This window comes from Tyto alba, unplaced genomic scaffold, assembly GCF_018691265.1.
Source record: "Tyto alba isolate M040663 unplaced genomic scaffold, T.alba_DEE_v4.0 Super-Scaffold_23, whole genome shotgun sequence".
Lineage (NCBI taxonomy): Eukaryota > Metazoa > Chordata > Aves > Strigiformes > Tytonidae > Tyto > Tyto alba.
In genome coordinates this window covers 3,072,279-3,144,367 of record NW_024881297.1, presented here as the reverse complement: position 1 = coordinate 3,144,367, position 72,089 = coordinate 3,072,279, and the positions used below count along the sequence as shown (strand labels likewise).

At 38.3% G+C, this 72,089-nt stretch overlaps 1 pseudogene; it reads left to right on the top strand.

The window, feature by feature from the left end:
* Window positions 1–13,855: 13,855 nt before the first annotated feature.
* Window positions 13,856–40,844, top strand: LOC116965185 (annotated as a pseudogene).
* Window positions 40,845–72,089: the final 31,245 nt, after the last annotated feature.

Below are 72,089 nucleotides of genomic sequence, written 5' to 3'. Positions count from 1 at the left end.
ATAACCAAGTTTAAAAGTGACTATTGGAAATATCCTGGCTTCTGCTCAAACTGGATCCAAATTCAGTCATGTAGATGGCATTTCATGAAAATGGATGGTGTCCAGATGCAATACTTTATACCACATTTACTCTGCTATATTTTTTTTTTAAAGCTACACTGTTGTTTAAGATACAAAGATAATATGTAGGAATGGGAAAGAAAGGTAAACTTCCCAGCCTATGATTCTCTGTTCTATCCTTGCTAAGAAGAAAAACAGAATAGCATATGAATCTCATGTATCAGTTGATATATTTTTTTTCTAAGTAGTAGTCCAACAATATATGTGATTTCTGTCAGAAAAAAAGTTAAATTACTATTGTTTTCTTTACCTTCTGCAGTTACTAGTCTAGTAGGAGTAGAAGTAAAAAATATTTTTGTGAAATAGCTTTGAATAAGTCATGTTCCTCCGATAGAATAAAAAATGGCAAACATTAGTTATGTAAGTTGTGTAGATGTCTGGGCGGATGGATCTGCATACATACAAATTAAAAGTTCGTAATACAGCCGAGATACTGCAGATACTTCCCTGACTCATTGATAGCACTGAAACTATGTCCCAAATTGGACATAAAAACAAAAGCATTTTAAGTAGAAAAATGAAAATATTGAAACATTCACAAACATCTATTAAATCTAGTTTGTGATACAAGTCACTCCTTTTTGTTTGATAGAATTCTTACATGCCCTGTGTCATTTCATTTTGCACTACTATAAAGAGGGATGGTGGGAAAACACTAAAATGAGTCTATGAACTTTTGGAATAGCAGAATTATGTGAGGTTTACGACCCACACGCATGTTGGGAAGTGCTATGCAGTTGCATAGATCCTTTGTACTAGAGTTACCAATGAAGCGAAAAATGAGCAAGGTTTAAAAAATCCCTCTCTTGCAAACAAAAGGCATGGGTAACTTCTTTTCATACTAAAATAGTAGAAAATCTCTTAAAGCAGCTGAGTTCTCAGGAAGATGCCAGTTTTTAAAATCATGAGCTAGAATGATGAGGGACGCTTTTATGTTTTTTTTTCTAGATGTCAATAAGCAATTCCTTGTTTTTTTTAAATGAATAAATGGACATGAATCACTCTGACATGTAGAATCTATATTCAGAGCAGAATAGTGCTTAGTAAAGGAAGCCTGAGGCCACACATTAAACAAAGGGAAGAAAACTAAATGCTGACTGGCTGCCCATTTGTCTGAGCATTGACCACTCTGTGTGGAGAGTTAAGCAGAAGTCCTCGAAGAGAGTTTGTCCTCAGGCAGTTAAATTTGTATTTAGAGCAGATGCACAGGGGGGTAGCAGGGTCTGCCTGCCTTTTGTATTTCCCAGTGTTTTAGTGCTTATGTTTGCTTTGTGTTTCATACCTAATTAATGTGTGTTGGAGGGAAAAGGGGTGGGAACTTCATTGCAGTCTGTTATTAATTCTGTACTTCAAGAGAATTAGACCTTACACATCACAAGGAAAAAAAGGGACACAGTGCATCGAGTCTGTCTTGCAAGAGACTTCTGTGCAAGGACTGGGCTAGCTGAAGGACGTGGTGTTAGTGCGAATTGACGGGCAATGTAAAAGACGGTGAGACTTCTCCTGCCACCACCTGCCCTGTTGACACCCGTTTCAAAGCTTTGTGATGAGGTGAGGGTGCACGGGGTGCTTCCTCCTGCCTGCTAGGTCGTGACTGCTGCCACCACGAGTGTTCCGGCAGAGTGCTCAGAGCAGGAACAAGGCTGCAAGGTGGCACGAGATGGAGCAGCCCGGTCACTCTTTGGCAGTCTCTGCCAGGAATGTATGGCTTTTGCTGCCATGTGAAACACGCAAAATCCCTATGCTTTCATGCACTTCATTCATAATGCATGTATTTTTGAAACTCCATAATACTTGAAGGAAAAGTCACTTCAGGAAATCTTAACAGTCTCTGTGACAAGCACAGTGAGTTTGCTGACCTTTGTCTGTACAGCAGAATTCATGGAATGATGGTTTTATGATGGAATTATGAGAAAGGCCACACCATACAATAAAATGGAGGTCGTAGTTTTGATCCTTCCAGAGCTGGAAATAATATTTTCACAGTAGTTCAACCCTGTGCCTAAGATAATAAATACCTTCTAGTCTGATATGGGAAATATGATGTATTTTTCCTGCTCTGTGTTGCACGAGCTGGGTAGATAGCAGAATGGGAACGGTATCTAGGATCTCTGCACTATATAGGGTAGACAAGACCTTAATTTATCAATATTGTTACTGATTTTCCTCAAGGATCTAGATTTCTGAAATAAGTTGACAAACATAACAAGAAAATGGTGATGATACCTGTCGTTTTCAGATAAAAAGGCTTCCCAAATGTTGTAAGAATCCAAGACCTGATTCTGTAATAACTAGCTGGCACCATGGCTGAGATGTTGGCAGATCATCTGTAATTCACCGAGGCATGCTTTTCAAGGTTTTCTTAGTGCTGCTGGGTAACTGCTCACTGTGAGGCTCAATCCTAAAACTTAGGGTATATATAGCAATATGCAGAGATAACAGATACCTCTACAATTCGTGGACTTCAGAGCCTGTGGTATTTGGGGATGCAAAGTCATCTGGAATACATCATTCTACTGTTAAAATATAGTGTGTCAAGATGATCTCTTACATGCCTAGTGAGCTCTATATACATATCACGGTCTAATCACATTTGTAGGCATCTAAGAATGACTCTAATCTTACTTTAAAAGCACACCTATGATTTTTTAGTTTTCTACTCTTTTCCATCTTTCTTATGCATGTCACGGCATGATTTATAAGAATTGGTATGTCTACTAGTGATATGTAGTAACATGCCATTCAGCAAGGAGAAAGAAGTTTCATCTTGTTAATATTCCATATTTCATTTGGTTGGCTCAGTGAACCTTTACATATGTATTCATGAGACTGTGCCTGTAGATGAATGTGGAGGTGGAATTACCAACAAAACCCCATACAGAAGGTTAAAAATGATCCATAAAAGGTTTCAAATTCTTCATTTCTGTGACAAGAATTATAATTGGAACAGACAAGAATTATAACTAGACTGGAAAATGGCACCAGGTAAATTAACAGTAATGACACTAACTGTAACAATAGAGAAGAAAGGTAGAAATCCTAGTCGTTATTTTGAGAACTTCAAGCTCATAGTATTTCAGTTGCTCTCAGATGTTGCAGTACAGAGAATTAAATAATTGTACCAGAACTACATATTCATTAGTTAATTTTATACTATTTTTCCTATAAGGTTCCAATTCTTATTATTAGAATTGCACTTCTAAAATATATTTTTCCTATTAATTTCCTTTTTAAGACTATCAAGAAAATAGTTTACATTGAACAATAAGAATTGATTTTCATTCTTTCTTTTTCTGTCTTCATCTGAATGACGAAAATCATAACCAAAGTGGAAAGTAGTGCAGATGCAATCCATTCTTATGTCACAAATCATAAAAAGAAAAAAGTACAGCAACAATTTATGTTTTTGGCATGCCTAAATTACTCAGAAGAGTTACTAGCTCTTTTCCTCTGTCAAATTCTTGTTTGAATCTCACAGTGGTTTAAAAGCAGTTAATGTACAAAACATTGTAGCAGGCATAAAAGATGGTATCTAATTATTTAATTCAGGCAAATTTTGAAGCTGCGACTTCAGATATGTCACATGTTATGGTCTGCTGCAGAGTACGTAATTATTTTTGAAGATACTAATTTTGTAAGTCCAGGTTTTCCAACACAAAAATGTTGCAGGATACATGGAATAATATCCTGTTAAATATGCAGGACTTCTCACACGGAGGTGTAAGAGATCTTTTGCTATGTCCCAATTAGAAATAGGAAAGTTATTAAACCATTAGTGTAGCTTGAGTTAAAGTAGCATAGAATACATATTTTAAACAACTCTATATTAAAATGTTTACATTCTTCACCTCAAACCACAAAAAGCATCTATTAGATTTATCTTGAACTGTGTCATTGCACTCAATTTCACATCATTCAGTTATAAATGTTTTAACCACTAGCTGCCTACTGCACCTAATTATCACAGCATGGCAATTGTATTTACATTAGGAAATGTTCCCTGGGGGATGTCCTTGTAGGAAAAAAAAAAAAAAAAAAAAAGTAATTTCAACATTACGTGGTGCAGGTTTGTAAGCTTAACATAGGTCGAAGTTATGCCAACAGTGATAAGGATGCTTTCTCTACTACTTGGTACAGGACAAGAAGAGTTGGTGTGATGCTGGATAAGCCTACCCAGAAAAAAGTAGATGTGAGTACAGCCTGTCTTGACATGCAAAGTACAAGAGCAGAAATCCTGCAGCGCCCTGGGAGCTCTTACATAAATTAGCAAGATCCTGCTACCATGATCATGCCAACATAGGCTACTCTAGATCTACTTTCTACTGTACGTGTACCCAAGTCAAAGGAAGTCTTCTCTCCTGATGCTTTGTCTTGGAGCAAACAATTGTAGAAGTCCCAGGAGTGGCTGGGGACACTGTCTCTAACCTTCCCATCCACAGGTACGCCAGCATGCAGAAAGGAGGCCTCTGCAGGAGAAAGGGTCCTGCTATTGTCACAATGGAGAAGATAGAGCAGATTATGTATGCATTGCTCAGTAACTTAATCTTAGAGCTTCTCATACAGTCTGAAATATTCTTGTTTACTGACTTACAAAACTCCGTCTGAGAGCTGTTGTACTTTTTTTAGTCTCATAGAGTAAGTTGTTATCTAGCTTTTATTTTTTTGCTATTGAATTATCCTCTGCTGTTACAGAGCAGGACCCTAGGTAGGGCTTCTCTGGCCTGCCACTTTTGTTCAATGGGTGATTCTTACGAACACTGGATTGCTTCATATGTATTGTACATGAACAATGATTGTCAATAAACCTTTTCTTAAAGTATATACTAGTTTTCTAACAGCTAATGTTGAAGTTGATTTAACGTGTAATATATGACATCTGAGGTCAAGCTTCTCAGGAGTTCTTCAGCTTGTCACCAACTTGAAAATTGTTCATTTTCTTGGAGGCTGAAAATACTTCCTTGATCAGCTGCATAAATCCAGTGCAATGCACCTGGCAAAGCTAAGAGAAGTTAACAGATAAAGGAGTGCTGTTACATTTTGTTCAACTCTTCAGACTGGAAAAATGTGAGATAATATCTAATGTCCAAAGGATGCCAAGTGCTAGCAGTCCTAGCTGTAAAATGTGAAAGAAATGTTGGGTTTTCACACTCATAAGCCAGCTAAGAAATTGCTACAGTGGCACTAAGAAAAGGGATGAAGTCCTGGCTTCATAAAGTTGATAAGAATTATGCTTCTGAATTCAATGGAGGCAGAATTTCCCTATTTTGCCTTGTATCTCTTTAATTCTGGCTTCTCCATGAGTACTATTTTTAGTGGAATCTTTTTTTTGCCTTCCCAGTAACATGCAGAAGGTATGGATCCTAGCTGTTTTTAGGCCTGTTAAATCCTAAAAATATTATCGGAGATAACAGAGCGAGTGAGTAGAATTATGAAGCTGGGCTTTGGTAGTTCATGTTATGTCAGAAATGCTGTCAGTAATCAGCGGGTGGAGAGTACTTGCTAAAATACGTAGATTATGAGAAGGGAGATAAATCAGCAGTAAGAGTAGTCTTAATTCTGGAATTGCTTGCTATTTTTATGTTTCAGTTCTTCATCTCAAACTGTGATTCTGCCTTTATATAGTATAAAAATGGTATGTGCTTGCATATATATTGTTCACAGTGACTTTGTATTAAATAAGTTTAATTGTCAGAAACAAAAGAAAAGAGAAGAAAAGGTGATAGCAAATCTTTGGAAGCTTTGTCTGTAGTCTGAAAGCCAAAGCTATGTCTTCTTTGGTTTATGCCTCATCAGTCATGAAGATTTTGCAGTGAGGGCTCAATTTATGCCAGTGATGGTAAGCCAGAATTAAAACCAGCTCACTTTTCTAGGGCTCTATTAGCTTTGCAGTGCTAGCAGGACTTAAAATGAATAGCCATTTATTTTAGTTACTAGGGAAGTCAACCATGTCTGTGAATATACACTGGTAGTAGCTCAGTTAAATAAAAAGGCATTCCATTTAGGGTAGAATTGTGCTTTAATGTTGAATGAATGCTGCTCTGGGGTTGTTAGCTCTTACTTCTCTGTTTCTGTGCATACATACATTTATCACAGAGACAAGATGGACTATGGGGCTCCTTCACTTCATATGGTACAGCATTTGACAGTGCACTGATTGTTGCTTAAGGTGGAAATGTATGCATAGTGGTACCTACCAGCAATATTTACAAAGTTCCCATTGCCAAAATGTTTCTTCTCATACTTACTTAAATTACCTTATTTAAAGCATATGCTTTGCAGCCTTGGGAAATGCTAGATTAACAATTGTGGGTTTAATCAAAAATATCTTGAACTAATTCAGTTTTTCTGATGTGTATAGCCTGTTATTCATATTACAAGCAAATGTTTGAGGATGTCTAAATTACGGTCTGTAATATTTAGTCAAGGATATTAAGAACGTAATATTAAATTAGAAATGTGCTGCTCCAATATTAAACTGTTCTTATTTCAGTGAGGTTTTTCAATGATTACTGTAGGTGTCATTCATTATCTCCCTATCCTGTATGTATATTACCAGATTGCATTTTAATACAACAGGCCAATGAATTCCATTCTGAAAGAAATCCATGATTCATTTTCTTTTATATACATGCTTGAATTTTACTCTCTTCTCAAAAGTTTATCTTATGATCACAATATTCTTAGTCTAGAAGGGCCTAATTTCAGCAGCTGTACAAGCCAGTCCAGGATCTGTGAAGAGATCCTAATTTCCGAAAGATTATTTTTCCCCCCACATTTACATTATAAATAGGCACTTCCCTTAGTCTTAGAGATCAGTCAAAGAAGCATGATCAGAATAAACTTGTACAGTTCTGTTAATCTACTGAAAGAATTAAAATAAAATATGAAGACATTTAAATTGGTTGTCCACCAGTTATTTTCAGTACAAAGTACTGATTGCTATAGTAATAAATTAAATATTGCAATACTGTTATATAGTTCAAAGTGAAAATTAGTTAGATAACCAAGTTAATTATTTTTCCAGTTTGAAAACCATATCGTTTAAATCCTTATTACTCATCTTCTGTACTAAAAGTTAGATCAGCTAAACTAGAGTAAGTGTGAATGTATTGCAGATACATCTTGAGCTGCTCTATTAATAACTAATAGAGGTACATTTTTTGCCAGAGATATATCTGTTAACTTTTCTGGGAATCAAATATTGGGTTATTCTGCAATTCTGATTTTGAAATTTGAATACTGCTAGAGTGATACTCCATTGAAATTTTAATGTACTAACTCTCTAGTTGCAGACTAATTTCTTTGATGTCAGATCCTTGTTCTTGTGGAAAATACAGGGTATGCTCTTAAAACTAACAAAGGGACAATGTTTTAAAAAATAAACAGAAGAGGCAGTGTGAGGGAGGGCAGATTGCTTGGTGGCAAACAGGTTCAAAGACAGGCAGACGGTCTCCTGTGCCAGTTAGCATCTCCCTAGTACAAAAGTTGGAAGCAGGAGGAGGGAAACACCTTACTTCTGCTTATCTGAATAGAGTAATATTCCTCTGAGCTTGTCCCCGCAGGGGATGAAAAGGAAGCAAGAGTGTCTGTGATCCTCAGTGCTGTTGGTCACTCACTGGCTGAGGCTGGAAAGGAAAAGCAAAGTGGGGGACTTTGTGCCACTCTGGCAGAAGGGGCAGGTTCTCCACAGGATGGATCGGAGTGTCAACCTGCTCTGAGAAATTACTGGCTTGGCAGCATGTAAACTGTTAAGAACTCCAGACAGTACTGAACACCTGTGCTTAACCCCACAAACACATTTGGAATGATGTTCCAGATCCAAACCTTCTGGACTTCACTCACACGGGTGCTAAATATTCCTTTAGATTAGGTTGAAGTCCATCTGAAATTTCTAGCCTGAGGAGTTTCTCGTTTTATCTCCTCTGGTAAGCAGAATTTTGTTTCCATTCAGCACACTGATGAGTTTTGTCTAGGTTCATCACAAAGAAGCAAGGCTTGGATCCAACTCATTCTTGCTTGGCATGCACATGTAGCTAACGTATAGTGCTTTTTAAGGCAGCAACAGCACCATCACCTGACAATGCCTTTCATTTTGCAGGTGGGGAGACTGAGGAAGAGATGCTACAAGACAGAAAGGCACAAGAACTCAGGCAAGATCCACAAGAGAAAGGTAATTGAAAAAGGCTATAGTGAGATCTGTCAAGATACTCAGTAGTTTTTAATTTGAGGACTCTCAAAATCTCTTTACTGCTACAGAGGCTGTAGAATAAAAGTTTGACGCGTTCTGAAAGCCTGTTTCGGAGCCTGTCTGGATATGTTTTGGTGCTCAGCGCTCTAGGTCTGTTAGTATCTGTCTTGTGTTCAAGCACAGTCGAGGTTAACAGTTAAAGACTTCAGGTCTGTGTCATTCACTGCAGGGCCTAATGCCGTAGACCTTCTGAGAGCACGGTGGGTTCCTCTGTTGCACCACACACTGTGCCGCTTCAGTTGTTCAGATTCTGTTTAGTGGAAGGGTGCTTAAAAGCTAGCTGTTAGAGCTGTGATATCCACGTCCCTTGATGGAGTGAATCCCCTTGCTTTGTTTTGACCTCATCCTTGAAAAAGGGATGGTATTTCCCCAGGCCATCTGGTTTGGAGAGGTGGAAGGAGCCAGTGTCAGAGTGTGCGCATACAAGCATAGCTCATTTAGACCTACTGTGTCAGCAAGCTGTCTGGGTAAAATTACTGTCCATTTTTGTGCAAGTGAATGTTCATTATTGCCTGTATTGCTGTTGTTTTCACATAAATAAGAAGAACAAATTCACCGTGGCATTACAGTGACATAAAAGGAGGTTCCAACATTATTGTAAAAGAGCAGTCATGTTGCAGTCATCCTAAATTGATACCTCTGCCAGGTACATTAAGATCCCTTTTGGAGCCACACTGCTGCTGTACATAGTGTTATTATAGTTGCTGACTCTGCCTGTACCTACCTAAACTAATAAACAAAAGTTAGTGTGTTTTTGTGTGTGCTGTTACACAGAGAAAGTGTCAGCAGTTTAAGTATTCAGATATCACAGCTATTGGTAACTGTATGAGAATCCAACTCAGTAACATGCAGTGCCAAAACAGATACTAAATCAAAGTTACATCTGAAGAGTACGCATTTCTCACAATAAAATATATATTTTTGTGTTTTATGGCATCACATTTACTGCCTGAATTTGGATTATCTATTATACCATAATACATGTAACAGCAGGACTCAAAATATTTTTATATCTGAATAAGTGAAATTTCTTCCTTAATAAACTTTATAGATACACTGCTGTATTTAATTTCTGGAGAAAATGAAAGACAAGGAAGTAGAGAAGTGGTTACAATCAGTTCTCTAAAACTGCTTCTGCTATGCAGAATTGGACAGTAAACAAATGACTTTTTATGGAAAATCAGTTAATATTCAGTGACTCACGATTTGGCTTTGCCAAGGACACATGAGACCGACCCATTAGTTGCAAAATGTTCATCACTCAAAAATATTCCACAATATTTTTATTTAATTATTGCACAAAAAAAAAAAAAAAAAATGGCAGCTTGTAAACTATATATACACAAAACATCCAAGCTTGCTATTGAGGCTTATGAAGTGGAATCCTCCAGTCACAAGGATTGAACATTACACCTTATTGCATACGCAGAGCGTCATCCCAAATGTAGACTCATTTCAAACAAGCTACATAGTCTGGTTTAGAAATTTACTGTCTTGGGAGACCAGAAGTGCAGCACTCTCCTGGAGGAGGCAGAGGGGAGGAGGACTCAGGAGGGTTCCTTGTTTGATACAGCTCACTGATTTCTACTTCAAACTTCCTTAGCTTACGAGTACAAATATGGCTTTCTTTCTCTGTTTTCTTTCTTTTCTCCTTTTTTTTTTTTTTTTTTTTTTTTTTTTTTTTTGGCAGCCTGCTTAGCACATTCACCCCAGGCTGTTGACAGTCAACCTGGGTTCTTTCCATTTTATGTCTCATTGCTGGTAATAGAGTCTCTGCAGGCTTTATTATGCCTCCAACTCATCTCTCTGTGGTTGTCTTCAGATTGTGCCATCAGTGACACCTGTGCAACCCCATTAATCTTCAGTGGTGTGGTTACAGTATTGAGAAAGAAATAAGGAAAAGATGGTTGTAGTTTCTTTGTATACAGGAGAGCAAAACTGAGTCCTTAGAGCATTTCCTACTGACAGCATGGACTGCCTGACTTAATGTATGAAGTGGGAAACAAGTGAGCCAGTTTCAGCTTGTGAAATCAGGTCTTGGGAGAAACCAGTGCAAACATTTAATTCAAAACTAAGAAATGTTAAAAAGAAACTTATAACCTCGTGTTGTCACTACGTACATATAAATGCCAGGATTAATTAAATACACGATAAATCCTGAAACCATTAGTTAATTTCTGTTTGTAAAATATTTTGTGTTTTAATTATGAAAAAATGGACCACTGTGTGGGCATTTTCCATAGCTGCCTGAGATTAATGCCAATGATGAGGCTGCTCTTGATTTATGCTTGGGTCAGTTCATCCTGCCCAGTCTAAAGGTCAGTACAATTTAAAGAGGTTCAGAGACTCTTTCCTGTCTACTCCAATGAGACCCTCTTCACAGCAGGAAGCCTGACCAGGTAGGTTATATATCAGACTGGCCTTTTCTCAGACAACAGAAGGCAGGTTTTGAGTTTGGCTGCCACTCTCAGTGGCTGAGAACTAACTTCTCTGGGGAGGAAGAAAAAAAAAAGTTTGTGTCAAGTTGAGCTTCGAGGGAATGAAAATAAAAAGAATTGGATCAAAGGGTCAGAGGGCAATAAATGCCAGAGAGACTTCTCTGAAGATGATAGTACTATGCTAGATCTTAAATGCCTGTGTGCAGTTAAATAGAGCAACAAAAATTGCTCCATAATGTCTTCCGCCTGGTGCATGCCTTGAGCCTCTTTCCAAATTCATTCTTCACTGACCCACTCTGGCTCTGATGTCTCAAAAGAGGTGACTCCACGTGAGAGCAGGACACAGGACTGGCTTAGAGCTGACAGTTTGGTGTCTTTGTGGCTGTGTTTGGCTCCACTGTCGCGAGCTCTGGTGACAGTATAGCAGCTTTGGTGGGAAAGCTGCTAGAGCACAAGCTGTGTTCCAAGCCTGACCAGTAAAGTGTTTGCAGTTGGAAAGAGGAGGGTATGAAGCTTGCATAGTCTGCTGATGGTTCTTCTCTATTCAGAAATGCAAAGATTGTTGAATAGTATAACAGAGAAACTGAAAAATTGAATAATTCCCATTATATTAAATGGGAAAAAAACATCAGGGCTGGAAGAAGGAATGGAGAGATGAAAGAAGACAAGCAGGCTTTTGTAACACAGATTCCTAAAATTGTCCTCGCTTCTGGAAGGGACAAATGGGTTGTAAATGCTGGAGGCTGAGTATTCACAGAGACCCAGGAGCTAATTTACACTCTCAGCTTCTGCTTTGCTGAGTATACCTCCAAGGGAGACTCTTCAAGCAATAGCTTTTCTTAATTATCTTCTCTGGTTTCCCTACATGGAAATCTAGCCACAGGGAGGGGTAACCCTTCTAGCCAGTCATGCCCCAAACACTTCCAAATCTCCCAGAATCTCTTTTTGTCTGGAGCTGCTGCTGAACAGCATCTGCTCCTCAGAAGGTTTCGTGACAACTGCATTAATCTCTCCTGTTGCAAAGGCAACAGCTAAACATATGCTTCCTCGAGATACTTGCATCAGATTGAGATCCAAAAAGACCTTTGAAACAGGGATGATAAACCACAGGTGTGTCTTCAATATATTGCAGATTGCTTTCTGCAAGGTGCTATCCCTCCTGCTGCAAGTGACTTTTCTAGGAGAGCAAAAACTCCTTCCTACCTCTTTTGCTTCTACCTCTTTTTTTTCATCCATGTAGAGTTGGCCATGGCAACCTGTCCCTAGGTTTTCAGTCAGGTCAGATTTGTTATCAATAATTTGCTGAATAATAATCTGTTTATGATTTCTCGGAAGATTCCACAGTGTATCATGGAAGAGGCAAAATCCGTTTCCATATCTGCTTTTGTTTCAGATTTCCATGTTTTCCAACTTCTGAATAGTTCCTAATTTTTTTTGCCTTATTGCCTTATTTTCATTGAATAACTCCATACATGTTTGCATTGACTCACAGCTGATGTACTGAATCACTGCAAATGCATCTATTCTTTTAAATAGTTGACAGTTTAAATATTTTTATGTATTTGACAGTATAAGCCCGTTATCTAGATAATTTAGAAATTTCAAAAAAATTAATAATTCTTCAATCTTGAGACACTTGGAGAAGTACCTTGGGATTTTCAAAATTAGTCTGAATTTCTTGTGTGTGTTTTTAATGTACTCATCCAGAACAGAGGAAAACAAATAAAACTTTGACAGTTTTTCCTCATATTCGATCCAATACAATAGTATGTGTGTATGTGTATTTTATATCTACTCTCATCTCTCTAGCTTTCTCCATCTCTTTATCCATTGATATTGGTATCCTTATCTATGTTCAGGTTATTTAAAAATGCAAAAGAAATTGAATTATTATATATGTTCTTTGGAATTGTGTTACCATGTAGTTTGCCTGGATACTAGCATAATACTCTGATCTGTTGAAAATTGTGATTATGTAATTTTAGCATTCTATTGATCCTTTTCTAAAGCAAAGAATATGCATTTTTCAATAGCAAATGCTAATGTTTACATTTTTACTCTTATTCTTAAAGCAGAATTTCAGCAGCTGTCCCTATTACTGCCAGGCTGGTCCTGATCCTGATGAAATGGATGTGCTATGAAATAATTTGATAGGACCATGCTCAGTAGGAGAAGGCAAAAGATAGAAGTAAATTTTCTGTGTGGAATCTTTTTGTTTTGTTTTGTTTTGTTTCTTTTTTTCCCTGTCCCCCCTTCTTTTCATGAGCCAACCCAGGTAACTTTCTCATCACTTTCTAACGTTTTCTTGATATGATCCAGCTGAGTATTACAGAGAGGACTGAAAATCTGGCTAGAGGTGGAAGCTTGTAGGAACCCATTACCTCTGCTAAACACAGTCCACAACCTTCCAGGTGTTTATGTCGACTTATGAATGTTAATTGTCATGTTTATATTTTACTGGTGTTTCTTCTATAAATGGGAGATGTGCTGGGAGGAAAGGGAATGTTTGGTGTCAGTCATTAAATATGTCACCTATTGTTTATTTTTCATGTCTCTACAAACATGTTTGTCCTGTACCTACTGTATGTAATTGTTTGTGGTCTTGAATAATAGACCCAGAGAAAGTATAAATGCTTTGGAAGCTAGAGTTACCCATTAGCTGGAAGAATGGAAGATACAAGTATCACAAGCATATCATAAATATCAGGGAGAACTGAGGGGAAGAAGGAATTTTTAAAATAGTTCAAGCATATTTCAAAACAAGCGCTAAAGGTTTAATTTATAGAAGATGAGATCTACAAATTGCTTAAAGCTTGAATGTGACAAAGAATTTATTATAAAAAGCTTTTCATGAAAACCTGGCTTCACCAATATTGTATCAATTTCTTCTTTATTTTGAGGATCTGGATATCATTAGCTGATTTAACATAGATTCAGTTCAGTTCACAGCTTGTCTTTCTATTCAGTAAATGAAGTCATCCTCCCAAGACTCAACTCTTTTAATTGAACCACAAATGCAGAATAATATGGAAGTCCAAATCAGCTAATAATGTCTATTAAAACCGTTGAACAAAAGGTAAGAAAAATGTCTGTCATTGTGGAAAACAGCTAGCGTCTGCCTGAATAAATGTTTCTCTTTTTGCATTTTATTTAATCATTTGCTGTGGTGTTTTTGGTATTGCCTTTTAGGATGACAGACAGGTATTTCAGACCAAGACTCTATCATTGTGTTTCTGATGGGAAAATCAGCATTTTTTTTCTTTCTGCAGATTATGATGTGCTGCTAGTGGCAAAGCATTATCTATTTTGTTAACTAGCCTACTATGAGCTGGTTTCTCTGATAAGTGGAAGCTAGTTGGAGTCTTTCTAAAAGCACTGATGAGTTAGAAGGTGAGGTTTGATGTAAGAACAGAAGTCACTAAGAGACAAACCATTGTATATATAATTAGGTTGATCAGTATTTCCAGGTCCTAGCATAGGTTAACTCATTTGTTAAGTAAACATTCTAAAGTATTCTGTCCAACAAGGTCTAGATGTATGTATGACCCCACAAAACACAGAATACTCATTTTAAAACTAGTTTAAGGCTCCTGAGTAAATGGATATTAACCTGACAAATTAATACTTTTCTCTTAATCATAGATATAAGCCCAGTTCTAATTATTTTTTATTTTTAATAAGATTCTGACATGGAAGGTATTTACTGCTAAAGAATTTATTATAATATATGTCCATTCATGCATGCATGTAAAATTTGAATTAGTAGAAGCCATAGAGATGAGTCAGCATTGTAGATTTATGTATGTTTTAATGTAGCGAGAAGGATCCTCTGAGAAGAGAGAAAGAAAAATTATTTATATTGCCATCATTTAAGAAGTGAAGCCCCTCTCGGCAGCACCTGAATGCCTTTAGAGATATACAGGAGGATTTCTCATAAATTACCTGGTGCATTTAAAATAAAGGTTATTCGGAGTAATTATGTAGGACCGTCCAATATAGTAGGGTGGGAAATTACTTGAGTCCATTAATTTCATTTGTGTCCTGTCAGAGAAAAATCAATGAGAGGCATACATCAGGAGGCTGCACTTTCTTCAGAAAGGGCAGAGCATGTACAAGATCCCCTCATACATGTGTGTAAATTCCCCCAGATCACTGTTTGGTGAGGAGACTCCACCTGCACTGAGCTAGACCCAGCAGCTACCACGGGACCAGCCCCACTATGGGATGTAGGGCTTATATGACTCCATTAGGACACAATGGGAGTTCCCTACAGACTGCAGTGCCTTTACACGCACAACAAATCAGAGGCAGGGGAATGTAAAGAACCCTTTTACATAGGAGGAGCCAAGACATGGAGGGACAGTGTGAATTGGATGGGCTTTTAGGGTAGGATTCGTGTGGTTTTCTGCCATCTAAACCAGTACATTCTGTACAAAGCACTGTTTTATTTAACTCGTAAACAAAGTAAGGGAGCTAGAAAGGTCCTTTGTTTTATTCTTCCGTAGTTTCATCAGGTAATACTCACATAGTCTGGGGAGTCCAAGGTTTCTATCCTTTCCCAATGCAAGTTTCCAAAACTTGTATCTTGTTCACATCTACCATCATGCCAGAAGAGTGCCCTAGCTGTATTATTACAGATTAGCTTGGACTGTAAAAAAAAAAAAAAAAAAAAACAAACAACAAACTACTACACCCTTTGAATCTGTGCCATTCAAATAGATCATTAATGATTTCCTGAGCCAGAGGAAGAATAAGAGTATAACTTAGTACACTAAATGGCACAGAAAAGGAGATACAGGGTCAGTTCCTTCCCCAAGGACAATTAAGATATGTTCTTCAGATTAAGCATTAACTGAATAAAATATGTAAATAGCTGAACCCACATCATGCTTTTCCTTGTGAATGCTAGTCTCAAAAGCAACAGCATAAAAGGGGAGCACCATGACTTTATTCTCTAGATTGCTCTCATGTTTTTTAAAAAAAAGATGGTGGATGTGCTTGTGTTTGTCTGGAAGCCAGGCTTGGAATTGTCCTTAATGTGTATTCTGGACACAAAAAACAGGTGGAGAAATGCCTTTGGTTTTGAAGACTGAGGAGCATTTGCACAGTTTCAAAAGCAGAAATGTAGGAGTCTATGGAGTTATAACTAGCTGAGTTTGGGAATTTTGAGGATTGTAATTTTGGTTCTGGGTATCCAAATGTCAGCTACAAATCAGTTTATGTATGTAAAACTTACTGTGGATTTAATCCTAAATGGACTAGTAAAAGTCACAGAAGTCATCTGTGGAAAAGCAGGGTTATACTTACTAGGAGATCTGCAGTTTTTAAGGAAACAAACAATATGTGTCACTCCCTTCAACACCTTCCTCACTACTCCCAACCCTTTCACATCTATCTACAAATTCTTTTGAAGAATCTTCTTTGTAACTGCATCTTTAAAGATCTAAGTAAATAAGAAACTGCTTGTGGATTTTCAGATCATGTAATAACAACAACAAAAAAAAAAAGAAAATGCAGTCAAAAAGTGACTGTTATGTGTTGCATGCCCTGGCTTGTGCCATGAGGAAATGTGGGAGAATTTCATAGTGCGTATTAGCAGTGTTGCAAGAGGCAGAGGGAGCTAAGCTTTGTGAAGCTTCTTTCATACACCTGCTTGGTAATTCTTCCTGGAATGACACAAAAGAGGTGCCAGATTTTGTTTTAGAGCTAGTTGGATTGGACCAACAGATGCATGTTCCCTTTGCATTTGCCATCACTTCATGCAGGAAAAAGTCATGACATTTTAGAAACAGGATTCGGAGCTCACTGTGAGACTTCACAGGAGGTGAATGTGATAATCATTTTAAAACTTATTTAATTTACCTATAATCACACACTCACTCTCATACCCACATACTCTCAGGCACCGAGGTAAGTGGGCCCCAGTGGTCTCTCCTGCATTCAGGCTCCGAGATGCACCTGTCCACAAAGCCTGGCCAAGATTCTGCACTGCTGCAAAGTTATGGGGACACTGGTTCCTACAGAAGTCACCATCACATCTCCTGGAGCGCTTCTCAGATTGCCAGTTGGGTCTTCTGCAACTATAAAAGAGCTGACAGCAGTCAGTGTCTCTAGTCTGTACCATTTCTGTGAATCTTTAGGATTTACTTATTGTCCTTTTTCTTTGAATCTCTGTGTTAGGAGAAGCTGCGTACATATATGCTGGAATTTTGGTTACCTGCTACTGTAAAAGTCATCAGCATATGCTGTAACTTAAACCTTTCTTTTGCCCTGCCTGTTGATGCTTCCACACTCAGACATTCATACTCATTTTCCACTCACATCACCTCCAACATTTCTATCACGGATACTTGTGGACAATCAAGGGGGTCTGGTGCTTCTGTTTTCTTCATTGCCCACAGTTATGTATCACCGTATATGTACCCAGAGTGTTGGGGTTTTTTTTCCTGGCTCAAATTGTGTTAAAATGCCAAAAATCTTGGAAGTGTTTGTAACCTAAAAATTGAGAAAGTTTTTGGTGTTACATCAGCTGTGAAATTTCATTTTGATGCTGACCTTTCTGAAAATATTATTCTAAAAATACTACTATTGATTTACATCTCTAAGCAAAAAGTAATCTCAAGCCAAAGTTTGGAACCTGTCATTTAGAAAATGTCGACATGGGATGTTGTAACAACTGTGAAATTTTTTTCTGTTTAAATGAAAAAAGCACCAAAATCAGCTCTTTCCTCCTGAAGAGCTTGTTTGGTTTCAGCAAATCGGCAACAGCGTAAGTTCAAGCAAAATGTGCCCAGGAATCTGTGAAGGTGATGCCTGCTGCCTTTTGCGGTACCTAGTCCTGAATTCTTTGTCATCCTGAAGTGAAGCCTCTGTGTTCGTGGAAGGGAAGAGCACAGATGACTGGCACGCTTCCAGATCCTTAACTCCTCTGAAGTGCAGTGGAACAGGTTCAGGTCTGTAAATGAGGTGGATACCCTACTTGTTTAAACAATGAGCATTTAACCTTTTCCTACAGTTCAGATATATGGAAATTTTGAACGTTACAGTTTTGATCTTACTGAGGATAGGTTCTTGCCACAAATGTCTGGGGTTTCCTATGTATTGCACTACATTGTGTCCTACCCAAGCTGCTTGTGTGTTGAAAGAGCTGATGCTTTCTTTTTTTTTCCATGCAGGATAGTGTGTGGTAGGTATGTGGTCATACCTGCCACACCACTATGTCAGCAGGATTCTATTTCTCTATGATGTGTGAACTTCTTAGCACAGGTAACTGGGTAAATCAGGACCCTTGCAATCTCATTACATGGATCATTCAGTCTGTAATTTTTACAAGGATCAATAGAAGAGCTTAGCTGTGTCACTGAAGCAGCTTTTGACAGCCAACTGTAAACAAATAATCAGTTTTGGTTAAATTTGGGTCTGTCTACCTAGAAGATTGAGAGCACAACTGGGTTCCTTTTTTTCTTCTTCCAAGCTAACCAAACATTCTTCCATCTGAGGTAGTGCAGTGCTCATCAGCCTGATCTACTGAAATAGAAGATATGGTAGGTTTGGCTTGTTGTTGTGACACTATGGTTCTATTTGCTCTAAGTAATGATAGGATAAGCCTATATCTCCGTATAGCTGCAAAATGACATGTTAGACAACATGTGTGATGGCTGTATTTGTGTTATTTATCTGGTTGTTGTAGGCTTAGTGTTCACTGTGTGTAAATGGGATTGGATTAGCTTTTACAATTACTTTATTAAGCATCTTTACTATATAATCATCTTTTCCCCAATCGCCAAATAAACAGTGGCAGTGGGGAACCAAGATATTATATCTTGAAAGGAGGATGTGAAAGAATTCTGCTTTTCCCTTTATTGTAAGTTTTTCTGCCTACTATTCCTTGCCTTTTAAATTAGAAGAAGAGAAACCATCTAACATGGCACAAAAATAATATAGTAAACAAGCATTCTATAGACCCAATATGAGCTTGAATGTATTACTAAACTAACCCAAAACTTTGGTGATTTTCTCACCAAAAACTGTGGGTAATTTCACTACGTAGCATAACCTGGAGGAAGCCAAAAAAGATACCACATACGTCTGTGGGTAACAGACCCACATCTGCAGTTCAGGACTGAACGGAGACAATTGGCAATCAGTTCCACAGTTACTACATACAAACAAAACCTTCACGGTTTAAATTTTTCACTGAATTGACTGACTAAAGGCCTTCAGAGTGATATCTGAAATCTGTAGCTGACCCCCATGCAAACTATACAGTTGAACTGACTTTAGCCTTTCAGAATTATCACTATCAAAATTGACTATGTCATTGCCTCACTGCCTTTTCAAATAGATGATAATTTTTTATCCCTTACCATTCCCTTTTCAAATGATAAATTCTGTACATAATGGAAAAAACAAAACAAAACAACAAAACCAAATTTCAAACCTGTTTTCTTGGCAATGACTTTAAGTGAACCTAAATTCTCCTAGCAGGAAAAGCCGTTTGTGTTTTCTTTTGTTCAGAACATATGGCATGGCATCTTCAGAAGAGTGCAAACCATAGTCTTTAAGTCATGTGAGGTCCTGCTGTCTGTGCCCACTCAGATGTAGTTGTCACTTACTGTTTCACTTTACATAAACTATCAAAAACTAGTATCTCTGAAATGTTGCAGCCTAACATTAATTATAGCTGTATGTTCGGTGAAGTACAAAAGAATGCCCCTCTCCTAAGCAGTTCTGACCTGAAAAGTCCAAAGATACCCTGATCATAGATGGCTGTATAAAAATCCTAGCCATAAATAATGTCAATACTTGACAGAGCTTCAGTTCATAAAATTGTTGTAGTTGCATTTACTTTATTAGACCCATATCAGTTTACATCAAATGTGGAAATTACATAATTATATTCTTATTACATTTATTTCTTTCTCAATTTCTTGCAGTATATTCTATGTGTTCAGATAAGTTAGTAGAAGTACAACAGACAAGCTAAAAAAATAATGATGTTCTCTGGCCTGCTGTTGAAAAATCCCATTAAGACTATAATTGATTTCATAATACGTATTTTCTCATCTTAATTCCATTTTCCGAGAGTCTGTAATGGAAAAGTAACTTTCCTGAACGAGGAAATAGGCTTGAGATAATGATATGATAAGTAGAAAGAGCATCCAGATACCCCAGTGGAAAATTCCTTCTGTTCTACTTCTGAAGCTACAGAGGGAAACTTGGTAAAAACAAATTGTCTTTCTGACTCTGAAGAGTATATATCATCTGCAGAAATTAGTCCTATTTTTTTCCCTAACCTATTAAGTGCTTTTGCTTGTTTATCTGCAGAAATATTTTACATTTTATGTGTCCCACCAAGAGAATCAAAGTATTTCACACAGTACAGAGGGGTAGGATTTTGGAGGGTTAGTGCCAGCCTGCAACATTTAGACCCCACCCCACCCCCAACAAACATGAATAGTTCGTCACAAGTTCTTGGAAGATAATGAATAAATATGCTTCTTATCCTAGATCTTCAAACAAGAAATTGCTTGATGGGGAATGGACATTTGATCTGCTTGTTAAGGATTTAGAGAAAAGACTTCCACTTCATGAGAGATATTTAGTTTCCAGTCTAGGCTGTTAATTTAAGACTGGGTGTTCACTAGGTGATATGCTGCAACTGCACAGCAGGTGTTTAAAATATTGGTAGCACAAAAAATTGATCTGTGATAGAACCATTTTGTTTCATCCCGAACAAGGAGGAAGCTTCTCTGCTTGGCCACAGGCAACAATACAGTGTTTGGATAACAAAATAAACCTGCTGGAGAATCACATATTTTGTTTTGCCATCACAGGAAAGCATGGCTAAATTTGTGTTGACTCATTGTTGACTAGAGTGGTCTTCCACACCAAAACTTAATTTAGTTGAGAGCCAGAATAACAGCTATTTTGGATGAGCATTTCTTGTCAAGACTGTTTCAGAGTTTGGGGTTTCACTGCTGTTCCAGGGGCAATAGCAGAAAACCATGTGGGTTGCTAGATGTTGTGGCAGGTTGTACTGAAATCCTTAAAGGCAAATAAACAATTGGCAGTTGTCACTTTATGGTTTTTGTCTCAGAGATTTTCTCAGTTATGTCTCTTAGCTAGTGGTTAGTTGTATAACCGGTGCAATTTTTAATGTGACGTCTGTGTGAATATTTGAATTGACTTCTGTCAGGTTAGCATGTTCCACTTAATAATTTTGCAAAATTATATTTTCCATTAAGGTTTTCTGCTGCCTAGTAGATAATTTCCAATCCTTCAGTGTCTTCTTGTGAAATGTTGTCTTTGCAGTAAACTAGCTTGTATCTTGTTTAAGCTTAATGAAGCCTGTAAAGTACTTACTTCTACCAGTTTTCTAATCTATTATTCCCATAAGAGTCTATATAGTCCTGCTATAGACCCAGTTACTGGACAGTGATTTAGATGAGTTCTTATCAAAATATTAAATGAGTGAGGAAATCAACAAATGTTTTTTACTCTGTTTTCTTCTTCAGTTCAATCAGTGGCAGCTGTCATGCTAATAAATAGATGGTGACATAGCAAATAGCTAATATCACCACACCTTGAAGCTGCATTTTAATTTTCCTAACAAGACTGGCTTGCATTTTAGCAGCAGAATTTTTATCTTCATTACAACGAAAAAAAAAAAATTAAGCGTATTTTTAAAGTTTCATTTACATATTCTTGAGGAAAGCAGAATGAGAGAAAAAGTGTTTAGGAATTACTGAAGCATCTGATTAATTGCAGGCCTTTTTCTCACTTAGTTGCAGATTAATCTTGAATTTCTACTTCACTCTCTGGTGACTGAAAGCTCTCCATTATTCAGGGGACATTTCCAGCTGTCTGTGTTGGTAGCAGCAAATGACACTCATAGGTCTCTGCTAAGAAGCTGCCTAAATCTGAAAGCAAACAGTGCAGCAGCACGATGACAGAGCCAGAACATGCTTTGGGGCTGTCTAATCCATCACTTGACTGTGAGAGGAATACAGTATTTTCCTAAATTTGTCTCCAGCAAAATGAATTTTTGTGTAAAATCCCAGTGGGAGAACTTTTGTTGTAACTCACAACATTGGTAGAACTTAACTTTACAGTTACTGCTGATTTACTCTGTTGTAAATAGGATGGGAATATGACTTAGTGTCTTGATGTAGCAGAGCCTAACATTATCTGTATTATCTTCGGCCACAGATTAAATGGTGATCATCTAAAAGAAACTCCCTCCCTCTTCCTCTTTTCCCAGTAATTTAATTTATATTAAATTAATTGTGGGTTTCTTCTATCTAGCTATACTGCAACAGGAACAGAATTAAAAATCTACGATGCATGCGCAAGTCTTTACAAGCTTCACTCTGTAGAAAGAGGAGCTAGGTTTGTCTCACTTTCTTTTTAGTTAGTGCTTTTCCGTACCCTCAAGAGTGACATCGGTACGATTTGAATGAGTCAGCTGCCTTTGCCTGAGCCACGTACCTGTGCAGAAAGAGAGCAAGAAATCTAAAGGTACAAAAAAGGGGAAGGAATGGAAATAACCCCCAGCACCCGAGTATGGGGCAGCTGCTATAAGACTGAGCTGGTGTTTCCCCATCAGTGTGTGCCCTGTTGTAATTGTTGGGGCAGGGTGAGAAGCTGGATTGCAAACTGTGCTGGGAAGGAGAGCTGTGAATCATTCCTGCTGCTTGAGTCTTTTTAATGGGCTCCAGGCTGGCTTGGATTAAGCCAGGCAGGGTGCAGTTGCTGTAGCTGCTGCATGCTAAGGGCTCTCCTCTCCCTGGCATTTCCAACATTTGTCCTGCACAAAGACAGAGACAAAATAGTATTTTTCTTAGTCCAGCCTGGAGGAGGGAATGCCATTGCCCTGGTGGGAGCTGTTGAGGAAGGGCCAGAAGGCTGAGGTGCAGCTGGAGACTCCCATTTCAGAAGCTGCAGCTGTTGCCTGCAGCTGTTTTGGACATCTGCTGATTGTGAGGACAACAGCTCAACCCTTAGGACCATGCATGCAGGCAGAGACGGGGGCTTAGGGAGTGGTAAATGCCCTGCAGACACCTGAAGGGTCCTCTGCAGTGTGCCTGTGGTAGGTGAAGCTCTGCATCTGCTGGGGCACTGAGGAGCAGACACAAAGTTGGGTCCCAATTCCTTGTGCATTTTCCCTCTCCCTTTCTGGGCTGCCCCACACTGTGCATGGCACAAGTATGGAGGGATGAAGGAAGTAGGGAGTCACCCTGCCAGGCAAGGAACAGATCTTGGCACTGCTGGGAGCACTGGGAAGACAGCCTAGGGGGTGGAACGAGACCTGGCTCCTGAAGATTTGCTTGAGGCAGGAAACCTATGTGGCTGTTGAGCTGCCACAGCATGGTCTTGAGAGGGAAGACTGTAGCAGAGGCATGCCTTAAGTAAATGAATAATTTCTGAAAATCTTCCCAAGGTTAGGCATGGGTTTTGCTCTTGACCGCTGACAGTGCTGAGTTTTTTGGTCATTATTTTGTTAGAAAGCATTTGGGTAGGGTTTAAGTGTTTGTTCAGTAAGCATAAGCAAGGAACGGAAGTTTCTAAGACAGTCCTCAGAATGGGATGTGGACACATTGAGTTTTTGCTTTCTTGTCTGCTTGCGGAGAAAACAGAAGAGCAGTTGATGTACCCAGAACTGAAGCTGTTGCCCTGCTATTAGTGGAGAGACAGTATTCACAGCTGGGGTAAGACATAATTACAATCCCAGAACAAGTTGATTTCAGTGGGCAAAGTTGATGTTCCAAGTCTTACTGATAAAGGAAGGGGAAAACATGCACTAATTATTTATGAAAACAGTTTAAAATATGTAAATACAGGTGGATAGCATAGAAACATTTTGGAGAGGTACTGCTTGGATTGCAGTGTTGGTATGATTGATTTTCATAAGGCCAGTGAGAACAATTTGATCAATGCCCAGTTAAAAGGATTTCTGTTGTATCTGTATAACAGCTCAGGTCTTAAGGATTGTTTTGTTAGCCACCATGCTCCTTTCTATAACTAAAGCTTCTGAAATTGCAATGAGACCACTGGCTGGTAAAGCCTGGACAATATTCCAATTCAGTCATTCCACGCATGAATAAATCCTGTTAGCTTGAGAAAAAAAATCATTGAGTCAGCTCCCAGAAGGAATTTTTCAGAGTAATTTGTATGCTACAATTTGTTTGGCAGCAATTAAAACTTTTGGCTGCACAAGCTGATCTTCACAGATGCTGTCTCCTTTTTGTCATGGAAAAGGCTTACGTGGTTCTTGAATAGGTGTATTCTGGTTGATACTGGTGGCATCTGTGTTGGGACAGAGGGAACAAGAGTGAATGCCAGGGATGCGCAGGTAAGAGGGCAACTGTGTGAACATGTGTAATTTTTATTACCAGGGTTTACCAGGGTGATTACATTTTACTGCATTCCTTATGGTGCCCAGCAACAATACACACTGTCATTGTGTTTATGAACTGATTATAAATGCAACAAATGTGTATTGAGATAAAGGATCAAGTCTTCAAATTAAGATATGTCTCTTAATACTAGTTAAAGCCTGACCTGTGTTTACCTAGCTAAATCTAAACTTACAAGCAGTGTATTTCTTTGTGATTACAGACATAACTAAGGACATGGACCTTCTCGAGCGGGGCCAGAGGAGCTCATGAGGATGCTTGGGGGGCTGGAGCAGCTCCCCTGGGAGGCCAGGCTGAGAGACCTGGGGGGGTTCAGCCTGGAGAAGAGAAGGCTCCGGGGAGCCCTTCGAGCGGCCTCCCAGGGCTTAAAGGGGGGGCAGGAGAGGTGGGGAGGGACTCTGGATCCGGGTGTAGGGATAGGATGAGTGGTAACAGTTTTAAACTGGAAGAGGGTAGATTTAGATTAGATGTAAGGAATAAATTATTTCCTGTCAGGGTGGTGAGGCGCTGGCCCAGGGTGCCCAGAGCAGCTGTGGCTGCCCCCTCCCTGGAAGGGTTCAAGGCCAGGTTGGACGGGGCTGGGAGCACCCTGGGCTGGGGGAAGGGGGCCCTGCCCGGGGGAGGGGGGGTGGGACTGGATGGTCTTTAAGGTCCCTTGCAACCCAAACCATTCTATGATTCTGTTTTCTTCCATACATACTAGTAAATTATTGAAAAATACAGTGTTAACTATAATTCTTTATCCTTACTATCAGCAGCAATAATTCACTTTTAGACCTGCTTCCAGTGAAATCAACTGAAATTTTGTTTGTGATTTCACGGAGACCAGTATTGAAACACTGCATATTGATGTGGAAGATTAAGGTAGCCAAATTTTTGAATGTGATTGAACATGTGTAATAAAACATAATACCATCATTCATCTTAATAGGCACAACAAAAAAAATAAAATCGTTTTCATACAGCCTACAAATAATACAAATTAATTAAAATCATTTCATTGCAAAATATTTTAGAAGTCATGATGATAACTTAAAAATAACTGCTATGCCAAATTTTAATAAGATAATGACAGCTTCATTAGCTTTAAAAATGTGCATAATTTACAAGAATGTTGTATTAGCACTGAGGTGACATTTTCTATTTTACTCAGATTAAAATTCTGTAAATAGGCCATTTTAAATGCTCACATTGTATATTAAAATTAACTACTAGGGAATTAATTCTTCAACTTCTCATGAGAGTTATCCTTATTCACACAAGAAGTCCCATTGACTAATGGCATTTCTCAGGCATAATCAGATGACAATGGGACAAGTATAAGAATTGCTCATGTGAAAAATACCAACTCCATCACTCTTTGTTAAAATATTTGCTGATAATGATTCTTTTCATGCAACTAGATATTTCAGTGTTCAGTGCTGTACAGCAGAGAGAGGGAAATTCTTCTGTGATCTCTGTGGATGATCAGTTTCTTCCCTGACACGACAGGAATTAAACAGAGTGCTGCAGAGACAACATGAAGGTGTGGTGGCAGTAATGGAAGGACACAGTTATTTTTTACCTTGATAAATCAACGTAATCCTTTTAAGAGCATGCATCGGGTATACTTGTGAGTCCAGACTAGTAAAAGGCCTTCTACTACCTAATAGGCACCTTGGTTTTTTAAGGTACATGCTTTTGAGAAAGTGGATGATTTTAAGGAAAATATCAGTGTAACTATTGAAACTTCCTCTGCTCTTTCAGTGCCATGCAACACCACAGATAGGCACGTCTTCTCACATACAGCCTTGACCATCAATGTGGAATTTCGTTTTGGGGGTTCTTTGGAGACATCCCTTGATATTTTTCTTGGGGGTATAGGACTGTTTATAATAACTTTTAAGATCTCAAACATATTAGATAGTACATGCAAGGTTCTACACTTGAATTGGGCCAGTCCCCAGTATCATTACAGAATGGGTGATGAGGGCAGCCTGTCAGAGTACTTGGGGATAATGGTGGATGAAAAATTGGACATGAGATGGCAATATGCACTTGCAGTCCAGAAAACCAATTGTATCCTGAGCTGTATAAAAAGAAGCATGGCCAGCAGGTTGAGGGAGGTGATTCTCCCTGTCTACTCCACTCTCCTGCAGTACTGTGTCTAGCTCTGGGACCCGAGTACCAGAAAGACATGAACCTGTTAGAGCGGGGCCAGAGGGCCATGACGATGATCAGAGGTCTTAAACACATCTCTTGTGAAGAAAGGCTGAGAGATTTGGGGTTATTTATTCTGGAGAAGGCCTTTGGGTAGACCTTATTGTGGCTTTTCATCATCCAAAGGGGGCTTATTTATAAGAAAAACAAAGAGACACTTTTATCAGGGCCTTTAGTGACAGAACAAGGGGCAACAGCTTTAAACTGGAAGTTGATAGATTTGAATATAACGAAGAAATTTTTTATGATGAGGATGGTGAGACGCTGGAACAGGTTGCCCAGAGAAGTTGTGGATGTCCCATCATTGGAAGTATTCAAGGTCGGGTAGGATGGGGCTTTGAACTGCCTAATAGTGAAAGATGTCCCTGCCTATGGCAGGAGTGTTGGACTAGATGATCTTTGAAGATCCCTTCCAAGCAAAACCACTCTGCGATTCTATGATTCTGTGTATTATCTTCTAACATGAATTGTTGTAACTTGTCAGCTTTGAAATAATTTTCTGAAGCATTTTTAGCAGATGTTTTTTTCCCCCAATCCAGCCTACAGGACTAAAACCAAGAGAACTCTAATTAAGAGTGAATTATGAGGAAGTTCTCTCGAAGACAATGGACTGAATTGTATAGGGCTTCTGGGTGAATATGCAGAAATGGCTGAATCCACTGCTACTGCACTGCCTCTCCCATGCTATCAGAGTTCCTGATGAAACCAGAGGATGTTGTCACATAGAGCAAAGGCTGACTCCATAGGCATGGAGCAGAAAGGTCACACCCTCCAGCTCCCCCAGCAGTGGAAAAGTTGTCTTTTACTTAAGAGGATTAGGGATCCACCCTCCAATTTTATTCAAGTGTTATTACGAAGTTGTCTTAAACAGTTTGTGGGTTTTTTGTCTTTGCAGAGGGGAGGCAAATGTAGCAAATGCGCTCATGCTGAAGTGAAGAAACTCAACTCAGTGATGAGGATTAAACACGATTAAGAATATGAAACTTTACTATTATTTTTTTTCTGTTTGCTTTCTGGTAATATACTTTCTTTATAGTATGTGTTTGTATGCACTTTTTTAGCCTCAACTTGGGCAACAGTGGAAACTCAAACGTAGATTCTGTCTAAATGGTTGGCCTAAAATTCAGCTTTATGGTGTAAGTGCTGTCGTGATGTTAGTTTTGGAAAAATGCAGGTCATCAATACCTGAGATAACTAAGCAGTTGGTCAATTTGTAACCTTTTTTTTCATTGCAGATCCCTAAAAACATCGTTTGCTTGCAGAGTTCTGTGTAGCAGGTTTTAGTTTCTTGATAAATATGCTCACTTTCTGTAAGCAAAGTCTTCCTTGGGACTCCAGAATCAATCCATGGACATCAAAGAGTCTGTGGACCACAGACTGAAAAATACTGTTTCAGTGGATGCATTACACCAGTTAATTTCAGTACAGCTTGTATTCCTAAATCACATGGTAACATTTCAATAAACTCATTGATGACCTAAATGTGGATACAGACTCCTAGCTTCCATTATGTATTTCTAATGTCTTCTAGTTTTTCTAGCCATGCTTTCTTGTAGCTGTGGCTCTTTGAACCTCTCTTCATCATACATGGTATCCTACTTGTGTCATTGTTTTCTGTGACTTATTAAAAGATACATATATTTAAAATCAAAATTCTCTTGAGCATTTGAAAATCATCATCCAGTAGTATACTGAAAAGGATTCCTTGGGATTTACAAGAAGCACTTGCTAAAATATATCAGCTACTCATCCTGTAATTTATAAACAGATAATCCCCATCAGCAAGGGAGATGGAAATGTTTCCTAAAGCAATCTTATTGCCTTTGTAATAGATCAGATTTGTGCAATATAGTAAATAATTCAAAAGAATATTTGAAGACTGAAGCCATAGATCCTATTAAAGGAGTCTTTCTTCTTCATAAGTCTTCACTGAAGACTGCTCTTTCCTATCCTACTATACCGATACCCAGAATACATTAAAATATTTTCTTTTTTTTTTTTTTTTTAATAGCAGCTTGCTGACTAATCATATTTGCTCAGTCTTCATAGTTGATCGTGAAAAAAAATTGTTTTATTACTTACTTTTTGTCAAAAAGACTTATGACTCCCCAGCCTCTCCTTTTGTTTGCAACAGGCTTTAAAAAAAAAAAAAAGTATTGGCAGCTGTTTTGACCTCTTGACTGTGGGATCCAGAAGCTCATATCAAGAGATTTAAAAAGTACTATTCAGAAATTAAAATGTTCTAGCATAATTGTGTAGCCTTCTTCGTACATTCAGCTGCTTAAATAGCACAATCTTTTATTCACCATAAAAAAAAAAAAAAAAAAAATCAGCACTTGGGTTGAGGTATTCCATTGAGGGGCAGTAACAGTGTTAATTAATTGGAAGCTTATTTGTATTCACAGTCTTGATGTGAAGCGTTTGAAAGGGTCCAGTGCTTTTTCAGAAGCTGAAGTCAGAAGACTTTCAGAGAATTCCTAAGGAGTTAATGCATTCTTTTACAACACAGTTTTGACAATTATCCCTTCGAGCAGGAAAAGAGGGGTGGTTATAATAAAATGAAAAAGGCATTGTGGGTCTGTGTGGAGAAATATTTAAGTCATAACGTAGAGCCTTGTAAGTAGTCTAAAACTTTTTATTAATACATGAAATTTTTAAAAACAGGATGGAATATCTCTGATGAGAAATGGAATAATTTCTGTCACCTAAATTAATTTGCCCCTGTGTCAGTGTAAATCATTTCATGCCACAAATAATTGATCAGAGACTGAAGCAGAAATGAACAATTCAGTCTGTGATTTAACGGGAATTAATTCTTAATTAAGTTGGCTTACTTTGGATTTTCATCTTTAGGGAGAACAGGCTGTTAAGCATTCACAGTACTATCAGTTAGTTTAATATTAAGAAAAGCCTTCACAAGAGATTAAGGCACTCTTCACATTAAGGACATCAGAATGAAGTACCTGAATTTAAGACTAAGAACCACAACTTGCATCAGTACATAGGGGTCTGGTGTCACTTGCTAGGTGAGCTTCAGATTATCCCAAGAAGTGAGGTGAAATGGCAAGTTCAGAATCTTGTGTTTGCAAAGGAAGCAGGCAGTTAATCCAGAAGTCTTTGCATGATGAGTTTCCCTCTGGTGTGTTTCTCTGATATGGCTTCCATCAAGAATTTCCAGTAAGAATAATACAGTCTATTCTTTGTCATCTGACTGTAGTATCTTATGTATAAGAATACTGAATCTTACTTCTGACTGTTTCTAGAACTATATATATTATTTCAAAAGTTCTGCTTTCTCACATCTCGTGGTCCTTCTGTGTTGATTGTTATTTATACTGTCCTTCTGTGTTGTTTGTTTGCAAATGGATATGTGTTTTTGCATTGCTTTAACATGTATGAGAGGAACCTTCATTGTTTATTTCTAGGTACTGAATCATTAATAATAGCCATTCTGAATAGATGAAGTAGGTGCTAAAAAAACATATTTAGGTAGTAAACATATATTCAAAAAACTATTTGAATCATGCAAGACAAAATATTTTGTCTGAGTTACCTAGATTTTGACAGACCATTATGAAGAAGCTATTTTAAGGTTTTTCAGAGACTTAAACATTGATGTGACTTCCAAAAAGGTTCTTCAAAAATGTGTAGGTGTTTAACATCCACTGTTTGGAAGTCTGGCTCTTTAATTTCTCATTGGTGCAAAAATCAAGTTTTGCTTGTATTTTATTAAAAACAAATCTACTTGTAAGTTGAGATGATTGTAAGCTAAAAGCAATGCTTTAGATTTTCAACATGTGGGGTTTTTTTCCTGAAAAGCAATTTAAAAATTTGGTGTTCACCAGTGCTTACTCTTCATAAATGAGAGGGATATAATAGTAAACCATCAGGGAGTGCTTTGTTTTAGAGTGCTGAACTGCCAGCTGTTCTCTTTTGTGATTCTGAAGAGATGGGACAAATTTGTTTGCCATTTTAAAAGCACCTTAGACACTGATTGGAAACACCTTAAAATGGGGTAGGATGACAAAGGGAGATGTTTTATGTCATGGCAACACTTGTCATTGGATTCCCGTATCCATGCCATTGTTGCATTTTAAGCCCTTTGCAGGATACTTGTAAAGGATTTGGGATAGAACTACAAGACGTAGGATACTTGTGTAGAAAATGGCATTAAACAAGATGGGAGGCACTAATGCAGAAATATCGGTGGAAAGACTAGGTATGGTTACCTTGCAAGACACATCTTCGTGATGAGTCGCATGTCCTTTGGCATGAAGATGTGTTTGCTAGGAAAGAACAGTAAGGAAGACAAAATTGCTCGCATGGCTAAGGATATAGAAGGCATCCTTGGCAATAGCAATGTTTCAAATTCATTCAAAGTAGGTAGCGTAAGAAGGTAAATTGCTGGATAGCAGCAGCTCAGTTTCAATGGAAAGAATTTATAGTGTAATTAATTTCAAAGAATAGTAAATCTTGACATGAATCTCCCCTTTTATAAGGTCTAAGTTCTGGGGTTTGTGTGAATTCTTACAGTATATTGTATAATCTTTCTTACTTCATGGGCTGTGCCTTAGAAACAACCAGAAGCCAGTGCAAAAGTATTCATATAACTAGTTTGGCAGGTGTGTGCAAACGTGGCGAACAATGTTTATTGGGGATGTGCAGCTGTTCCACATTTGGGACATTTGTGGTTATCTCAGACTGATTTCCTGTAATTTTTCTGTAATACTAGAATTTTAATTAGGTTGAAGCCGAGGTGTGCCAATGCATCTTTATTTAAATAGGGGAAGAGTTTACCGATCCTGAAGACTAACTGCTCGGTTCATAATAACTGTTAGAAATAGGAATGGGTTGAAAAGGCTGGGTAGTGATCTTGCTAATTGCTGGTTACTGATGGATCTTTCAGTTTCTGCTGAACCTAACAAGGCTGTGTAATTGAAGTAGAATAGCAAGTCTTGAATAAACAAAAAAATCAGGTTTATAAGGAGTTGTAGTACCTCCATATTCCTGTGAAGATCTAGAAAATGGAAAATCCAAGACAGCTTGGTTCAACCTTCTGAATGGAATTTCCAGCTGATTTATACGTCAGACTTCCTTATCTTGCCAAAGGTGACAAGTCAGACTGCACACTGAACATCCAACCACAGAATAATTCCAAACATTTTTTTTTTTCCTTTGTGTTTATTTTAGATTTGGAGATAACATTTTATTTGTATATTCTCTTATGAGGTGTCTTACACAAACTGTGTCTCTGTTTCTACCACTGGAACACTGTAAAATCAGTTGACTTTGTATGTGTGTTAAGATTATTGGGATGCTGTTCCCTCTCCAGTATATTTCAAAATTACTCACTGTTTCTACCTGACAACTTGTTGTGTTTTAGTTTGTTACTTGATTAATTGCTTAAAGTGTTTGCAGAAGTCAGGAAATTAAGCATCATGGTCAGTGCTCATGAGTTTATTACAATGGTTGTGAAGTCCTGTAATTAGATGAATTTCTGCAATTATGTTTTTAGCCCTTGCAGCTACATAGAAAAGTCAGGAAATGTGATTCAGAAGACTGACAGGAATAGAAGGCATCAGGAAGACCCAAAATAAACACACGCCTCATGATTATAAAACAGTCTTTTAATTCCTTAGGGTTAAGCTTGTAGTTTGTTAGGATGAGGGTAGGCAGTGTTGCTGAAGATACAAAACCGAGTCTGACACAGGAGGTGGTTTGATTCTTCATGTGCATTAGGGTTAGGGTTACCAAATATATTTATCTAATGGAGTGCTAGTGTATTAAATGATTTAGTAAAAGTAACAGTTTTGAAATTTTTGGAAAACAACCTCTACTCGTGGCTATTCTTTAAAGATCAGTTGGTCCCAAGGCAAAAAAAAAAAAAAACAAACAAACAAACAAACAAAAAAAAAAACCCAGAAAAATAAAAACTAAAAGTAGAGAGGACCCTACCCTTGAAAATAAGAAAGTGAGCTATGTTACCTTTTTGTGTTATTTTTTTTTGCCCTATGTGCATGTTGCCCTCTTGACTGACAAAGTTCTTGTGTTTCCCTTGGAGTGTATCTGTTCATTAGTGTCTACAGAGGTAGTTTAGCTTTTAATTAAAATACAATTTTCAGGTTTTTTAGTGTGTTAATGAGACAGCAAAAATGAATTCATTGAAAGGGGAACAGATATCTAGGCCTTACAGCAGTGAAAGTTAGAGCCTCGTTAGTAGCTAATTATGCAGAACATAGTATATAAATAGAGCTGTTATGGCATTAAAAAAAGCCTCAGTGCATTACCTAATGACATAAAATGTTTACAGTCTGTTCTGAGTATGGTATAATGTCTTACTGAAGTAATTAATGGCATATTTAACAGTGACACAACTGGAATCACAATTGCTTTGCAGGTACAACTTGAGGGCAAGGGAACGTATAAATGTCTTTGAGGAGCAGATTACTTGTCCGCTAATAAATATGGGAGTATCGGAAGATACAGGAGGAACACACGATTAATGCATTAGGTGGGATAATGTCTCTTTCTGACAAGGACGGAGTACACTGGACTTTATTTTCAGGTTTTCCACAAGTGATCAGTGAGATGCCAGAAGTCCAAATAGATGCTTCCAAAAAGGACTGGTTCCCTGAGAGAAGCAAGGCCCATCTTCTGATAACTAAGAAGGTGTAAAGTATTATTGGAAATCTTGCTTTTGTGATATAAAAATGGCAAGCAAGGCTGATAACATACACAATGTGAGAAAGGAAATTTTTATTTCACAGTAAGGGCCTACATAATCAGACAGACATACTCAAAGCAATACTTCAATAGCAAGTTAAATAATGTTTTTAATAAATGAAAGCATAAACATTATTTTTGCTGTGCCTAACAAAAACTGCGTATGTAACTTAACAACTAATTATTAATAATAATAAACAGCATCATGCTTCCGTAGGGTGGTGTTTCATACTAAGAAGTAAAGTGGTAAATGGCAATAACCGTAGCTGCTTAGGTGCAGTATGGTGAAAACCAGTCCAAGTACCACAGAAGTTAGCAGTAGAGGAATGACTCAAGGAGAATACTACATTTGGGGAAACATGCTGGCTAAGGAGCCTGTCTAGCACAGCCTGTCAGAGGTAAGTTGGATAGAAGTAGAAAAAATATTGTGAAAAGCTGAGAGGGTGAGGAGGCAGATGAGGAGATGTTTATGCAAATAAGAAAGGCCTGTAAAATGATCTGTGCATTAGTCATGATGGTTCCAATTAGTGTTGTATTGACTAGAAACCACAGAGCCACAGAATCAATTAAATGTTTTAAAATACAAAAAGCTATTTCCTTGCTTAATTTGTTCGGCAGTCAACAAGTTTAGAATTTGTTCTGGGAAATTATTTTGGTATGATGACCAAGTTAGAAACTGATTAATGTTTATCTGGGGGTAGGTGAATTGAAATGATTTCCCTATGAATTCAATGCTTTATTTTTCAGCAGTGATGCTTAGTGAAATAACATAAAATGAAGGAAAACATCATTCTTCTGTGCTCTGCATTAACACCATTGCATGTGTTAGTGACATTATCAGCTCTGATGGGAGGAAAAGTTAATGATCTGCAAGTTTATGTTATAGCAGGTAGGAAAATAAGCTACTTATTAGTTGTGGTGGGTTTTTTTTTAATTCATTAGTGAAAATAATTTTGTGCTCATAAAGAGGTTTATGTAGGCCAGAGCTGAAGGCCTAAGAAATCTGTTACACATATAATGGGTGCAGTTAAATAAATGTCAGTCCTAGCACTGCCAAGATCCCACCAATTTGTCTGATTCCTAACTGACAAAGACATTTGTGTGTGTGTGTGTGCACGCACGTGTGTTGATTATTTTTGCTGATCACAGAGCCTGAATTTTTTCAATTACTGTGGTCAGCATAAATGCCAAGTTCCAGTTGTGATGATGGTCTCTGTAAATAATGGAGTTAATACAAATTTGCTGAAGAAACTTGACTTTTATAATCAATTATACATGACACACAAGGATAGTCAATTATATATTATATTATATGTCCACAAAAATCTGTAGCACACTTCCATAACAGGTTTTCTATGTTGGGAACACTAAAAGATGTACTTTGCAAAATACTTTGATACTTTGCCAAAGGACTTGCTTCTTGGCCTGTGGCTATGCAGAGAAGTTACTCTGTCTGGCTGTGGACCTAGAGCAGACTAGCTAACCTTTTGTGACTGCCTCTGGTCACCCTATTATTGCCTCCAGTAAGATAACACAGCCTATCTTTATAGATAAATAAACTGATTTTCATGTACTGTGGAGAAAAACAATGTCTGTAGCATGGCGAACAGATCATGCACTAGAAGTCTGTAGTTTTAGTTCAACTTGAAGTAACATGATCATAGTGTGTTTCAGATGTGCTTAGCATGTGGCAGTGAATATATCCTGTATTTGGCAGTGAATATATCATGTATTTGCTTGCCAGAAGTGATTTGTTTGCCTTTAGATTAATGCCTGGATGCACCATCTTTGGCTGAGCAAAGCACTAAGTAGCAGTTGGTTCAGATGACTTGTAAAATCCTCAGATTTGCTGTGATAAAAAATTGAAATGTCTATGTGGATATTCTTCGATAGAAAACTGTAAGCCTTGTCACCAGCTCAGCTCAGCTCAGTGTCCCCAGCATACAGCAATCCACAGTTTGGCTGGTGACTTTGAAATTCAGTAGTTTATTATTTCAGCTAAGTGTTTTCAAGTACTTTATGTTAAGGGGTGCTGCGTTGTTATGCAGATGCCTGCCTGTCTCTGCCTACTACAGGAGGAAAGCAGCAAAGCACATGCCAAAGATACTTACTTTCCTGTTCTGCTTTGCCTGTGTCAGAAAAGGCGAGTGTGTTCTGGTCTGCAGGTGATCCATCCTGAATCCAGCTTTTGTTTAACACCTGCCAGCATCTTCAGGCCAGTCTGTAAGTCTCTCTGGCAGATGCTGTGCACCCTGCACAGTTTGCTGGTCATGGTGTTGATGTCTAAGCTGCTTAGGCTTCGGTCCACAACCATCTCCCATCTTCTGCATCTTCTGTCTCCTGTCTCTACAGCACACTGCATTCTTATCCATCCTCTGCCATTCAAACCTGGACAAAATGCAAATATTGTGTTTTGCAAAGTGCTGCTGTTGTTGTTTGCTTGAATTGGGGAGAACTGGAATTGCATAAATTACTTTTACAAATCTGAGACGGAGCTGGAAAAGGGATTCAGAAATAGCCGCTGCTGAAGAACTGAAAAAAGTTAGCTAGAAATCCTGGATTTAATGTCTCTCTTTAAACTATGGCTACAGGAAGCAAGGGAAGTGTGGAGAGATCCTACATGAGCATTTTCTTTGAATTTTCTAAATGTTTATATTTCATATTAATAATCAGGAGGTCAAGCAGGTGACTCAGAAACTTTCCAGATGGAAAAATATTTCTTACAGTGTTACAGATGGATTCTTAATTTTTAGAACCCTGGGATCATATTTGTACTGTATAAACCCAATTCGAAAGATGTTATTAGAAAAGTTAGTTAGCTGTTAAGTTAGTGGCTGTGTAGGACAACATATGGGAAAGAAGAATTAAAATATCTGGTCTCTTTTGTGGAGAAAGCAGACGAGGGATGGAACTTTTAAGGTTGTTAACATAGAAAGTAAAGTAGAAGTGTGCCCAGTGGAGAATTTTTCAACAAAGAATAGAGAGTGCTGTATGGAGAGATACAAGTCAAGTGGAAACAAAGAGACTAAGAGTAGTGGATACAAGGGGCCCAGGAGTCCTTCTGTTACTAGGATATCTATAATCCCTATCAAAATCTGTGCACAGAACTTTTTAGATAATAAAACACAACTTCAAAGCTAACCAATACAAGCCTTCGCATTAGATCTCATCAGAGGGACATGTGAAAACAGATGTTCTTTGGTTAAATTAATCCTTAGAATGTTAATTAGCTCATTCTCTTTTTACTTTTTTTTTTTTTTTTTTTTTTTTTTTAAATCTTGTGCTTTATTTGTTTCCTTTATCCTACAGATTTTCCCTACTGGATCCATTGTTTTTACATTGTTAGTTGCCTTTTTTTTTTTTTTTTTTTTTTTTTTTTTTTTAACTAGAGCCCAGCCACGGGATCAATGAAACAGGAATATTCAGAGTAATTGAATATTGCTAATAGTTTAAAGGGGGGGATAGTAAGGAGAAGTCACATGTCTTAGGACAGACTGACCTTGTAAGAGAAGATGTGCTCAGGAAAATTCTGCAGCATGTGTGAAAAGATGCAGTAACATCCTCCGCGTGATGGCATTATAGCCTCTGTATGTTGAGCACTCCTGGAAGGACCGGCTTCTTCCCAGATGTTTGGAAACTGGTGCCTCTAGTATGTTAGAGCCAGTCTCATTAAAAAAGACTTGGCTTACCATCTGGTACACGTTTCTGTCCTCCTTTCTCAAGGTGATGCTTAGAAGACAGTGCTCTTGCTAGTTTGTTTGTACCAGAGACCCTTTCTCTCCCTCCTTCCCTTTAACTTGCCAGATAATTTTAACCAAGTTAATAGAAGATAGCTGTCCTGTGCATTTCATGAAAATCGGTGACTGAGAAGTGGAGGGAAAGCCAGAATAAGAGGAACAACAGTACAATTCACAGCCCGTATATTCCAAGGGGCACTCACCAGCCCCATCAGCCAGCGTTTCTCAGCTGCCTCTAGTCCCTCAGACCAGTAAAGGATGTGGAATGCAGCTGGAGGTAACTGGAGATAAGAAAGAGCCATGGAGGTTTCTCCCTCACCATGGGGAGATGCAGGAAGTGTATCGAGTTGGGGAATTAGGGAATACTGTGGCAGGAGAAAAACGTCGCAGGGGAAATGGGGCAGGTGAAGCTTGTGCTATTGGGGGATGTTATGTATGGGGTTCATTATCTGGAGAGCTGTGCTACATCAAATGTTAGACTACATGATCAAATTATGCTTTTTGCTCTTAAAATTTGTGTGTCTTCATCTCCTGCACAAAACAGAGTGTTCTTTTGAAACGCCTTTTCTGGTTTGCTGTATGTATGACAAACTCTACATTACCATATGTATGCCTGTGCTATACCGCAAGGAACTGCAGGAGCAGAGCTATGTAAATATGAAAGAGCAATCTCCGAAATGTTCCTTCTTTCTGCCTTTGTTCTTTAGGGCTTCTTGCTGCCTGGACGTGAGACGGGGCTTCAGGATTAGAGCGAGATGGAAAACTTCACTGAATCATATATGCCAGGAACTGCTGGTGAACACAAATAGCAATATGTACTTGAAAGCATTGAGTTTTGTTAACTTCTAATTGAAAATCTCCTCCTCATGATATTTTTGAAACCTGTCTACTTTCTTGTTTACTTGCCCACATAGCCCCTGCTTTCCCCTGAGACCAGACCCTTTGAACTTGGGAACCAGAGGTACTATTCCGAGTGACACTGAAAGAGCTGGAGTCCTTCTCGTTAATGTCCCACAAAGTAGTGTGTGCACTCTACGTAGGCTCTATTAATCTTTTAAAGTGAATTGTGATAGTTTCAGTGTTTTCATTTCATAATTGATAACAGTGAAATGATAATAACAATAATAATACAATAATTAGCAATAAACCATGCAATTCAATAATTGATGGCAATGAAACACATAGGAATTGTGTCTAGTCCAGTCAGTGTGTTGCAAGGACTTCCACAGTCCCTCATTCCACTGAAACAGGATTTCCTTGTCAGCTGTACAGTATTATGACATAAAAAGTCAGTAGAAGAAAGTGATGGCATGTGTTTATTTATGAAAAGAATATTTTATAATTATATTTCCTTGTCCTGGCTTGTCTTACAGAATGTGAGCATCCCTCAGAAGCCATTAGATTCATATTACCAAATATGTATGGTTAAACTCTTTACAGCTATTTAAATCTGATGCTTTAGAAACCCTTTAATACCAATTTCTGCCAAGGTTTTGATATTTTTCTCCTTTAATTATAAATAATCTGTATAATATTGTGGGTATTAATGTAAATTACTTCATGTATCGGATCAATGATGGAATCAGCTAGTGGAAAAAGGCTCTGGTAGATTAATCTTGATTATAAAATTTATGGATAAGAATGGTTTGAGAGATTGTAATGTAGTGGGGGATATCATCTTTATTTTTATAGCTACTTCTTAATTGAAAATCCTACCTAAATTGTAATTCAAAAACTTCTGTTTTTCTTTTTCTTTATTAATTCATGTATTTATTAAGAAAAATACGCTTCTGTTATATGGCTATGGAAAGTATTTAATTAATTCCAGATGAATCTTTAATAGAGATGAAAAAATGAGGATTCTGGAAGAATGGTATGCAGTTCAGCTTGGTGTGTTGCTATTAAATGGCTCCTGTTGAAGGAACCACACAGGTTTTCTTGCACATAACGGTAGAGGCAAGGATCTTTCTTCAGCAGCATGCATGGAGTATCTCATATTTATTTATTTGTTTAGTTTCACATGTAAATGATTCAAAAAATAGTCACATAAATCAGATTGACAAGAACTGCTAATTTGTATAAAGTACCTTAGTATTCTTGGTATTGGGGATTATTTCTATGTCCGTTTACTTTTTATATAGGAAACTTTCATCTTGGTAAAGAATATGCATTTCTTATGGAATAACACAAAGGAGCTGTTGCAGGGCCTCCATATATGTGGAAAATTGCCTAAAAATTATGATATAAACCAGTGTTTTCAGTTTTGTCTGCTGCCTCAGGGACTTTGTGCTTTTCTCTTGGCCTCATTTTAATTTCAGTGATGAGATATCTAAATCTGTTCTGCCTGTGAGTCACACAGAACAAATGGCCATAATATTAAGAACTTCCGAAGCCTTTCTTCTGAATTGGAGAGAATATTTCAGAAGGTGAAAACGTAGAAGTAGAAGCTGGCTTGCTGGGTGGTGCTTGCAAAAAATGGCGATGTCTTAACTGTGTTGTGGGAACGGAGGGGGTCACCATGGAAAAGCACCACTCTGAGAGCTGTATGCCAACTCTATCTCAGCCAGCCAGCATTTTCTGCTGAATGCCACTGCGCTGCTGCTTTTTTAGGCAAGCCCTGCATTCTGAGCACGGAAGGATCAGTTGTTTCTCCCAGAGGTCAACCAGAGTCATTTGCTTTCAGTGAGGCTGCTGCTTCTTCCATCCCTGCCGAATTCCCAGCAAATACCGTGGCTCAGGCTGGTTTGGCAACGCCTGGCCTCTGCCTCACAAAGAAAAGGCTTTCACAGATCAGCTGGTTAAAAGGAACTTTCTGCAGTGCATCCAGGCGCGGGGAAGCCCGGCAGCAGCCAGGGCAGCACTGCCTGCTGAGTGGGTGGTATCCCCCTCCCCTGGGCAACCAGTGACTCCGCTGCCATCAAGGTGGGTGGGGAGCAGAGAACTGGCCTCCTCAGCTCTGCCAAAGCCAGGCCAATGCCCATTCCCTCTGTCACATACATGAGAAATGCATTGAATCCAGTTGAGGACAGTCATCCACATCTAACATTTCAGAAGAAAGGAAATAAAAGTGACTCTAGTCTCCCATCTGTCAGGCAAAATATTGCAGCGTGCAAGGAAAAGAGGCTGGAATTTTCTTCCCATCCCAGCAAATAATGAGTTGGCGCCTTAACACATAAAGATTGAGATGCCTTGCAACTGTCTCACTTGCCCACTGGAGTACTGGTTGGTATTTTCATTCCCTAAATGTCTGCTTTTGGAGGTGTTGCTAAGTGTTGCTAATAATTGCCTGAAGACACAAAACACTGTGGAAAATAAACATTCTGTTAAATTTGCATTGCTTCACGTAGTTCACCTTTTGAAATGTCCCTATCCTCTCCCAGCTGGTTCTTCCTATGCCAATCTCTTCCAGGTCTGTCCTAATCAATTTATTTCCTATCTCTGTATCTTCTCTATTTTGGCAATGATATGCCCGTAGCCTACCATGGCATAACCGAAGCAGAAACAGTGCAGACAGACATGGAAAATAAAATTATGTTCCTAATGTATGGACAAAACTGAATTCCATTGTCATCATGAGGAGCCATAATGAATTTATAACTTTTTTTGTTACGGATACAAACAAAAATGCTCTTAGCTAATGACCAAAGCTCTGAGCAAGTGATCTTTAGTCAATGATGATTCACTTGGTTTTAATGTCAGTTGTGTGTGTATGAAAAGTTTACCCTACTTTTCCATTATGAATTCATTTGGTGCAACTAGCATTGGCATCATTTTCAGGTGGGCTTTTCTTTTTCTTTTTTCAATCTGTTTTTCTTAAATTTTTCAGAGCCCTGAAGTTTTTACTAGCCTGAGTAATGTGTTTGGAGGATTTATTGAGTCATTACTGAGAATGTCTTTCGAATTATTCATGAATAGGTCAAACAGTCTTTGTCACTATATTAAACATCATGAACAATCATAACATTATTTTCAACACATCTTAAATATTTATGTGTGTGTTCCCCCTCCTTTTTTTTTTTTTCTTGTTTTGTTGTTAAGTCTATGAAAATATTTCTCCCTCTTCATGGTAGCGCAGGGACACCAGCAGAGATATGACAATTGCATTTCTCACCTGCATTCAGAGATCAGTTTCTATCTAGATTTAAGTGAGTCACTTTGGACAAATGAGCATTTTTTTACAGACTTGGCTTTGACAGTAGTGGCAAGCTGAATTCCTCCTTTGAGGTGAAGGTTATCATAGAGAAGTCGGATGTGTCACAGCTTCCTGCCCTAAGAAAAAGGTGATCTGTAACGCCAGTATAAATGCTTAGACAGCTTGAAAGATTTAACCTATTCTCTTTACATAGGTATAACAATTTGAAGACGGTCCTCACGTTTTGATTGTGAACGCTAACATTTTAATATAGGTGCTAAAGATACCAAAAGGATAATAAAGAATTTGTGCTCAGAGATAATATTTTAGTTACTGAGAACTACTTTTTAGAACACAAGTGGATTAACTGTTCTCCTTTTTGCCAATTAAGAGAAGAATAAGTCCCTTGACTTTAATAAATGTGTAACAATGAAAACATGTGGATGAAACCAGGCTCAGCTTCCAGATGCTGGAAACTATGAAAGCAACCATCATATGAATGCAAATAATGTTTTACACATCTTAGTAACAGGAATTGCTTACCTGGCAAGAACTAGGATTGTGAAATATCCTACTCTAATTCCTGTAGTGAATGATTAGTGTTCTTGTTTGATATACACTAGTAAAATCCTTCCCATTCAAAGTTGTGTTACTAATGGCCACACTACTCAAGTTTAATATTTCAACAATCTGGGCAAAAACAATACGCTTTTTTTTTTTTTTTTTCCCCTAAAGGCAAACCAGGTGGCTTATTAGCTGGTTATCAGAAGCTAAGCTTTTTGGGATATCATTTTGTAGTTCACAAATACCCATCTGTATGGATTTGATCAAAATAAAAGTTTGAACTTAAAAGCACCTTGAAGATGAATAAATTTGACTGCTGCCATCTTGCCTAATGCCAAAATACTTGGCTCACTGAGTGGTGCTAGATAGATAGCACTTGTACAAAATATTTCCTGGGATTGTATGTTCTCCTTCATTAGATGGTCTTGTGAATTGAAGAACCATTTGAAAGCAATAAATTCTCTGGAAGTGACTACAAAATGCAGATTGCATTTTAATTTCCTTTCCTATTCATTGACACCATTGTCAGTAATCTTTCTCAAAACTTTTTAAATGCTTATTTAAATTTTTAATGCTCAGCTAATGTAATAAGCTTGTTATAAACATTTAAATCTGATTTACATTACCAGAAGGATATGACCTGTCCTTAGTAAGCAGTTCATATGAATTTCCTTCTCTCTTTGCTGTGGAATCCTGTGCAGCTGATTTTGAGAGAAAGTCATATTCCAACAAAATCTTTTGATATTGAAATGTCCCCTTCTGTTGTTACCAGGCCTTAGGATTTTCTGTTACCAGTGCCTTGATGTGAAGGTGGGTACTGTACAAACTCAAACAGGCTATCCAACCTGTTCATACAAGGAATAGAGTAAGTAGGGAGATTGATATTGTCATAGCTGCCAAATTACACTATGCATGTATTTATTTCTGATTTAGATAGGTTTAGATTACAATAATTTAGATAAAGAAGGGAAGTCAGGGGTGACAAGATCGTTGAAGAAATTGAATAAAGGAGTTAGGTAAAACTCCTTTGAGTCTTCACAAAAAGCAACCGTGGCAATTGTTTCTAAAAAAACCCCACACCCCCACCCCACCACCCCTCTCTCCCGCCCCCAAAGCAACAAACAAAACACCAAACAGATGGCAATGGTTGCTTTACATTAAATAGTCTTAAATAAAACACAGCCTTTTTGTCACAGACTGAAATCCAGGAATTTCCCAGTGAGGCAACATTTTTTCTTCGGCTTTTGGGGTCTTTTCATGGTCCTCTGAATCTTACATGATTTTCTTCACACTGGTGTCACTTCAACAAGACAGACGGTGACCCTCATGCATGTCAGCCATACCTGAGGTCTGAATGCTTTCCTGAGCACTGGGCTTACTGGGTCTTTCTGAACACCAAACAGCTCTGTGTTGGGCTACGTCTTTCTCTTATCCTTTGCAGGGAGACCTCTTGGGCTCATGCACTCTGAACCAGCTAATCTGGACTTCCAGCGGCTAACACTGTGCTCCAGTCCAGATGCCTGACCTGAAACCTATGTCACATTTGGCATCTGGGAAGTCTGTAGGAGAAGGTACTTTGGACTATAAGCTCTTCTGATTTGAAATTTCTGAGCTCAGAAATATGATTATTTGTCCTGGTTTGGGCTGAAATAGAGTTAATACTCCTTTTCAGGGACTAGATGAGTGCTGTGTTTTGGATTTAGCATTGGGTTTGGTATGAGAAGAATGCTGAGAGCACACTGATGTTTTCAGCTGCTACCGAGACTTCAAGGACTCTCCGGCTCCCCGTGTCCTGCCCGTGCGCAAGGGCACAGGGAGCAGGGAGGGAGCACGGCCACAGCACCTGACCCAAACTGGCCAGTGAAATATTCCATAGCATGGAACGTCGTGCTCATTGTATAGAGGAGGGGTGGTCAGGAAGGGGCTCTCTCGGGATTGTGATTGTGGGATCTTGGTATCTCGGGGTCGCTAGCTGGGAACGGGCTGGATATTGGTCAGCGGGTGGTGAGCAATTACGTTGTGCATTGCCTGTTTATATCTTTCTTTTTTTTTCCTATCATCATCATTGTTCTCGTCTTATTGCCATTATTAAACTGTTCCTATTTCAGCCTGCGAGTCTCCCTTCACCCCTCTAATCCCTCCCCCATTCCCAGGCGGGGAGGGGGAAGGAAGGTTGACCAGCTGCAGGGGTTGGCTGCCCACCAGGCTCAAACCACGACATTATTTATATAAAGAAATTACATTGTTGTTGCTTAGTATACAGAGCTGCATGAAAACAAGTCACCACTGTCATCGGCATAAGGTCATCATCACAATAAACTTCTAATAAACACGTCCACTTTGGTTCTTAGAAAGAAATGGCATAAACCTTTACTTTCAGAGCTTCAGTTATTCTTCCTAAATGGCCTGGGTACTTAAACCTCAGAACATGGCAGAGCTTTAGAAATGTTCCTTTATTTTAGTATATTTTTTTGGTTGATACTATCATATATGCACCTGACTCTTCTCATAATGAGAGACTTTATTAGTATTTTTAAATCCTGCAGTATTTTTTCCTATTACTGTAATCTGAAATAATGCTATAATTTTCATGGTTCTAGCAGCAACATAGTAAATGTTTTTATTGCTTTCCAGTCCTCATTTGACCTTTGAAAATGAGCATTTGGGAACAATGCATCTGTCTGACTGTGGCATACTTTTGACCATTAGCACAAACTCAGAAGAGAAGGACATCTTCTGGGTCTGGAATTAGAATTGGAGGGGAAGGCTGGGCTTATCCACCATGTTTTGAGGTGTATGTTAATCTCACAGCTGGGCAGAGTTTCTTGCAAATTGCTTTTTCGTTGGGAACAGTTTGTTTGTTTTTATGGATGTTTCTTTGTTTTCTTAATTCGTGGCATCATACCCATTTCAGAGGAGATTTCTGCAGAAAATTAGTATTTTGAAAACAAACTGTTTTGTAGGGAATTATGGCATTTCCTTCTGCGTAGGTGTGATTCTTTGTGTACCAGGGCTCTTACTCGATGTTTTGTAACAACTACAAAGTTAACACTATGTCCCATTGAAAGAGGCAAGCAGTGGTCTGATTTTGTACTACTACCAACATCCTCTTGAGTAATGTTAAAGAGAAATTAAAATTCCCTAAAATTGTTCGACATGAAATTTCACAGTTCTGAAAACAATTTTTTTTTCTTTCCCTGAAATTCCACTTAGCTCCTGAAAGCATCTGTTTTGATTACCTTAGAGCAGAAACAATGTCAAATTTTGAAATTTCAGATGAAGTCAAATTCTGACTTGGAACCACCACCACATGTAGTGGCAAAAATGCCGTGTCAGTAAGTATTGAACACAAATCGCAGAAAAACAGGCACTGGTATAGTTCTGCTCATGAGTGCTACTGCTGTGTGTCTCGGGATCACGGCATTCCAGCTGACATGGGGCATGCAGTGGCTCCGTGCTGTTCTGTGGTCTGCCCCCTTCATATTCACTTGTACGGGCCTGGGTGAAAGTCTGACCTATCCCAGTCACAAGCACAGAAGAATACACTCATTTAAAACCTGCATGGAATAGCCAAGGTTTTATCTTTGTTATCATGGTAATTAGTTCTATGTGAAAGAGATTTCTCATTTATTATGATTTTTTCTTAAGTAGAACTACATGACTCTATTATAGATTTTTATTACCAAATTTTTCTTGAAAAGTATGCCCTATGAGATCTTCATGTGTTGTTATCGTGCTATCTTTGCCACGATTGTTCAGACAGAGAAGGAAAAATAATTATTTTTAAATCACTTCCTACTAGGAGATGGCCAAGTGTCCTGCTTTGGGATTACAGGGTGAGCCACATCGTGGATTCCAGCGTGCGCATGCCATCTGTAATGTGTGTGATCAAGCAACTGTGTGGGTGGTTTGGGGCATGGAGCTTCAGACAAAAGCTCAAGTTGCTTCCTCCTGTCAGGACTCTCAGGGGAGCCGTAGCAGCCGTGCAGTGCCTCTTCCATTCCAGGACAGGTTTTATAACTTGTCTGCTGGACACAGGGCAAAGGCCTCCACACCTCCCATGGTGGATTCAGCCTGAGCACAGGTGACTGGGCAGCTCCTCGTGGTGGATGGGGAATGCAGACCATCCATTTAAAAATAAGACCTGCTGAGGTCCTGGGAGAGCTAGAAATTTTGACTGTAGACTGATCTGGGCCTGTATTTATGTGTTTGTGAATTCTAATTGCTGCTGTCTTCACAGGTGCTCCCCTGACAAACCCATGGCCATCTCACATGTGCTGTATCCCCCAGAGGTCATCCTGCCGGTCAGAAGAACTAGAGGAAAGCATTCAGGTTGGGGAACTTTTCTTTGTCATTGTTCTTAACACAGTAAGTATTTCAAACATATTTCAAACATGCTTTTCAAGAGTAGCAAAATATTTTTAGGAGCTTTTTTTTTTTGAAAGTAAAGAACGCTTAGTGGCATTATTTGACATGGTACTAAGGGGAAGCTTGCAATTACATAAGGACTCTCAGGTGAGATGACAAGATCTAGTGGACACTGCAGAAACACAGGTGGAATTACGTGAAGTTCAGAATGGAAGATAATGCAGAATTTGAAGTGGAAGGGCAAGAAGATAATAAGTAAGAGGCCATCTACTTTTAGTAAAAACAAATACAACTAGAAGTAAAGCTAACCATAAAGAAAATAAAACAAAATGCATGTAGGTACATTAATAAACTTCTGGGAATTTCTTCATTTTGTAAATATCCATTGCGCTTTCCAACTTTAGCACAGAAAGAGCTGGAAAACAAAGTGCATGATCCCCTGAATGACAATACTGCTAAACCATAATGACAGCCTGGCCTGTACAAGCAAGAAATGAAGGGAACAGAACTGCAATCATTTTCGTTTTCTCTGAAGGAGATTAATCATGCCACCCGAAATATCAAAGATTAAAGCAATAACTTGTATAAAGGATTTATACAGTGCTCATCAAGTGTAATAACGTAAACCAAACAAGCTAATCTATTACAGCCCTGTAATCATTCCTCCTCGTGACCCCGTATGAGGGGGAAGCCTTGCCACGCGCTGCAGCAGCCAGCAACTATTTGCCAGTTGGAAACAGCTTTTACTCCAAAACAGCGGCTGCCATCTCCTGTACAGGCATCTGTGACAAACATATGACAGAATTTGTGACATACATAGAAGAGACTTCACCTGTTTTATGAGCCATATAAAAAGATGATTAAATGTGCTGTCCACTAAATGGGAGCAGCAGCAGTATTCCAGTCAAAGAGTAATAGGATTAATCTCAAGAACATAAAGTGAGGTGTTTTAATGAAATGTGAATCCTCCTTCCCAAACATTTGCAAAGTGTGCAGCTTTTGCTTGTTTCTATCATATCTACTTAGGCTACTCTTGCAAACATTTGATTTATTGCAATATTTCTAAAATAGTGTATTTATTTTTGCTGGTTGGCTCACCTACAAATAAATTGGCATGGCATACTTTCCAGTGAACTGCTTTAGCAAGGTTATCACTGACTCCAACATTTTGTCAGGATTCTTGTCTTTTATAAGCAAAAACAACAGTGGAATAAAACCCTACTAAACTGCAGTACTGAAGTAGAAATATCTGGGATAAAGAAGCTAATTTCCTATAAAATCTACCTGGAATTTTTAATTATTAATTGCCATCTTTAGTTATTTAATTCTTGGGTGCTCTATGAACCTGGTAAGTGAGAGCATGAATGATAAATGGGTTTCTGAGAGAAATTAGATGGAGCCAATTTCTTGTTTCATTTTTGGCAATATACATCTGGGAAAAGTCCATGAATTCAAAGAAGACTTTGCTCAACTAAGGGAATGGGAATCAGCTTGGAGAATTTAGAGAAATGTAGACTTTGCATTAAAAAGATACTTCATAGTTGGTTAGACAAAGCTATAAAGACCAATGCCTTGCTGAATAAAAGTATCACATTTTATGGGATATAACTTCTATTTTTCCATAAATACAACTTTTGGTTTTTTGTTTGTTTGTAATATAAAACAGTGCTATTCATCTAATCATTACTGGAGTTAAATGCATTATGATACAGTTATTAGTGTATTTCCTGTAGTGATATATTATATGAAGTAGTTTGGTTTTGTCCTTATTACAAATTCTGTCCTCTTCTAGGGGATAATTGTTCTCCCAGTCCTTGTTTCTGCTTCTAAAACTATGTGTTGATAGTAGCGTTTAATGGTACTGTCAATTATTTGTTTCACTTAGAAATAAGGCTTGAAATAATTCATTTTGATGTGTACTATGAACCCTCATTTGCGTTTAGTTGTATCCAGGTTGTCCCTAAATACCTCTAAGTTTCATTTAAACAAGGAATTATAAATGTACAGCTATGCTCACTTCCATTATTCAGCCAATAAACTTTATTCAAAAGAAACAAATAGGTGTATGATAGGTTGGATAACAAAAGCATTAAAAGCCAGTAATCCTGTGCCATCTTTTTCTCCTTCATTTAAAATCAGATTTATTGTGTCTGTTGTCTTTCCTGAGTGGTTTAGATTGATAAGGAATGCTGGCTACGTTATACAGCCCTCCCTTCAGAACCTGTGTTTCTATGGTAGGCATTGCCTATTTCAAGCTTGTATTTATTGTGTTAGATTATATTTTATGTGTCCATAATACAGGAGAAAGTGGACTATAATGTGACTTCTCCTTTTTATACTACAACACATCAAATACTTTACCACTGTCTGCACAAAATGCACAAACACATTAGACTGGCATTTATTTTGGCATGGTTTTGTGGAACTTAAGGATATTTTCTTTGGCACAGTATGGTTGAGATGGTGTAAGCTGGTGTGGGTTAGGATGTCATAAAGCTTTATCACAGAAGGGATATTAATTTACCCCAGGTGACATCCTTTGGATTTGTGCTTAACATGCACCTGCAGATCCAATCTGGAGGCTGTAAGGTAGTTAAAGTAGGGCAGGCACAAAGCCACAGTCAGGCCAAGGCAGCACTTCAAATCAAACCTTTCTTTCGTCAGGATCTCATTGGAGGGTCTTTCTGCATTGCTGGGTACCTTTTGTGAAATAAGGTGTGTGTTTAAACTTTTTGACTTGGGACAGAAATCCTCTTGTTATATGTCAGATTTGTTGAAATGTTCTGCATCTAAAATAGAATTGCAGCCAAACTCAGGACAGCAAAATAGAGAAAGTAAAGCTGACAGTTTGTGTTCATAGGTAACTTATTCTACTGTTCAGTATCCATATACTCCCCTTACCAAAGTAGGGGGAAAAAAGTAAATATCAGTGTTCTGTTCAGAACCTTTTAAATAGTTTCTGGCCATAAATCACGTTTGCTGCAGTGTTCCCTGCAATGTTGCAGAGAATGGACTGGAGAAATACTCTGTCAGTTAAATGTAGCTGTTGAAAGAGGTTGCTAAAGCATGTAACAATGTAGCCACCGAGATCAATTTTTATAATGTACAGCAATATTCAATAAGTCATTAACAAGATTAATGAACTCTAATAAAAATGCAAGCTCCTATTCCATATTTTACTTAGCTCACTGTAGCTTAAAATTGCATTTTATGATTTTAGACATATTACTTAATTTTTCTCAAATTGGTCATTTTATTTAAGTTAAAATATATTAAATAGATTTTTTCTTTTCCACAGAGAAACAGAATTTTCAAAAAAAAATTATTTTCTATAATAAAGTACCTTTATAACATGAACAGGTGTCTAATCAATAGGCTCAAGTCTGCTCTACTGCGGTAGCATTAGGCTTTGAGTGAAGCTTTGAGACTGGGCCAGTGCATAATTGCACTACCTTACAAAAGTGTCTGGAGTAGAAGGAGTGTTACATCCTGATCATGTATCACCTAGTAAAGGTTATTTCTTCTGGTGACTTACACGTTGGCGGAGCCCCACTAAATCTCTATTTCGTTGCCCTCAGCCCTCCTGTTCAAGAGGAAAGCATTGCCTTTGCAGGAGATGCTTCTTTCATTCCCTTAGGCAGACCTTTAGCAAAAGAGACTTGGAGCTGTTTGCTCTGTGGTGGAAAGGGATCGGATGCGAAAGCTGCTGCAGCCATTGAGCCACCCAAGTGCAAAATACGAGAGATAGAAATGTGAGCGACAGCAGAATCTGGCTCAGGGATCTTGCTTTTCTTGTTAATGTCTTGAATTGTAGCCCATGAGGAGCTATTACTGTAAAAGGCTATTCACAGAAACACAGCCAAGCGTGTTCCAGTATGGAGAGAACCAGCTTTCCACTGAAGGCAAACCAGCTTGATGAGACCTTCAGTACAACTTGTCTAGGTGATAGTGTGCGACATGTAGAGGCGTATTTGTTGCTCTTGGTAACAGTTGTGAGATTTCTGAATTAATGGGAAATGACTCAACAGAAGTCAGTAACAGAATAACTGAAACAAGTTATTCTTTGCCAGTGATTAAGAGTGAAATAGACTTAATAACCATCTTCCTGCATCTGTGTTATCCCTGGTCTTATTACTTCTCATCTAACCCATTTTTTAGAGTGTTTCATCTGGGCTAAATAATTAAAGTTTCGTGCAGCATCTGAGAAGCTGCTTGTCTTTCATGTCCTACTACTTAATGTTCCTCCACAGCAAGATTTCTCTTAAGGATTCATTGCAGCCCTACTACTTTCACATATCTTTGTAGTATGCTGTCTCTGAAACTATAATTCTTTAAAAAAAAAACTCAGAAAACCAAACAAAAAACAGGTACGAGTAAAAAAATTTTAGTGGGTATAGTGGCCGTTCTTTCAAAATGTAGTTTTCAATTAGTCAGTGTGCTGGGAGTTCGTGACATATCCCTTCAGGCTCCACTGTGATTCTTCTGAGCAAATTCACCGCGGAGAAAGTGGCCAGTGTCAAAACGCAGCCGGTTACCATTTATTTCTCCTTTTGTGCAAGTTTTACGTAATTAATAACTACCTTGAGTCTTCTTTTATAAAGCTTACCTCTGGAGACCAGATCCAAGATAGTGTATTTTTGTGATTTAAAAGTTAATTTAAAGGACATATAGGATGTTACAGCATCCAGGAAGAAAGCCTATTTTTGATTCATGTAAGTCTTAGGTCCTGGATTGATTGGTTTAATAACATTTCTTAATAAAGTAAACTGAATGCATCTTATTCCTGTGGTCTTGTGGGATGGAGAGTAGGAAGTTTCAGTCTCATTAGAACTTGTTAGCTCTGACTTCACAAAGGATATTAAAGTGCTATGCTCTGCAATTATTGCTTTATACACACAGTTCTGATTTGAAAAGACATCTCCATTACACTTGAAAATGCATATATTTACAGGGTATAAGTGAGCTTTCAAATTTAGCTGTCAAGTGCAATCTGGGTATTTATTTGAACACTCCATTTACAGCAGTTCTTCTGTGCTTCTGATGTTTTGTCTATGGGCTTTGTGGTCCTGAGGCGGTACTTCAGGAAAGCAATCTTACTAGGAGTAGATGATTAATAGCACACTTCAGTGATTTAGTCAGTTATGAGTTAAATGTTTACTTCTTAATAAAATCTCACCAAAAAATAGTTCTTTTCTTTTCAACATACACTTACAGTGTTCATCCCAATTCCATTCTACTAGTTTGCCTTATGTGGGAAAAGGGAGACTTGCTGCAATGATTTAAATATTATGGTAAGCGATCTGGGAAAGTGCTGACTTGTACCAAGTGTTAATTTATTGTGTTCTTCTCAGAAAACTTCTAGAAAAGCTGCTATTTTGTGGATTCCAGGAACGCCTTTAAGAGGTGATAAATGTGGGCAGTGACCTTCAAACTAGAACTCATTTTGGATCTTAAACCTCATTCGTTTTCAGTAGAATACATGCTTCCAAATCTAATGATCTTCTGAAAATCTCCTGTCTACTTGAAGTCTGGACATGAGAGACATGTATTTGATCTTACTGAGAAATTGTTCCTTTAACCTTAACAAATGCTATCTAATGTGTTAGGTAGAGCCCTGTGAGCTCTCATGTGTACGCAATGAGGTACAAAAAGATTAATTTCCAAAAGTGCTATCTTTTTACATTCTTCAAAAATATGTGAATGTAGAGGGCATCAGGTGCTTGCAGCATTTTGCAACATCATCTGAAGCATTGGATGCTGTGCTTACTTACAAAGGAGCCTACAGATACCAAACCTGGGAAATGAAATATGAAAGGTGCTAAACTAGGAGAATGCCTCTGGAGGAGGACAAAAAGAGCACACACAGGCCTACTTTTCTGAGACAGGCAATAAGTCTGCCTCTGATATTCACTAGTGGCAAAGCCAGCCTTCCTTTCTCATCATTATGAATTTCTAGAGTTCACACTTGTATACTTTCTGTGTATCAAAGGCTCATAGGAGACAGAAAAAATTCATATGAAGCATGTAACTTGACATAATTCTTTATAACTGACCTGTGCAGATATATTACATTCTCTAATTACAAGAGTCAGGAAAATTATTTTGTATTTTCCCAAGGTCCTGAGAAACAGTGAAGGTAAAAAGCACAACCACCATGATTCTAAATAGTCAGAGGTAACATACAATTTTGAGAGTTAAATTGTTCTCAAACGGTGTTATGATTTTGGAATAGAAATCATTGAGAGTCTTTTGTCATTTAGAGAAAGAGAATTCAGGAGTCACTTTCTTGGGATCCTCTGGAAGGCCTTGGGAGAACTCAGATACAAGCTAAAATGTGAGAATTTAAAATGCAGGAACAAACAATTGAACAGAAAGGTACAAAGCAGAATGAAAACCCAAATTGAAAACAAAGGGAAAAAAAAGAAAATGTATGTATTCTTGCTGTTGGAGGTCAAGCCCATTCTATCTGTTGTTTTGCAGAACTTTCCCAAAGAAGTTTGTTTCTATTAAAATATGTCTCAAAAAATACAGTTGGAATCAAAGAATAAAAATGTCTGTGTGTAAAAATCATCTGGTATTTAGCTTCAGTTTAGTCACCTTACATACGCCTTCTTCTACCAAAGATCTGGAAGCTTTTTAGACTAAAAATAATGTTCCTTCCTCCTTCTTTCCTGATTTAAGCACATCATGTCTCCCCTCTGCCAGCCTGAAAAAATCCTCCCAGAGGTGATGATCGCTTTGCCTTGAGGAGGAGCATAATGTTGCCTTCTCATTTCGGCTGTACAAAAAGCTGAACACACAGGGGCATATACTAACCGCAGAGTAATGCCACAAGCCTTGGAAGAATGGTTGTTTTGTTTGTAATTTATTCACTAAAAAGGTCAACTCCAGACACAACATCTGTTTTCCACCGTGATCCTGATTTCACCAAATAATTTTGCATGCTGATGAAGTTTTCAGGAAAATGACAAGATTAATTAGCTGTTTCAGGGGACTTTCAAAAATATTCTGAAATACTGTTACAATTACGGGCACATAGAAAAATCATTCCGGATGAGATTCAGCTTGGTGTCTTACAGGAAGAAGCTTGGGAAGAGAGATCATGAGGTGAGAAAACAGCTAGCTGGAAGAATACCCGTTATGGGATAGGATGTAAACAGTTATTAAGTTGGAGAATTAATCCTTCATCAAGAGAAGGATACAAAGTGAGTTTATAGCCTAAAAATTGGTTAGTTAATATTTATAATGTGTATCCATCTTTCTCTGTTTCTAGGCAGTGTGCTTAGCATCGGTCTTGGCTGGTCTTTTATCAAGTCAAAATGATTATATAAAGAAAAGTGATTAATGTTTGAGACAATTGAAGATTATTTTCATCTTTCACAGTGCTGCTTTATGTACAGCAAATATGCACAGTACACGAGATACTCTGCTAACAACACAGATAGATGTTTTATTGATCTCCTTCTGTTCTACTTCACTAACTATGCCTATTTTCAGTGAGGAATAGCACCAGGATAATCAAGTATGCATTTAATGTTAAGAGTGCATGTAGCTATCTGGAGAGGCTACGTCTAATGAATTCAAAGAAATAGGAGACTTCTAAAACTTACAGTGCAGAGAGGAAGAACAGGGAAAAAAAAAATATTCTGCGGTACTGAGGTTAAAATGATTGAAAGCACACTGGGGACCTAAAAATAGGAGTTGTCATTTAAAATGGCAAATGCAAATTGTACTCCGAAATTAAAAGACGTCTAGGCAGATTTTGAAAATGGGAGTTGTATGTTCTAAGCCATATATATGCTCTTGAAAACACTTACCCAAACTGACAGATTTTATGCAATGCAAAAATAAACCAAGAGGAGAGAATTATTAAGTAGAATGGTGAGAAATAAAGGACTTGTGTTTGTATACATTTTCAACATTTTTTTCTAGTGGGATTTTCTACGTAAAAATGTAACTACTTGGTAAATATTGAAAAAACAAATATTTGAACAGCTGGAAACACAAAATTTGCTATTAGAATCTGATTAATTATTAAGTAAGAACTTTAGTAATATATTTTCCCTGTAGACATAGTTATAGTTGGTATAACATATTAAGATAAGTGAGAAAAGCATGTATATGTACAAGAGTATACATATTATTCAAATGGATTCAGTTAAGCCCGTATCAATAGTCAATGTCTCCAAAATTATGAAATAGCTGATATTAGCAGTTCAAGGGCATACTTAATTTATCTTCACTTGTACTTTGCTAATATTAATTGCATGGCCATTTTATTTTTTCTGTAGAAAATATTGTAAATGTACAGTAATTTTACAATAAGTTGAAATGTACAAAGGGGAATGAAACCAATTAAATGAGCAAAAGAATAAAAACAAAAGACAATGGTGAACGCTTTACTCAGGAAGTGGACTTGTTCTAGTATCTCAGGACTGGCTGCTACATTTAGTTTTTCCTTTATAATTTTCTTAACAATCCAGTGAAATCTAAAGGGAATATTAATTAAATTACTAATTAAATTCACAGTTCATGTTGTATTGTGAAGTGTTAAGATAACACTGCGAAATGAATCTCTTAAACTGGACTCAATAAAATTAATGATTGTGAAATGAAATTCATTATAGTCCATGATTTCCCTTATTATGATCACATCATGGAAGCCACTTATGTAAATGCGCCTGAAGTATCTGACCAGCTGACAACATTGACAGGTCCTGGGAAGCATTTTTACCCCCTTTTTACTTAAGACATGGAGATACATAGTTATTAGCCTGAAGTCCTACTGGAGCAGAAATATGAATCAAGATTTCCATGTTCCAGGTGAGCATCTGGAGCACAGAACTGTGGAGGGAGACTTTTAGTATAAATCTGAGGGAAAATGAAGATGTCCTTGTTTGTAAGGGCATTTATCATATTTCTAATTTTCATTGTACTGTGCCTTAATTTGGAAGATCTTTAAGAAATGTGGTGGTCTTAAAATTACATCTGAAGTATGCTGCATGCTAGCTTTTCAATGAATATAATGGTGGACTAATTACATCTAATAAAACTGTGTTGGCCTTAAAGATAGTTAAGTGCAAGACTAGCATAATTAATTGTTCTGGCTAGGTCAGCTGAATCACATTCATGCGAAAAATAAATGCAGGTTGGGATGTTAAGAATGAATACTAGTTTCAAATTCAAACTATTTATCAAATACGATTCTATAAACATTTTAAGTGTTATGCCACTTTGGATTACTTTTTTTAATTGCTTTTTTTACAGTGATGTTTATGTAGTTTTTCAGAGATGAGAAGATAATTAGCGAACACTGGTATGCAAAATGTAACATGAACAAATTTATGCATAATCTTTGTGTGAGAGTAATTTTTAAGTCTTGCAAAGACATTTACTCATTAGTTCTTGACTACCTAAGTTTAGATTACCAGGAGAGTTCCCCGAGTAATTTTGCATTTCCTTCCACGTGTTATCATGATCTGAAAGTATTACAGTGAGCTCAAACCTTTCACTGTGTTAGAGATCAGCATCTTCATGATCCGTTTGTCCAGCTGTGGCAATGACCAACTGTGATTTATACACCTCTATAAACCTATCCAACTTTTTTCAGGGGTGGACCAACTTGAAACTGCAATATTATTGTTTTAGGAGTAGTGTCTCAAAGTCCTAGTCCTGCACCTATTCTGGTTCTCTTAGCTAGAGATGAGAATACCAGGCAGCTCTGTCTGGAAAAGTGCACATAAAATAATGTTCTTTCCTAGACAAATTTTGGAATTACTCTAACCTATATCTCTAACTATGGCTGATAGCAGTATTAAATTTGTTGTAAAAATATTTATTTTTGGAGATATTTCTAATTGGTGCAACTCCTACTGAATGCATTTTCCACTTTGTGGCTATTTGTCATCAAGATTGATATATGCACTTACGAAAAAAATGGTTTATCTTTCTCATTAGAGAAACAAAATTCATACTGACAGAAGCTATATGAAATAATTTGAATAGTTGTAATTAAGCAACTTAAATTTTGGGGAGTAAAAAGCAAAATTTAGTGAGCGTCTTTTTCATTATGACTCAGAGAAAAGGGACCTACCAGAAGGATGTCAGCTTCGAGGCTGAGCCGTATTACAGCACTGAGTAGGTGGAAGTGAAGAGTTTCTACAGGGAGAAATCAAGCATTTTTGAGATTGGGAAACTGTTCACCTGCAATATGACATTCTTCTGTTAGGATCCATACAGTGATAAAAGACATCTGGTCAAGGAAAAGAGTCATGACTGACTACTCAGAATTCTTGTAATAGGACCTCAGAAGACTGGTAAGAAACATGTGGGAATGGAATATAACTGTTTAGTATGTAAATATGTTTTAAAAGATGATTTTTTTTTTAAAAAAGTTGTTAGTATAGTCTTGCTGATACATAGAAAACTCAGTTGTGTTTTCCTCACAGAGAGCTATGAGTTACCATTATCAGATTACTGGAGGAGGAATTTCTTTATTAGTGTGCCAGTTTTGATAACCATAAGCCAAATTAAAACTTATGTTCTGATATTCAACACCAATTCAGTGCTTCCAATATTAAAATATGCCACTTTTAATTGATATCTATTTTGAATGTATCCAAGTATTGTAGTGGTAGGCTCTATTGTTCACGCTATGAATACAATAAAAAAGGAGCATTGGCTCTCATAGTAAAAGTGGAATTGATTTTGCTCATTATCTTGAGTGTCAAAACAAAGAAGCAGCAAGGTAAGCAGTGAAAATTAGAAGTTTAACTTCTTGTTCATGCTAACAGTTTAAAGTATTTGGAGTAAAATTTTTACATAGATGGTTTGTATATTCAGACTACTGATTCTCCATAATGCATGTCATAAATAATGAAAACTAGAACAAGTGTGTCGTTCTTGATTCTTGAGACTGACTTGTTTTGTTTATTCATTTTCAAAAGGTGCTGCTACTCTGGGCTGGTTCTTAACGATCCATTCTTCAATTGCTGGTAATGTCCATGGATCAAGACCCTTTGGAAAACTGCAGGGTTTTTCATGGAAGTAACTGATGTAAGAAAATTGGCTGGTAAAATGAGATTACTTAAGTGTATCAAACTGGTAAATACCTTTTTGCATCTGCTTTTTTCTTTGTTTCTTCATGTTAATGAGATTAATAGTGCAATCCGTCTACGTGAAAATGAGGATTGTTCTCTAGCATAAATAGGTACAAGATGCTACTGAGGATGCTTGTGGTCATGTGTTGTGGTTTAGGCCCAGAGGGCAACTGAGCACCACGCAGCCGCTCACTCCCTCCCTCCCCCACTGCAGAGAAGGGGGGGAAGAATATGGAGCAAAAATGGCTCAAGGAATCCACCTGAGGACTGGGGGAGTCACTCACCCATTGAGAAAGACAGACTCCTTAGGGGAAGAAAAAGAAAACATCACTTAAATTCAAATGCTAACAAGACAACACTTAACAGACAAGGTGGGGACAGCGAGAAGGCCACCGCATCCAGAAACACCTTCCCCACCCCTCCCTTCTTCCCGGGCCCAGCTCCGCTCCCAATTTCTCTCACCTCCTCCCCCAGCGGCGCCGGGGCTGGGGGCATCGCACATCCCTCCCCTGCTCCGCGGGGCTCCCCTCTCGCTGCAGACGGTTCTCCACGAACCTGCTCCGGGCCCAGTCCTCCCCACGGGCCGCAGCCGCTCCCACGCTGCTCCGCCGTGGGTCCCCCCCGCGCGTTGCAGCCCTCCCAGCGCCGAACCCCCACAGCGGGGACCGCTTCTCCCCTCAGGGTCCCGGCCTCCTTTAAGTGCAGCCGCCTCCCCGGGCCTGGGCTCCCCCACAGGCCTCAGCTCGGCCTCTCCTGCACCGCCGACCTCCACGGGTGGCGGGGGCCGCGGGGGTCTCTGCTCCGGACTCCCCCACGTCCTTCTCCTTCCTTCCGCTGACCTGGCTGCCCGTCCTCCTCGCAGCTCCTCCTCACAAGTCCCAGCCCCCGCTCAGGTGCCCCTTCTTAAGTACGTTACCGCGGAGGCGCAGCCGGTGGGCTCGGCCCTGGCCAGAGGCGGGTCCGACTGGGAGCCGGGGCAGCTTTCCAGAACCTTCTCACGGGGACCACTGCTGTAGCCTCTGCCCCTGATACCAAAAAAACCCACCTGCACCACAGAAACCCAGCACATTATGTTTCTCTACCATCACCGTCATTTGCAGTTTTGGTTTGGGGGATTACAGGTCAATAGCACAGCCTCTGTCAGGAATACTGTTCAAAACCCTTTGGTTTCATATAACTCTTATCCATTTTGGGAAAAGTGCTATCTGTCCTTTATGGAATTTCTGCAATGTCTCTGTTTTGAGGGGTTGCATGAATAAAAACTGCCATGGTGAGTCTCACTGCAGAGGTACATATTTCAATATACCATTGGCTATAATGATCTGCACTGACTTATTTCAGAGGATGTACCAAAAAAAATCCAGGAGGACTGTACTTAATGTATCGAAAGAGATGTGTCCCCCTAAACCATAGGGATTGAACACTAGCTTGTATCTGCTTCAGAACAGCTGCTGTTTCTTTCATCCATATCTTATAGTAATTGAATAATCCTGCCATTTACTACATAAGTAACCACTCCTCCTTTAAATTCTGCAAGTTCATACTGGCCAAGATAGCTTTCCTTTCCCTTTTCACTCCCACCATTTTGCCATGCCAGATCCTTTCTACCCAAAAGTTTAGGTTTTCCTGCCATAGCAACCAGATACGGTTATTATGTGTTTTGTCAATACCTTAAATAGCAGCAGTTATTTGTGTCAAAGTCACTGAAAGTCTTTGGTGATTTTTACAGGAAAAAGCAGTGGTTCATCACAAAGCTATTATGAAGAGTACTCTAAAGGCTGTATTCTACAAGATCCAGTGCCTTTGGTTCTCACAGAAGGTCACCAAAATGTGCAAAATGAACTATCATATTGAAAATCATGTGTTTATGGAAAGTACTAGATCTGAGAATTACTGCAGTAAACTAGTGTGAGAGGAGGATTTTTGTATTGAATTGAAATATTGTAAGTCGATATAAGAAGGAAGAATGTCCTAAACTGTAATATGAAAATTACAACTAATGATATGCAGTAATGAAGCTGTAAGTAAAACTGCTCCAGTAGCAACTGTAATTATTCCATAAATAAAGAAAAAAATGCTTGAGAGAGAATGCTTGTCAGGCACTATACACAATCAGTCTACTTTAAATGCATTTTTTTTATCAACTATACAGTCCATGGGTGGTAATGGTTTCTAGGCAGGCACAGATTTTTTTGAGATATGTGTACTCTGCATTTTTTTAATCTGTTGTGTAAATACTCAATTTACTAGTTAGTTAATAATGATAAAAAGGGTGATTAAATAAAGGTGCTGGTTTGGTATAATTAGCACAGCTGTTTGTGGCTCCATTTCAGATACCTATAATGTTTATTTCATGACAAACATAGAAGCGAGTGTGGAGCTGTTGGAATTAGCTTGAGGATTCACATCACAAGAGCTGCCTCACCAGCAGTTTCTTGTCGGAAGTCAGCCAGGGGCCCTAAATAGAAAGAAGCAGGTACACTTCACTTGGGCTGCCCATCAGCTAGGGGAGCAGTAATTATGCAAGAATTATGCAAACAGGAGGGAGGCATCCCTTGAACAAACCAACCAAATCATTGTGGCATCCAGTGATGCTGCTTCTTGTAAAATATATGCATAAATATGTACACAAATATGTAGACAAAAGTTAACGTATTTGAGGGTAGGAGGTGGCAAGTGAGGAGGATGAGTGATTCCACAACATTGTGAAAACAGCGTCAGCAGTAGGAAATGGGCTGGTCTCAGTCAGTCAGCTATTAACTGAAGACTTGCAAGGGTTTTTCTTCTTCTTTTTTTTTTTTTTTTTTTTTTTTTTTGTCTGGGAGAAGTGGGCTAGTTTGTGATTGGAACGCCTAGCTTGAATTTTGAAGCTTAACAGATTATACTTGTCCAGTTGGAGTACCATGCAGATAAAAGGCATCATTCAGCCCGCCCAGTCTCCAATAATTAGTACCTGATCTTCATCAACGTCTAATTCTATCAATGCTTCTGTGATTGTACATGGATGAAGTCATAAGCCACTCTGGGTGTAGGCTATAAATGAACTGGTAATGCTCTCTGAATGTGTTATAAATCAGAGCTCTTCAGAGCTCATCAGTGAGCAGAAATCAATATTAAGGAAATTGTAAAATTTCAAATATTTTTTGCTCTGATAAATAAATTGATTACTTTGTGCTCTTCTGGGAGGAAGCATAGCATAGTAGTTCTGCTAGCACTGGAGTGGAAATATGGATATATGCTTTTCACCTCACTCTGCTGTAAAATAGTGGCGATACCAGTAACATACATTTGCTTGAAACTTTCTCTACAAACACAGTCAGTTTAGGTCCTTACAGTCTAATTTCAGTTAATGTTCATCATTTACATGCACAGATATATATATCCTACTTGCAATAAATATAAATATTTATAGTTAATAGTTTTGGGGTTAGAATAACCCTGCTTTTTAATCCATATTTCTACCTCTCATTTGTCCAGGTAACTGGAATTTATCCCCATTCCAGTCAATGCAACAAGTCATTTCCTCTTTGAGAAAAGTGCCAATTATTTCTATTCTGAGAAAGCTCCCAAATGAGCAGCTTCTCTGGTCCCCAAGGCCAATATTAGCACCATTCTCACTGATCCATCAGATCAGGCGTACTCCTGGTATCAGGTGTAATGATGTAGCCTCTTGTTACTACCGTTCATTGTAGATTTTCCCCTATGTTAAGCTATCAAAAGAGTGCAGTATGACACCTATCGTGCTATATCTGGAACAGCCACATTTGTTAAAGTCACCCACTGAATACATTTAGCGTGGTTGTGGTACTGTTACGACACTCCAACAGTGCATTAGGATTTAAAAACTATTTTCCAGCAGCACCAGTGTGTGCTTGCGGATCGAGCAGCCCTGAAACACACCTTCCCTGAAGTGGTCACAGTGGAACCACGCATCCCAGGGGAGATAACAGATCCTGCAGGAGGAATGCCTTGGGCCTGGTTGGTACAGTACTTGCATAGGAAGACGGCTATCTTTCATTCCCTGCTTTCACATGAGAAATAGAGAGATAGATCCTGTAAATTTATTGAAGGTCCAGCTTTCCAAATTCAGAGTTTAGGCTGGGCTGTTTTTTTTTTTTCACATATAACTGTACTTGCCCACACATAAAATAATTCACATTAAAAATTTGTGTCCCTCTATTATACCTACTTATTCTAGTGCGGATCGGTGGTGTCGTATGAAGGTCAACAAATAAGGCTTCTCCTTCTGTGTTTTCTGAAATCTGGTGGCCTTTCCCTCTTTTTGGTGACTAGAAGAGGAAATAAAAGGTCCCAAATAAATGGATGTGCTGTCTTCCTGGCATTAGACAGCATGTATGACCATAACTGATGATGGATGTGGAAATTAACTCCCAGATTGTGAAGGAGCCTGCCTCTCTTCACTCACTGTTGAAAAGCCTAATGGGACTAGCCTACCAATTTAGGCAGACATGTTAGACATCTAAGGACAGATAAGAGTAAATACTCCTAATAATGGAATTTGAATATACGATAAAAAAAAAAAAAACAATGACTAAAGAAGCTGACATCAGAAGTAGTCTAGTGGTAAAACCTGCTCTTAACAAATCTAATCAGTGCACACCACAATTGGTATCTTGCACCACCTGTGCTAGGACTCCCAATATTCTTCATACCCAAGTGGCTGACATTATGGCAGCAATATTGGGATATACTGCAGAAAATTCAAATGCAAGGAAGAAGAGCACTGGGAAAAGAAAGCCTTGTTTGTGATGTTAGAGGCTTTATTATGTTTAAGCAACAGCTGAAAGAACTTGAATTTTGTTGGGGTTTATTTTATTCCCCCATCTGTTCTACCCTTTTCACTACATACTTTCTTTTTTCATTTTAAATTCAATTTCTGATTATGATGGAGTTTTCTGAAAGGCTTTGGAGAAAACATATGTGTTGATGAAATGAGGAAACTTCTGAAAATAAAGGTTTTGAAAGTGGAAGTGGTTTTTAGTCAGAAAGTTTAAATAAATGCAGGGGAAAAAAAAAGACAATAAAATAATACGAAAATAGAAAGACAATGTTATAAGGGCAACTTTGAATTCTTTAAGAAAATTCTTCAGACTAAGCGATTCCTCCTGAAAACAAGGAAAACCAGATTTTTTTCTATTCAAAGTAATTAAATAATAGGGCAGATGAATATACCTTCAAATCACTGTTATATACCACTTTTTAAGACACAAAGACTTCCTTGATTCATTTGTTGAAATAGCCTTTCTATTTTAGGACCTGACACAAGCCTAATTAAAATCAAAGGTAGAACTCCAGGAGTTGATAAAATACATTAATCTACTAATTTCTGTTAAAATGAGTTTTGAGAAAAACATTTCAGACAAACGGATGTGAAAAATTTCAGTTAAGAGGTATATTTGGAACTTTGTGGTTCAGAAATGTCTGCATACTGGCACTTCATTATTGCTGGCAATGTTTGAACAGTTTAGAGGTGTGAACCCCTATTTAAATGCCTATTCCCTGAATACTGTATATTGCAAGTCTGTCATAAAATCAATGCTCTTAACACAGCATTTAAATCTGTACTCAGCCTTCAGTATTGCTGGAATCTCAGTGGGACTTAAACTCACGCTTAAATGCTATGCTTAAGAGAAATTTTCCCCAGCAAGTATTTTTCTGAAACATGGCTTATAAATGCTCTGAAAAGCAGCAAAGCATCTTTGTCTCCACATTTCACAAATCTCAGATCAATTATAAAAATACCAACTTTTAAAAGTTCTTCAGAATGAGCTCTCTTTCTGTCACATCTGTGACACACGTGTCAGTCACATTTCTAGCCAGCAAGTTGAAAACCAACCTCCAGAAGCAGCTACTTTTGTCATAAATTTAACTTGACAGCTTCTCTGCAGGGCTTTCAATTAGGATCTTTTTTTTTTAAAAAAAAAAAAAAGAATGGAAAGGAATGAAAGTGTCAGTCCAAATGTGATGAGCAAATGTTATTTTATGGGGGAGCTACACATACTGGTTTTTGTTCAGGCTCCATGACGATGAGGAACCTACAATGCCAAGTGCTGGATAAAAAGCACTTAAAAAAACTCATTACAGTGATATAAAAATACCCGCTTTGGATGCGGAGTGGCACCTGAGGCCTGGTGAACTTTCTTGCTGAGCTGAGGGACCAGGACAGGAGGTAGTGGAGTCGATCTGTGATGCTACTCAAAAAATCCCATCATTTTCACTTAAAACTTTGTACACTCAATGGAGGAAATTTAAAAAAAAAAAAAAAAAAAAAACCTTCCAATTTCAACGTTGGTTTCCGAAAGCTTTGATTATGAAGCAGCGGGAGCTTGTGTGCCTACAAAGAAGTAAAAACCTGAGGCACGGTAAAAGCTTTCTGTGCCTCAAGTGCAAACTGCTAAGCGGTGTTGATACGATAATTTGATCAGCTTGTCGCAGCTGCAGCCACTGGCAGCTCTCCCCCTGCGGCTGCCTCCCAGGAAAGTCTGGGCTGGTTTTTAAGTCCCGAGTGATCACGTCTGACCCTACGTCAGGATTGCCACCATTGCCTCTATCAGTTGTGGTAACTGTTATCTTTCTGGGCTCCAGAACTGAAAGTTTTCTTGTGAAGTGCGGAGAGAATATTTATAATTAAGTTTCTAGCTTGAAAAGTGGTAAAACTAACCTTGAAGCAGTCATTATGTATAAATTGATTCAACAATTTCTGCCTGAATCATCAGCAAGCCTTATCCAACACGCTCAGTAGGTGTGAACAGGGGGGCAGGAGCCCCTGCGTCTGGCTGAATGGAGGCCCACTTTCTGAAATCACGTTGACTTTATATTCATTGCTGAAACATATGGCTGGAAAACTGATGAAAATGCTTGGAATAGGCACAAGGGGTGAATGTACAAAGGAGGCCAAATAAAATTCTCCCCCCCTCCTCTTTGGATATGTACCACACCGGCATTCTTCATCCACTGCCTCTGTCTTTCTCTCCTATTAAAGCTGTAACTGGCAGCATAACCAGGTATGTGCTAAATCTGTTAAAGATATTATTTTCTCTTCACAGCTGTTAATTATAGATGGGCAGCAACTGAGATGATGGAGTTCAAAAGTTTGTTGGAATTTCTCTGTGGTGTGATTATTCAGATGTCTTTATGTCATTTCTATAATGATTAATTTGCAGAAAAAATATTTATATGAAAATGTTTTCAGATACCATTCAGCATGGGAGAAGTTGAGGGGGGCTGAAGCTGACAGCAGCTTGCAGCCATCAGATCCCTATGATGGTTGTTCAGAAACTCAACAACCATTCCCCTAAGTGCAGGGCATTTTCTAATTCATGAATTCTGGTTTAGCTAGAAAATGGCTGTTAACTGCTAAATTGTCTCCCAACACTAAATTTCCAGCAAACAACCAGTGTTAACTAAAATTAAAAAGGGTTAGACAAACAAAATATCAGAATCCATGCTATTCTTTAAACCAACTATTTCCAGTCAATATTTACATTTCAAGAAAGGAAGATTTTAAGTTAAGCTTTATTTTCAAAATTATTGCTCAGCTCTTAGTATCTCACCATTTTGAAAATAATGGTACCTGCTGAGAGCCAGTAGTTATGAGCCACCATCTTTTGTGGCAAGACTGAGATTCAGAGGCTGGAATAATACGGGAAATGTCATTCACTTATCAGAATAATTTGTATATGGGTATAGTTCTGAGAACATTATAAGAAGGCAGAAAAAAGGAGAGATCATTTTCCCCCAAAGAAATTAGACTCACAGAGTGAAATCTTATCCTTTTGAAACTGATACCAAACTTAATGATAGATACAGTGGGGTCAGCCAAATAGTTGGCAAAAAGAATGAAAACAGGTAAGTAGACTTAATTAAAAATGAACTAGGAATCTGTCAAAGAATTCAAGTATCAAGGACTTCTGAAAGTAATGAGGCACCTAATTTTGTGACTGCACATCTTTCGGGTTAGAAGCCCACTGGTTTCATGTCTTCAGGAACATCTTTGTGGCCTTTTTAATGCAGTTGAAAGGTAAAAAAACCCAACAAAACCACTCATGATTGTTTTCTTTTGTTGTTACTTTTTGTGACTCTGTGTTAGATTTCTGAACCATATATGCAGGTCAGTGATGCTTTTCTGTTTGTAAAATTGAAAAAGTCTCAAGCAGTAGAGCTGAGATTTTCTGAGTTACAGAATTTCAAAGTTTCACTTGTTGATACACAGAACTTTGATGCATTTTCTGAAAATGAAAGAAAAGGATAAATTAACGATGTAGTTCCAGATCTTGTTAACAAAGCCATCAAATACAACCAGATTTACAACTGTCTGCAGATACAGGAACCAACCTCTGTAGCTCTCCAATATACCCTAGTCCCTAGAGCTCTGCCATTTCACAAAAATTGGGCTTGATGTTTTCATATTGTGAACGAGTTAGCTTCTAGAAAAGAGGGGGGGGGGGGGGGAAGGAAGTTAAAGAGAGATAAAAGGAGAGGTTACTGAGTTGCTTGTAAGGTGGTTCACAGGTACCTGCGGTAGGTGGGAAGGTGGTTTCTGAAAGCACGAGGGGAGGACAGAGAGCCCTGGGTAGACGCACTGAGCTGGCACAGCAGACGAAGGAAAAGAAGAATTCTCCTGGTAGTGTTATTATGGCAATATATTTATAAGATCTCCCCTGCTGTACATGTCTAAGGTTTACTTTGTCCATCCATCCCAGCCGTGCTTTCCCATTCTGATTAACTTTAGGCCTTAAGACAGTTCAGAGTGCTTTAAAAAGCTCCCTTGAGTTGCTCTCTGGAACAAAGCCAATTACAAAACTTGGTTCAACAGTTTGGACACCCTCATACTGAGCCAGTGTGTGTCTGAAGGCAGCAGGAGGAAACAGCTCCATAAGCCTTTTCCACCGTCACTCCCAAGTGAGTTTGTCACATTCAAGGGGGAAAAGGCCCTTTCATTAGTAACACGCCTGCACTCAAAGTGGATTGCTTCACACAATCCGTAACTAGCACAATGGAAGCATGTTTCAGACTTTTAGAAAGTGCTGTTACCTGCTTTAGTGCTATCACCTCAGTCTGTCTGTGCTGCGTCGGTATTGACTTGCTTCTCATTAAAAATGAGTAAATAGAGGGCAGTGCATGCCAGCAGATGTCTCCTTCCCCTTAAGTCTGACAAGATGAAAGCTTACAGCTAGGCCATATGATTTCACTAATAGTACTGTAATTGCGTTCTCTCTGCTGATATTCCGAGACAGAAAAAGAAAAATGAGGCATGAGAAAGAATGAACTGGCAAAGTCTGATGTTCACGAAATGGTGCTTTGTTAAACCAGACATCAATATTTATTGTGCATCTATCCAAAAGGTAAAGGTGAGAGAGCACAGTAGCACTACTGTCAGATTGCTATTTTGGATTCGGTTAACTTATGTTAAAGTTTTCCTGCTGTTCCACACCTCATCTTCAGCTGTTCATCACCCCTCCCCTGAAATTACCAGCCTCTCCAATCTGTCAGCGTAACTGCATGTGCAGTCTATCCACAAGCCAGTTTTGCCGAACGGAGCTCTGTTAGATAACCCCTATTATTAGAAGTGTTTTAGCTGTTAGATTCATTTAGACAGAACTGGGTTAGAAGCAATTACACATGCCGTTAGTTGACAGTTTGGAGAAGTCTGTAACCTCCAGTAGTGATGAAATGGGCGATGGGATCAGCAGAAAGTGGAGTGATAACCTCTTAATCTGGCACAGTTGCTGCCTAAATAGCATTACTTAGCATCAAGGACCCTACATGGGCAAGCTGCATTCATTAATACTGAGAAAGTAATAGAATTATTATACCTGAAGGACTGACTGTGTTGCTGTTCTGCCTGCTGTTTCTTAAAAGTGTCAGAATCAGACTTGCAGGTACGCTCATAATTTTCTGCTACATTAGGAAAATAGACTTCTATCAAGAAGGGGGGTTGTGTAACTCTGGAGCGGTCAATGGCTAAAATCTCAGCAGGTTACCTTCTTGCTCATTAGGTAAAGAAAACAGTTGTCACAAATTATTTTACGAAGCATTAAAATTGAGGGAGTCAAATAGAACTAAGATGAGGTGATATACAGCAGGTTAAGGCATTTTATTGGTGTGGAACTTTCACTGAGTATGTGAAAGATAATGAGATCGGAAGGGGTGTCATAAGCCATACATTTTTCCCCAGTCCTAATAACCTATTAGTATGTGAACTGAAAAGTGTCCATGTTTTTATGTATGACATTATTTTCAAATTTGACCATGAGAAGTGGTTTTGGTGTCAGTTGCTAGAAGAAGAAAGACTAAGTATACAGACAGGTTTGAAGACTGAAAACACATGTCCGTGAACCAGGAGGTAACCTTTAAAAACTACAGAGGTTTTAAACTTCAGTATTTAGGGCACTGCAGTGTTAATGCAGCCAGAGGATAGTATAGATCCAAATACTGCCTAGTATAGTATAGCAAAGTCTAGAAAAAGTCTAAATTTATTTTAAAAATAAAACTAATTTTCAGTGCAAAATTGTATTTGTACTTTTAACTTGATGAAGTCTTTATGAACAGCTACATGAAGGTGAATATTTTTCCTAATTATGCTGTTTTATCTTTTTAATATTCTCAGCCCAGATCCTTTTTGTCAAGCTTATCACTGGGCTTTCCAACCTGTGTTGCTGCACAGACTGGGGGAACCTCTCCCTTCCTGACTGAGACAGGAGTTATAGAAGGTGAGATGTCATTGAACATGGAAAGGAGATTAAGTGCTCCTGTCACATGGGAGATTTTCACACAGCCTAAAAGATAAATATAAAACAAAAAATAATTCATTAGTTGCAGACACTTGCAAGCATATTAGCATTTTCATGTTTACTTAGACTCATGCCTAATTAGTTTAGTTGCTGTAAACGCCTCCCAAGAGAATAAATTACTGAAAAAAAAATCCCTTCCCAGATACTCTACTTAGTGAGGCAAAACAGCAGATCTTAAAAGAACTGCAACAATCCAGAAGAAATGGCACATTCTCATGTAAAGCATTATCCCAAATTTTTTCCATGAGGAAAATGGTTCCATAGCAGGAAGAAAAGGAGTAGAGCTCCTAGAAGAAGAGGCTGCTTCTGACATTTTAAGCTGGTATTTAAGCATGGAGGTAGTAGGGTATTGGATTGCCTCTGAAGGTGGTTAAAGGACATATGAAAATGAGACAAAGGTACTGATTTCACATTACAGCTTCTTCTAATCAACTTAATCCCATGTATGTTCCCCTGACAATATGCACTGTCTTGCACATGTCTGGATTGATTAAAATATAACTCTGGGCATTAAGTATGCAAGAAGGGTGGGAATAGTGAAAGATCTGATTCTGAGGATTTTTTTTTTTAAATTGTATGTGTTTCTGGCTGATAATTCTGCTTTGAAGAATGGAAACAAAAAAAAAGTCCTAAAAGTTATACCCCCCCATATTTTAAGAAAATCAATTAAATGCAACCCTAGTCTAGGACTTACTGAGCCGAGCACCTGACCACGTTTAGGACCCAGTGACAAGAGCAGCATTTCAGCATGTGTCTTGAAGTATATATGCTTTGGTGAGTACAAGAACCACAGCAGTGGCAGGAGAAAGGAAAAAAACCACCTGTTTGTGGGAGGGCTGAGTTTCTTTGTACTTCTGTGTATTGCATTTTGTAGTTGTGTCCTAGTTCTGTGAACAGATGTGTTTTTATAAACCTAAATAAACAATGCAGAGAGCACATAAACACCTGGGTTGGCTGGCAGACAGGTGGTCATCTGTTTGAGCCTTCAGTTGCATTTTCTCTATAATTACTTGTCTAATTGCTTGTCCAGAGTTGTAGCTAATGTATTTACACATGCAATTAATTATACTTTAAAAAAAGAAAAATAATCAAACAACCGTTTTTACTTGTTTGTCATTTTTACTTCATTTGTAGCATGTCAAACTACTGTCATGACAAAACATGTCATGCTACTGTACTATACTCATTTATGGACTATATTATGACTCCGTTCTGGATATGTCTATAGAAGGACATACAATATCTAATTATTTCTCAGGCTAAATAGGGAAATAATGAATATCAATTGCAACTAAGTTAAATATTGTGGCCGGTGGTAGGCTGGGCAGGAATACCTCAAGAGTACCTCCAAAGCTAGGGAGAGAGCTGGGACATGCTAAGTAGCCATGATTTTTGTTCTGTTTTTTTTTTTAATTAATAAATGGACCCCATTGACTTGTATCAGTACATTCAACTTTCTGAAAGCTGAATTTGGAGAGGGAGCTTAGAGCTATTAGTTTCGTGAGACACTTGGCAAACTTCTGGTAGTGGGTAAAATTTTAATACTCACCTGTGAAAGAACTCTGCTATTACAGGGCACCCAAAGTACAGCTTTACAAACGTGCCACCCTCCACTTTGTGTGGTGCAGATGATGATGTTCACAGTGTTAGTAAGACTGAGACCATGGGACAGGGCATTTGCATGGTGCCTGATCCATAGATGCACACCCCTGTCTTTCTGAAGCCATGGGCCTTTCTGAAGCTTGGGTCTCTGGCTGAGCTGCTGTTTTTCATCTTCCTGAGCCTTCTACTCTCATCCATGTTTAAAACTGTTCTTTCATTTTTGCTCAACTCCAGGATCCCCGTGGACATGCTCTTTCCCTCTTCCTCCCCATGCCAGAACGTGGATACACTCTCACTGCACATTCCTCCCATTTCCTCTTTTGTCAGGGATCTGTGAAGCCACCACAAACCCCACCTTTCCTTCCCTTTGTCTAGGCTATGTCATCCTGTGGCCAGCACTCTTAACTCCACTGTGACAGAGAAGAGAGACCAGGCAAGCTGCTGTTCCGTTATTCAAGCTGCACAGTAAAATCAAAGGCACATAAAAGAGAAAAGCATCATGAATGATTTTTGTGAGTCTGTCCAATAATAATAACGTAACTTGGAAAGAACTGCAATTTTGTTTTGAAGACCACTTCAAACGTTGATCAGTATTTCTAGAATTAACTGAACTTTGGGGAAAACTCAGGGTTTACAGATTTTGTTTTTGTCTTTAAAATGGTAAACTACTGTCAATCTGTGATATAGTCACTGAGGAGTCTGAGGGAAAAACAAAGATTGAGGAGGGAACCTTATAATAATTAAGAAGTACTCTCAGCTGCTGAATGATTTCCAGGACAAATGGCAGGGAACTGATACATCTGTGACACTGCGAGGTTAAATGCACCCTCCCAAACCCATCTGACAGTAAGTGGTATTAAGAACACTTGTCGTTGTGTTCAGTCTAAAAGATCAAAAACTCACTGTATTCTGGGAACAGCACTACTCAGGTTGCAGACTGAAGAGATGGCTAAAGGAAAGAAAGCCATAACAATGTCTTAAACCGCAAATAATCAAACATCTACAAACCCCTGGGATTAGAAACAAAATGAAGTCAGAAGCAGAACTGGCAGGGCTAACTCATTGGACTACTAAAAATGAGGGCTAGAATACTGTCCGATTAATTCCTTCTGGTAGACCTACCAAATTTAAAAACGTTTTATTGCCAGTTTGTAGTCCATTAAGTTTGTAACCTTAGTGACACATTAAGGGTGAAGAGTGGTATATTGCATACCTTAGCAGGTGTATCAAAGGACCAGCACTCACAGACTGAACCTGCTAATTACAGTATAATTAATCTTTCATAGCTTTAAAATATGGTATCTATATAAAATGCAAATTTACCTTTATTCTTAACCATTAGTTAATTAGTATAGCCCTGCTTTGAGAAGGATATGAATATATTACAAGGGAAATGACTCCTTTTAACTTGTATTTCTCTGGCCTAAATCTTATAGTTGTATCTAATATTAGAACTAATGAAATATGGAAGTCTGCTCTTCAGAAAAATATCAAAGAAAATGAAAAAAGTGAACATGCAAGTCAGCAGACAAAGAAAATGGTCAGACTGTAAATACAAAAGGAAATATGTCTGAGCAAGAAATGGGCTCAGTGACTGAGCTAGGCTGCAAGATCACTGGTGATGACTAGAATTAGATGCCTTGGGAAGAGCTACAGAAATTCTGCAGGAGGCAATTACAGATTCACCTTTCAAGAGGATGGATTTCTTTCAAACCCTTGTTATCCAGAGACTCCAGATCTGTAATATGAGATTTTATATTCTTTATAAGGCTGTTTAATGATAGTTAAGAGTTAACTCTAAAGGCTCTCATTATCTATAGATAGATCCCATTTGTCCTTGAAGCCTGCTAAACCATTAGCTTCAGTAATATGTTGCAGTAGTCAGATGAAAACTGCCTTAAGAATAGAAGCAAAAAGGAGAACCTTTAGGAACTTAAAGAACTTGAGATTGATTTTGGTATGCACTTAATTCACAGTGACACTGGCAAATAACATTTCATTAGAGAGCATATAACTAGGTCTCAGCACCCCCCAAAAAGACCCCAACACCCTTGCAGTGATTTCTATGGACTTTAGACCAGGGATAAAAAGAGGAAACAAAAGAATGAGATGGCTAAAGAAAGATGCTGGCTTTCCAAACTCTGAAATAGCTCCCAGCTAACTGGTGAGATATCAAAAATACTACACAGGTGTTTCAGTGGTGTGGAAAAAGCAGAGAGCTGGATAAATTTGCCCAAACCCAGACAGTCATCATCAGGGGAGATGCTCTGCAGTGCATTAGCAGACTGCTGCCAGGGGATGATGGACCCACACCATGGGTACCAGCCCGGCATACCTCAGTGTCCACGTGGAGCCAGTGGCCAGCTCCTGTCCATGGTGAAGCTGGAAGCCACTCGGAATAAGAGATGAACACCAATAATCTCCTCTGATGATCTGCATATCAAACTAATGGTCAGTATTAGATGATATTAAAGAAGCATTTTGATTGCAGGATGTGGCTGATTCCCATAGATAAAATACTCAATGATTATGCTGCAGAAATTTCTGCACTTGATTATTTTAAGCTGTTTACACAGTTAGATGCAAAATCAAATACAAGAAGTTGATTCTGTACCGAACTATTTACC